Source organism: Nannobrachium achirus (assembly GCF_963921795.1).
Source record: "Nannobrachium achirus genome assembly, chromosome: 11".
Classification (NCBI taxonomy): domain Eukaryota; kingdom Metazoa; phylum Chordata; class Actinopteri; order Myctophiformes; family Myctophidae; genus Nannobrachium; species Nannobrachium achirus.
Window position 1 is genome coordinate 36,137,123 of NC_137820.1, and position 72,089 is coordinate 36,209,211.

Below are 72,089 nucleotides of genomic sequence, written 5' to 3' on the forward strand. Positions count from 1 at the left end.
TACACAAATACTTCCTTTTTAATTGTGTTTTTAACATTGAACATATTAATCAATATTACATTTCTGTTTGGCTTGGTCTGCTCATTTTGATTAGCCAATGTATAAAAACTTTAAAATGATTGTGATGCTGTGTTAGGTACTTTTGCTCCGGAGTTCCAATTGTGTTTGCTCATGTCATTACTTCCAATTTCACTTGTTTAAGCTGTAGCCTGTGTGAGTTCTCACTTCTGATTGGACAAAATTGGTATCCCAACCTCAGATTGCATCTTCTGTGTTTAATGAAGAGATGGAGGGATGGGGAGACCCCTGTTACTGAACAAACACTCTATAGCAATGGGCACAGCATCAGAATATAAAGCCATGTAACACTTAGCAGATCAAATCAACAGAACTAACTTTAATCCTTTTCATCGGTTAAATATTCATACAACCGCTTTTGCTTTCACTTTCACAGCGGTTCAAAAGCAGCAGACACAGCCAATCGACAAGCTGCCGACAGCTTGTCGATTCAGTTAGTGTGACATACTTGCACGACAAAGTAGAACGCTAATTTACACACGGACATGAAAGGATGGAATATGAATTGTCTCTTCTGCAACAATCAATCACTGCCGTGTCTGCCCAGGTCAAACGAGCGCGCGCGGCGCGCATTATTTGCCACATGTCCGTTATCTGTGTGTCATTCATCATACCATCCGGACATGTAAGACACTAGCGTGGGGTGGTCCTCCTGTGGACCTGTCCCCCCTCCTGTCACCATGGTAACATGTTCCGGAACATGCTCGCTTTCTGTATGTGTTTGTGCATTTGTGTGTGTGTGTGTGTGTGTGTGTGTGTGTGTGTGTGTGTGTGTGTGTGTGTGTGTGTGTGTGTGTGTGTGTGTGTGTGTGTGTGTGTGTGTGTGTGTGTGTGTGTGCGCGCGCACATAAGGCCCAGAGCCCGAAGCACAGCAGTACTGGGTGCAGGAGATCAAGTGAACATCTGTGCATTGTACCAGCTTCTGTCCAATAGGGTTCCTTTTTTTCCCAGAGTAACAATGGACTACAGTAATGTGTCATAAGAGAACACAACTCAAAGGCCTAATTTATATAGTAGAATACATAAATACTAGTATAATACACAGCTTTAACTTTTTAAACAATAAACATTTTGTTTTAAAAATAGCCCTTGAATGAACGGACGAATGGATTGATTTGGTGTTAACAGGAAAGAGCACATCAGCACCTTTATACATAAACATACATACAAAGCAGTAAAACCTAGGGCTGCGAATCTTTGGATATCCCACGATTCGATTCAGAATCGATTCTTGGGGTCACGATTCACGATTTCTTTCGATCTTTCAAATCCAAACGATTCGAATTTAGAAACGATTATTTTCCGATTTAAAAACAATTCTCTATTCAAAAGGATTCTCTATTCAAAAGGATTCTCTATTCAATTCATATCAGGATCTACTTCTGTCTGCTGGCATGAAAGTACATTTACGTAGTTTTATAATTGTTTTTTTGGAAAATGAGAATCGATTCTGAATCTTACCATGTTAGAAACACGACTGGAATTCGAATAGATTTTTTCCTGCACCCCTAGTAAAACCCTACGGCTTGTGTACATCCTGGTCCTCTAAGTCTAACAGGTACTTGCCCTGAGTTGTCTCTGTACAGTACAGTAAATTACTTTCCACCTCTAAATACAGCTACCGTACTATGTGCATCCTATTCAACCATGTAGCTTAAAAACAAACACAAATCACACAAAGTCAACAGACATAAAACAAAAAAAACAGGAGATTGCGGGGGAGTGAATGAGAAAAGGGGGGGAAAAAAGCCATTGAATGTCTGGCCTCTGAAAGAGATGCTGTGAACTCCTGGTGATCGCAGACAGACAGACAGACACCCAGCGTTAAGGGACTCTCAATAGAGGCCATGGGACAGAGAGGTCGCTGGACCAGAGCGGGCATCACTATTGTTGTGGGAACACAGCACAGTTGTGTAGACCATGAGCAGGCTAGTAGCCACGTGGCCTGCATGACTTATGACACCACATTCTGACATGCTTCATCATGGTTCATTACGGACAGACAACTGAAGCACCGTGCCTAGGGAGGGTCCCCGCTACGCACCAGGAGATACACAGACAGACAGAGACAGATCCTTGCACTTTCCACTGAAAAGCGTGGCGGAAGATGGGACAGATCTATGTTGTTCATGGGTTTCAAAAAGGAGGCTTGTGGATGCTCTGAGGGGAAAAAAAAACAAAGAGGACTGCGCTTTTGGAAGAAGAAAGGAATGGACATGCCTGCAGAGACATTCCTGCGCGAGAGGAACGCCGCTCGACCGACAGTGTGTGAAGAGCCTTTCGGCGATGCGTTTGCTCAAGGACACTTCGACGGCGACGCCAACTCTGGGGGAGCCCGGGATCAAACTGGGCCACTCTACCTCCTGAGCCACTGCCGTTTGATTCTCAAACTTTCATAGATTTCAGGGTTTGCTGCAGGAAAGACTTGAAAGAGCGCACGCTGGAAAATATTGAATTAATTAATTCGCTTAATTTTCTTTTTTTTTTTGAACAAAAGGTGTTTATTTGCCATTCTGTCTCCATAAACATTCACAAAGTTATCAGCAAGTTATCAGCAAATAATCCACAAATAATAATAATAACATAAAAGCAAAATAAAAATAAAGATAAACACAAAACACACACATCGGCAAACATTAAATAAAACAATTTCGGAATTTGGAAGAAATAACAGGACATAAACTTGGAATCAGAACAACACACACTCACAATCTCACAATAGCATGGCAACTAAATTTACATTCATACAGGGAGGTTCAGATAACATATTACCGGGGCCCAGTTCTTAAGGAAAACATCGAACTTCATCTGGAGCTTAGCAGTGATCTTTTCCATAGTGTACACTTGAATCAGTCTCGCGTGCCATTGATCAATTGTAGGTGGTAATGATCTCATCCAGGCTAGGGTGATCATTTTTCTAGCTATAAGCAAAAGAATATTTAAAATGTAGACCACTTGTTTGTTAGCCAACCCCTCCGGAACCACACCAATAATGTACACTTTGGGGTCTAATGGTAAGTCTATCTTCAGGATAACCGCTATTTCTTTGCGTATTCCCTCCCAATATTTTTTCAGTTTAGGACAGTCCCAGAAAACATGGATGTGGTCACCAATCTGTTTGCAGTCCCAATTCGCTTAATTTTGATTAATTAAGTCTTGTTTTTTTTTTATCTTGAAATAAATGTTCCAGTTACTTAGTAAGTAAGCGCTCTTATTTTGTTTTGAAGTCCAACGGCCGATTGATTGTCCTATAATTTGACAAAAGTAGGTACTATTTTGAAGCCTATTGACCGGGTGTTACAGGTTGACAAACAATACATGCCAAGCTTTGCTGATGCTGACCAGTGATCCTTCAATACACTATCGCTGGTAGCGTAATGGCGTTGCTATTTTTAATCTTACACATGAAACCAACTTAAACAGTAAAGAAAGAGGTGGGTAAAGATGAAGGTTTAAAACAAGCTATTCAACACTTAAAACTTGAGGCAGTGGCTGCCTTTAAAGGCCAACTCCGCACTAAATAACATATAAGCTCACTTTCCTACTTATATTGATCCCAAATGACTGTCCATGGGGTTTATTAGGCAGAAATGCCCCTTTAGTTGTCATCACCCCATTGCTGGGGTGAGCAATTGACACATCCGCCATTCAAAGTGACTGTACTGGCCAATCAAAGTGCGTCTTCTCTGATACTTGACAGAACACATAAGAGCATAAGATTGTTTAGCAGACTACGGCGGCTTGTGTGGGACAATCAAGCATGGATGCGTGTGTACTGGACGTGTGTGATGAAAACTCAAGTTCCAGCTATTTGCTGTGGTGACGTCGTTTAGCTTTTCGGCCCGCGTCTTGCCTCTACTAGGCACTGGTCTGCCGGAAAGCCTGCATTTCAAGGACCCCCATAAGAAGATGTACGAAGTACCTGTTAATTAAGGGTCCTCTTGAAGGAACCCTGAGGGTCCCCGGACCAAATGTTGAGAACCACTGATGTAGAAGAGGGGGGAAAAAAAAGAAGAAAATCTACTATCGAGCCCTCGGGGGCCACCGGTCAACTAAAGCATGTGGGGTTTAAATGGCTAAGCTATAGCTGTTCTGTGTCCCTCATCCTGAAGTCTGTCTCTGTGTGTGTGTGTGTGTGTGTGTGTGTGTGTGTGTGTGTGTGTGTGTGTGTGTGTGTGTGTGTGTGTGTGTGTGTGTGTGTGTGTGTGTGTGTGTGTGTGTGTGCCCAGAGGTGAGCTCTTGTCACTTGGCTGCTCGCTGCATAACACAGACATTTTCCATTGTGTCAGCAGCAGGAGAGAGAGAGAGGAGAGAGCTGCAGCACACAGAGCGCTGCTGGGCCATGAGCTCTGCTTCCAAACACAGTGCAGCCACCACTTCATTAAATGACTTCACAGTCTTGGCAGAGGCAGTGGGAAAAGTCTATATTAACTGTGTGTGAGATTCGCTGGGCGGCCAACAAAGACCATACTTGTTCTTCTATGGCGGGCTGTGTGCGCGCACCGCCGCTGTTTAAAGGGGGATTTCTGGAAGGGGCCATATCGGGGTCCCCCCCACCCCCCACCCTCCCCAATCACCCCCAGCCCCACCCCTCTGGCATGGACCCCTCCGCATCATTTTAGCCTCACATGTTCCCTCTCTCTCAGTCTCTCTCTCTCTGTCTCTCTCTCAGCGATGTTACACACATACACATGCACACACACACACGCACACGCGCGCACACACACACACACACACACACACACACACACACACACACACACACACACACACACACACACACACACACACACACACACACACACACACACACACACACACACACACACACAGAGCTGGGTCGACCTTTACGCTCAATTTATGCTTGGTAACGACAGCGTCGCTTGTCGACAAGAACAGATTTGGAAAATCTGACAACGTCACACCATGAATGAACAAGCCTTAAAGGAGTAGTTCACCAAAACTTGACTTATTTCTTATTAACTGGTTGACTCTCAAGTCAACATAGTTTTTTGGAGCGGTGAAAGCGCTCCCAATGAACAGGTATATCCGTGGGTATGTGGCTGGCTGGCTGGCTTGCTGGCTGGGTGGGTGGGTGGGTGGCTGGCTGGCCCTGTCCGTAGCCTGGGCAATACCTTGAGTGGCCACACACAACACACTAGTTAAAGGAGGGGCGCTGTTTTGTGCAGGCCAGGCACACTCACCACTCACTCACAGGCACAGTTTACACTCACTCACTCACTCACATAGGGTACAGCTGCTCAAATTCACCGCTCCACTTCGAACCGAGGTTTGATTTTTTACTTACTTATGTCGTTCCCTGCCACGCTTTGAGAGATTTTCACTAAGCTTTGACAAATCATAGAATTGTCCATGTTTTGCTTGCGGGTGGGCTCAAAAAATGCGCTTTTGGTTTTAGGCATAGAGGTTAACATTCACCAGCGTCGGCAGGTTAGCATTTCACCAGGTTAACATTCACCCGCGTCTCCGCACGGTCCAAGTGAACACAGCGGAGCGCTCCTGACCTCCGGTTCAGCCAATCTAATTTATTCACACGCCTTCTAATTTATTCACCCCCGTATCCTACGGATTCCATAATCGCTTACGGGAGACTGTCCCGATTAGATGCCATTGTCTGAGAGGACATAGAGGCTCATTGGCTATGGGGCCAGCCAATGAGGAGAAAGAAACGCGAAATGAGAAATCCACTGATGACTAAGTGACTAGGTGTCGGACGATATGTAGAACAGGTCTGCGATCTGATTGAATATAATAATAATAAATAAATCAAAAATGTTATATATTGTGAGTGTGTATGTGCGTGCGTGTGTGTGTGTGCGTGCGCTTGCCTGCATGCATGGTAAAATAAATGGTAAATGGTGCTTTATGTATCGCTTTTATCCAAGACCGCTTTACAAAGATTGTGCATTATTCACCCATTCACACACATTCAAACACTGATGGCGGAGGAGACCATGCAAGGCAACAACATACTCATCAGGAGAAATTAGGGGTTCAGTGTCTTGCTCAAGGACACGTCCACACTAAGTAACTCTGGGGGAGCCTTCCAAACCTTCCGGTTGCGAAGCGGCCACTCTACCCCTGAGCCACTGCCGCCCCCACACGCAGGCATGGCATGCACGTTTTAACCACTTGAACCACAGCATCCATTTTCTGGGGTGAACATTAGCCATGTTAGCTTGTAGATCGGCTATTTTGGGGGGACAGGATTTAGGCGTAGACAGAAAGAAGTGCTCCAGGTGCAGACAGAGCCACACCGGAGGGTTAAATAGACTGTTTATTATTGTATTACTAGAGTCACCAGCAGGGGACGGGGGAGGACATCTCCAGACTCATTTGTGTACAGGAGGTTGCCATTAACAGAGGCAGTCTAATTATCAAACGGTGGCCAACATCATGGTTTTGAGGAAGAAGACCATCTGCGGCAGTTTCAGTTCTTTGAGACACATACAGGTATTTGCTTTTCCTTGTGCGTGCAATTAACACAGGTATATCACCATGAAGACCTTTATTGATCCCACCAGGGAAACTCAGTCACCAAAGGCAGCACAGCAGTTTAAAACAACGCCTGCCATCGTGTCGCCAAAACAATACACTGTTCACTGCCAAGGCTTTTTAATATAATAATTACCTGTTCTGGAGTGCCTCCATGCGTGCGGCATGTGCACACAGAGTGCGCGGCCACCACATTGCATTCAACTTTAACCTATAATAAAACATTATCATTTATCACCTAATGTATGTTTTGTATTAATAATCTAAACTAGGGCTGTCACAATTATTACAAAATGTCTAATCGCAATTATTTGACATAATCGCGATTATTTTTTCATAATCCTCATAATCGTTACCATGTTGAAAAAATCTCATATTTTTTCAAGTATTCTTTAGGGGAAATAGCAGATCTACCAACAAGCTCACAACGTGTTGCATCGTGACGTGTCGTGAGCAGCCCTAATCTAAACACGCAAAGTAAGTAATTGGTAACTGGAGTAAAACACTGCAATATGTGTCATTGGGTTATGATTGGGTCAAATGAAAAAAGTATAAAGTGCAGTATATTTAAAAAACTGAAAAACTCCAGTGAAGTCAAAGTACTTAGTTGTGAATTGTACTTAAGTACACTACTTGAGAGACTTTACTTGGTTACTTTCCAGCACTAGCTGTGGTGGCGAGCCACTGACATTTGTAGCTCATTAGGACAGACCCAGCTGTCTCCATCATTAACTCATACATACTGGAAGACATGAAAAGTTAGATTGCTTAAGACAAGCTGTGTTATTTGGTGTCCCTGAATCTCTTGTTAGTTCAGCATGGAGAACCCCAGCCCTGCAATTTGAGCAACTAAATGATTTCATCAACTAACAACAGCCACATTGAGCTCATGCAAGTTTAAAGCCCAGAGGATTGGTTAATTCGGTGGGGCTTTGCTGCCATCTAGTGGCACTGTTAACTTCAAAATGTTACAGTACCTTAAAACAGTTGTCTGTCAAACATTTCCATGCCAGGGACCTTCAAATTGATATTAAGGACCCTCGTTTGACAGGGATGTCATGATTACAACATTTAAGTAGATTAAGTGTCCTAAAATAATTGCGATTAACGATTAAAGGAGTAGTTCATCCCCAAAATGACTTTTTTTCTATTGATTAGTCACGCCATGGAGACTAGAGTTCAATAATATTTTTAGTTTTTTGTCGCATTCCTAAGACAAAAATGTGATAACAATAAATGTACCCCCATTCGTTCCGGATGGGGACCCGTTTCGAAACGGGTCCCCATCCGGAATCAATGGGGGTAAATTTACTCGAATCAAATTTTTGTCTTAGGAATGTGACAAAAACCAAAAAATATTATTGAACTCTACTCTCCATGGCGTGACTAATCAATAGAAAAAAAGTAATTTTGGGGGTGAACTACTCCTTTAAATTGAGTTTTTGGCATTGAGCGGACAATGATATTACCAGAAACACATAAAGAACCTTACATGACCTTTACATGTCTGTTAACTCTGAGTGTGCACAAATGGAACCAAATGGACCTGTACAGGTCCATTTGGTTCAATTTCCACACACTCAGAGTTATGGGGATACTTGAAAATAAAAAGTCAGAAACCACTAGTACTACTGGACTCAAAATGTGCCATAGTGACGTAGTATATCAGTATCATAAATATTTTGAGGAGAAACTGGAGACTGACATTCAGTAATTGAGTCTTATGATCAAAATAAGAACATTGCACTGTTATGTAAAAAACAAAACATCTAAAATGTGCCACGGACACATTTCTCCGTATACAATCAATACATATTGATGACCTGATTTTAGAATTCATAATCAAAAATCAAACAGGCCAGATATGACAAATTACTTAAAAGGTTAAAGGAATTACTGACAAAAAAAGAGGGGGAAAAAATACATTTTACTGTTGTAAGCTTGTAGATTTCAGCTTTTTTAAATATTTAAATGATATGAACATTTTCCTTTAACTAAAAACGCAGTCTAAATCCTGACCTAAATTTTCTGAAAAACTTCAAATATTTATTATCGAATGTATTTATTATCAAAAATTACAAAAAATAAAAAAAGGTTCTTTTTCATGGACATGTGACATTTCCACCTGACAGCAAGGTTCCTCTCAAACTCAATATGTGATGAACTGTTGATAGGTATCCACTAGAGGTCAGAGTTTCCCCATCTATTACCCTGCAGAGTTCCTTCATAAAACCACCACAATACATAAGTTCATAGGTTTGTTATTTGTAATGCGCATAGTAATCCAGTTATTACACTGGCCTTCAAGTTATCACACTTGCCCAAGGGCAGAGGCGCAGTCTGAAGAAAGAGAGGAAAGTATAACAACATAAGACAGGGTTCCCACACATCTTTACCAATTAATTTCCAAAACCTTTCCAGAATATTTAACCCGATTTCCAGGACTATATAACAATAATTCAGCTCAATAACGAGTCGATTACTCCTATGCGCAATGCCCAAAGACAGGTAGTGTATGCCAGTGGTTCTCAACTTTTTCAGGCCGTGATCCCCGAAATAATCATATTTGAACTGGGGACCCGGCACCCTGACGCGCACTAAGAGTTGAGGAATTTTGTATAAAACCATTTTATTGTGAAAATAGCCGATCTACATGCTCACAACGCCTCGCGTTGCGAGGCATTAACATTGTGAGCATGTAGATCTGCTATTTTCATTTCATTTCATTTCATATTTTTCTGCCTAAAATTTGACAATTTGGCCAATGTTTAATTTGTCATTTCAGAGGTATTAACAAAATCAATAACCAAAGACAATGCATAGCTATTTTTTCCAGGACCTTCCAGGACCCTTGATCAATTCCAAAACTGTTCAAGTACTGGAAAAATATTTTTCTAATTTCAAAATATTTCCAGGAATTTCCTGACCGTGGGAACCCTGATAAGACAAGACAAAGAAGACAACTCAAGTCACACCGTCAGTCACTCACAACAGGAGGGAGTAGAAAGCTAAACACACACACACACACACACACACACACACACACACACACACACACACACACACACACACACACACACACACACACACACACACACACACACACACACACACACACACACACACACACACACACACACACACACACACACACACACTCCTCTACAGTGGTAGGTCTTACGCATGCTATTAAAAAGCCCCTACGTTACACCAAATTAATGAATGCTCACTGAGGGGTGACTGAAGCAAAGTTTTAACCACTTTTAAACGTATACAGTAATCATCAGCTGTTTGAAAATAGTTCACAACGCGTTGCAGATAAAAATGTAATCTTGAAACAAATATTTTTGAAACACAGATGTATGAAGGTCGCTGTGCTGGCACTAAATATTTTCAGATGGGGGTCCGCGGAGTTTGAAGTTACAATGGGTTTGTATAGGAAGAGGAAAAATGGGGGGAAATGAATATCAAATATCTAAATACTGAATCAAGCAATTCAACTGTCCTGTTTTTTAAAGTAAAATATCCCTTTAAAGGACAACTTTGACAACAAGGGTTCATATTTTAGATTGTAATTAGAGAAAAGACAATATGAGTGTTAAAACATTAAAACGTTTTCATTTACTTCTTTCTATCATTTTAGCAATTTTAATGACACTGATTTCAGTGGTTGGGGGCATGCGTGCAAGTGGCTAAATATGTATTTTTAGATACAATAAGCCCATTCCCAAGATGCACCACAATTCTTCATGGGCAGATGTGACTTATGGGGGCTAGTGTTACTGTAAATAGAAATAAATAGATTGCCGGCTTATTGTGTCTAAAAAGACACATTTAGGCACTTGCACGGATGCTCCCATGCACTGAAATCAAAGTAATTAAAATCTCTAAAAGAATAGAAAGAAGTAAATGAAAACATTTTAACACTCATCTTTTCTTTTCTCTAATTACAATCTAAAATATGAACCCTTTAACCCTTTAACAGCAAAGACGCTCTTGGCTGACATATGCATTGATTGCAGGGGAATTCTCACCACCACCACACCATTTGACTGTGTACCTGCACCCCGTAAACTTCCTGTCAGAGGGCGAGAGACACGCCTTACAACAGCTGTGCTGACGGGGTTACTGTACATACTGTACTGTACCAACAACAGTTGCATGACAACAAACACAGGTTTATGGGTCACGCATCGTCACACAACAGCACAACACACTGCATGACATGCTTCAGTGAACAAAGACTCTTCTGCTTTTCATAGCATGTGTCTGGCCATGGTCAAATATGAAACATTGGTCTCTGCACGTGATGTAAAAGTACAATATTTGGATACGAGAGATATAGTGGAGTAGAAGTAAATGTATTGGAAATTGGACATACTCAAGTAAAGTACAAATACCTGAAAATGGAACTTTTTCTTGAAAAACGGACGCTAAAATAAAAATAATGTTTAGAAAATATTTTATAAAAAATATTAAGCTTCTGCTTCATTTCTGGGTTTATATTAAAAAATGACCACCAAAAGCATAAAATAATGATAAAATAATAATTTTGGCCATTGTCAGACCTGTTTATATCCCTTATCAATCCATATAAAAGAATAGAAGAGGGATATAAACAAAGTCAGTCTGACAATGGCCAAAATGATTATTTTATCATTATTTTACGCTTTTTGTGGTCATTTTATAATAGAAACACATATATGAAGCTTAATCTATTTTATAAAATTTTCGAAACATTATTTTTATTTTAGCGTCCGTTTTTCATAGTACAGTACTTAAGTAAATGTATTCAGTTACTTTCCACCACTGCTTCTCAAAATAATGAATAGATGACATATTGTGTATGTCTGAAACTATCACTAGCATCTGAAACGCTGTGGTCTGTGTGCGTGACGTGACGTCTTGTTGTTTGTGTTCTGAGACGGGTGCCAGGAAGTCATGTTCCTTCTGAGCAGTGGTGTAAAGTAACATTACTTAAGTACTGTACTTAAGTACAATTTTGAGGTATTTGTATTTGTGTATTTCCAATTTCCAATACTTTTACTTCTACTCCACTACATATGGGATCCAAATATTGTACTTTTACTCCACTACATTTATTTGAACACTTTAGTTATTAGTTACTTTGCAGATATACTGTACATTATAATATTATATTTTATACCTAGACTATTTGAAAATAGCCGACCTACAAGCTTGCAAACATGAGTTGTGAGCTTGTAGATCTGCTATTTTCATTTTGTTTCATTTTGTACTTTAACTTTTGGTACTTTAAGTACATTGTGATGCCAATGCCAACACTTTCACACTTTTACTCAAGTTCATTTTGAATTCCGGACCTCTACCTGTAACAGAGTATTACTCAAGTAAAACATTTGAGTACTTTTTCCACCACTTTTTGATTGATTTATTAGACACATAACAAATGCATACAGTACAGGGTATAGCCAAAGCACGTTGGTCCAAAAGGATAACACTGAAGAAAGACCATGTGGTCTTATTTCCATTCAGGTCCCTTGCATTCATTCACAAAAAGAACAAGACAAATTCATATAACAAAGAAACAACAACAACAAAAATATAAAACAACTCTACTACTTCTGAGATGTTCTAGGCAGGTCCACAGTCAACACAACAACACTGCTCCGCTCTCACTTCCTCTCCTACACGTCACCACAACCAAAACATTACTGATATTATATGAACATGCACCTTTCACATTAACCACTTGTCTATCACTATAGATGCCTCAATGGTCCACGTCACACTGATGAGAACCAGTATGCGCATGCAGGTAGGCACCAAATGAACCCCACCGCTCATAGGATGCAATGGATAAGTGGTAAATGCACTCACGTGTAAAAGCGCATTCCATCAAACTTTCAGATGCTTAGGATTTTTACTGTGATCTCTCCCTCAAATATGTAATCCTTGATTTCTGTTGATTGTAAACAATAATGGCGATTCAAAACAGTTGCCCTTTAAACCCCACCACCATTCGCCGACATCAGAACAGAGGAAGAGCTGTTTCAGGGTCGTTTGCCACTCGCCTGCGGCTCGTGGCACAACCCTGAAACAGTGGTAAATCAGCCAACAACCCACTCCCTCTCATGGTAAATGGCTTACTTAAAATATAGTTTTGATGTTCAAATGAACCGTAGGAAGTGTTATGTTTTTATTTGTATTCTTATTTTTTATTGCGACCGAAGATCGCAGTTTAGTATGTGAATTGGCACATGTTTACTCCGTCTGGACGTGTACACTTTTTTTCAGTCTATAGGTTTGCCGCTCTGACATCATGCTCTGACATCACTGTGATGTCAGGGGAATGTCAAACTAACAGAATCCCTTTTATGTCCATATACGGAGTTCCCTGTCATCAATATTAAGCCCCACAGGATTTCATATGGGAATGCCCATATATGGAGGCCACATCGGCCACGTACCACACTAACAGAATCCATATATGGCCAAGACAGATGGTCAAGACAGCTCATATCTGTGTGGCTGGTTATCAGATTATCATCATAGGACTTTCACATAACTGAGTAAGCTGAGTAAGCATATCTCCATATACAGTACATGGATCTCCATATATGGGTAACTGGTCCGATATACATCACTGGCCAGATGACATGCTACAGTAATAACATTCAATAGGTCTGAATCACACAATTTGTGACAGGCATCACCCCCTTCTTAGAGTAAATGATTAACTATTTCTAAAATAACTAAATTATGTGTTTTAAATTTAAAAAATAAATCGTTATAGAGAGCAATTATTATGCATTAAGGCATATTTGGCTTATTAGCCAGGGATCCTTTTAATATATATATTTTTTAAAACAACCAGTGACTGGCCAAACACTGGCACAAAAAAACTTTCAAAGAAAGAAACCTGCAAGATTTGAGAGAGTGAGTCAGTTTGAGAGGAAGAGAAAGAAAGTTTCAGCCACATTAGTAGCGAGAATGCTGCAGTTGGTTGGAATATGATGCAGCTACTGTAACTTAGCTGTCAGATCTGCAGATGATTGATGATGAAGTTAAATAGAAAGATAAGGTTTAGGTTGTACTACAGTCATGACGCCATTAATGAATAGACGTTGACAACAACAGTGATTTATTACGTTTTTTTTTTTTTTTTTTTTTTTGCATAGATTATATTTAGTTTTCTCCCTTTATAACTCAAGTTCATTCTTGACCAACATTACTGGGCCAATGGTCAGAATGGTCGGGACTAGGGATAGCCAACAGTTATCCATTACTATTTAACCGTTAACAAAGAAATTGGTTACCGGTAAAAACTAACGGTTAATAGTGACCGTTAAAAACAAATCTGGACTTGGAGTAGAACCGCTGCTCCATCACTTGGAAAGGAGCCAGATTAGGTGGTTCGGGCATCTAGTACAGGTGCCTCCCGAGCGTCTCCCTAGGGATCGCAGCAAGTCCCACTGGGAGGAGACTGGGAAATGCATCACCTTTCAATTAAAGCCATGTATTAATTGTAGGATAGGCTTCAGTTAAAATAACAGAGTGCAGTCAGTGCAACTGAGTGCAAAATGCAATGGCAACACGTGTCTCGTCTCAAGAGTGGAGGAGCGACGAAAAGGGTTTGCTGGATAAGATTGTGGGATATTGTTTATTTAATAGGTATATGCTAAAACGTTTGGTTATGGGCTTACAAGTGCGTGATTATATTGCATATTTGTAAGCCAGAGACTTTTTTATTACAATATTTTATCTGTGACTTGGATCGGTGACGTTGTGCCCGATATCCCAATATGACTAAAGTCATATCGGGACCCGATACTAGGGATGTCCCGATACCACTTTTTTGCTGACCGAGTACAAGTACGAGTACTTCATTTTGAGTACTCGCCGATACCGAGTACCGATACGAGTACAATTAATAATTTAAAAAAATACGTAATTTAAAGACATTTTGTAACAGATGTTCCTCACTTTCTGGCTGTATATAACACATTAAATTGCATTGCTTTCCCAGAAAATGGCACAACTGCCACACATTTCACATTTTTTTCAGGTTTAGCCCATGGAAATTCCTGTACTGTGCATGATCTTCTAGATCTGCTATGCTCAAACATTTTGTATTTTTACTTTTGATACTTTAAGAGAGAGAGAGAAAGGCGAAGTGGCGGAACACACAGGGTACTCGGGCACTTTGTGAGCAGTATCTGACGAGTACCGATACCGCAAAATAGGCCGGTATCGGGGCGAGTACCGATACCACGAGTACCGATACCGCATCCCTACCCGATACCGATAAGATGTCGGTGCATCACTAATAAGCGGTTGAAGATACATGAACGAGTGACATCAGGAGTCAGGACTTTGGTACTCTATCCCTCCCTGTCAGTGTTAACTTTCGCCCCGAGTTAAAGGTAGCTCCTCTCAGAGTTAACTTTCACCCTGGGTTTCAAGGTTGGCCTTTAACTTCCACATGGCCTGAGGATGTGACATGCTGCTGCAGTGGGCGTACTGCCAGCAGACGTTGACATCTCCTAACAAAGAAATTAACCCACATCCGTTCACTGCTGCAGCACGCTTGTGTGTGTTGTGTGTGTGTGTGTGTGTGTGTGTGTGTGTGTGTGTGTGTGTGTGTGTGTGTGTGTGTGTGTGTGTGTGTGTGTGTGTGTGTGAGCGAGCGAGCGAGGGAGTGAGAGAAGAGAGAGAGAAATCCCCACAAGTACAGTAGAATATGAAAAATAAGACAAACATGTTGAGGAACCACTTTCCTGTACCTCTCAAAAATTGTAGTTTCAAAAGCATTCTTAGACCTAAGTTTACAGTTACAAAAAGATTCAGGTTGGGTTTAAGATTAGGATTAGACATTTGGAGGTTAGGTTTAGGGCTTGGAATTAAGTTAAACAGGATTTATTTGTTTGTGTACTTAGTTGCGCCCAGTAAAAGACAGAAGACAGAGAGAGTGAGAAAAAGAGAGAGGTACCGCTAGAGATTCCAAAGAGACTTGGCAGAAGTGTTAACGAGACAGACCAGACAAGGTTCAAGTTGAAGTGTGTTTGTACCAAATAAAGTGGGCAATTTATGCTGCAGCAAGTACAAAAACATGACAAAACACATGTAGCAAATATAAAAACATACGTCACTGTGCCACAACATAAAAGATAAGCGTCCACACTGTGCCCTTCATCCCAAGTCACAGGTAATCCAACTACAATATACACGTATTGCTTCTTCTGTCAATGAATTGTCAAAGTATCACCATCACCATCATCATCAAAGTATCACCATCACCATCCTCATCATTCTATGATGAGCAAGTCAGCCAACACCTCAACACACTCCTACCGACAGCAATGAAGGCACAGACAATAATAAGGATGAGGGAATATTGGATTGTGAAATGGCAACTCTGCAAGCAATGCTTGTAGATTGGCTAGTATTGGTAAGTACACAATCTTAATCAAAACCAGCAACACTTTTGCCATAGTATGATATTGTCTCTGTCAGGTAGAAACATCATTAATATGTCATGTGTGGGAGAAAAAAAGGGGAAAAGAGGAGGTGTTGATCATCTCTAATTTTCAGAAGGTAATTTAAAAAAAATACACGAAAAGTATTAAAAAATTGAGATACAAGGTTTCTGCCTGACAGCAACAATATGAAAACTATTGTCTCATTAAATCACAGTATCATCAATGTAGCCCAGCCCTACTACAGTAGACTGCCTGTAAACCAGGCTGCTCTCACTGTACAATCAAGGAGTGATTTCCAGATAACTCTGTTGAGCCACAGAATGTTCTGGAGATTCTAGGACATTCTGGGGGAAATACACACATTCTAGTCTTCTACTAAAGAAAAGAATGCGTGTGCTTCTCTCTGGACACGCACTGAACTATAGATGTAAATATCAGATTTCACCTGGCACACATTCAGGACATTCCATGTGGACACTGCAGTTATGCCATATTATTGTCAACAACCCGGCCATAACCACCACACCCTGCTATACATTGTCAACTCCGTCTGCCTTATGTTACGGTTTGTTCTGGGGGGAAAAAGGCAATATCAGTTTCAGCAGATTTAACATTTTCGAGCGTTTCAATGTGAAAACCGTGACATCTGCAAATGCCAGGCAGCAGTCAAGCAGAGATTGTGTTTATCTGTGCAAGTATTGACAAAGTCTTTCAGATTTACTACGGATCGGATGGTGTTTTCTTTTTTTTCTTTCGTCGGGGGTCTCGAGCCAAACTTTTTCACTAGAGTTGTGAAGTTACTACAACGAGGAAAAGCAGCGCATTCACAAGTTCACAACACGAGACATTTAAACAGCGTATAAACAAAACAGTTCTTACCGAGTCGTTGTGGCTGTGTGGTTGTTCTGCTGTCACACCGACGCACGCGGCTTTATTGCTGTTGTTGTTGTTGTTGCTGCTGTGGCACAAAATTAAAACCCGAACAAACAAAACATTTTTTGACAAACAGCGTGTTGGAGTTGTTTACACCGTTTCAGACTCGACGCCCCGAACCTCTGCTCCCATTGGCCGCTGAGCGGCCAGGGCCACGCCCAGAACCTCGGTCACACGGCTGGGTCTCAACACTGCTTCACTTCTCTTTGTGGAGGCTAAAGTGTTGCCACGTGTTGTGAGAGAAACAAGCAAGACAGGCCTTCTACAACTTCCCAAATTAAGCTACAGCTACAGCTACTTAAACTAGGAGAAACACAATTTCGTTTGCTCTTTCTAAATCTGCTTGCAGACAGAAAGGGATGAATGACAAATAAAGCAAACTTGACTTGACTTGAACTTGAGGTACTATTATAGCAGGGGTCTTCAATGTTTTCAGGCCAAGGGCCCCTTAGTTGAGAGAGAGATGAAGCAGGGACCCCCACAACCTATTCATAGATTCCATATAGCTTCATTGTTTGACAGCACAATCATCAGTGTATTTTGGATTCATGTCAATGTGTATTTTCAGATATTTAACCACTTGAGCCGTCATTACCTAATGAACTTGACCTTTTGCTCTGTACTTAGTCTGCTCTTTTCCCCCTTTACACCAAACCTCTTTGCCGAAAATAGACAATCTACAAAGTTCACAATGCCTCGCGAGCAGGGGAGCGTGTCGCTGTAGTACATGTCATCTTTTCGACACCCGACTCTAACCCTCACCCTAACCCTAACCTCCGTAGAGTGAGTTGCTAACCCTCCGGTCGAAATGATGGTCGTTCGAAAGAGCACGATTTCCCCCGCGAGCAGCGCGAGGCGTTGTGAGCTTGTAGATCTGCTATTTTTGGCTACAGTTATCAGAATATGGACACTAGGGTTCAAGTTGTTAATATAAAAAGGATTGGAAGATTTGGAGGACCCCCTGTAGTAACTCTGAGGACCCCCTAGGGGTCCCGGACCCCCTGTTGAAGACCCCTGTACCATAGAATTAGAAATGTTTTGAAAGATGTTTTAATTGTCCACAGAATTCATGTAGGCATATGGTGTGTGGGTCCCTGGCACAACATATTTTCTTATTGACACATATGTAGGATATTCTTTGGGGGTTCTTTAACAGGAAAAAGTTTAAGAACCAACAACATTTAGGAAGCAAGCCCAAGTAAGCAACTAGGCCTACACTTTAGAAACGAGTCTAACAGGGTTGAGTGCGATTGGGGGATGGAGCTATATAATGTGATTTTAATTATTAATCATCTATCTATTAAAAAACGAAACATGACCAGCAATAGATGACATTGCTGGTGTTATGTGAATAGCTTAATTTATGGATTACTTTAAATTTTTAGTAGTCATATCTCAAGTCCACTCTCCTTAGCGGCCATGCGGGTCATGAAAAATGTACAAATAGGTGTTGTCTACTAAAGAATATATATATTTCTGGTATAAAGATAAAATGTTTAGGCCTAAGTTTTGCACAATATTAAAGGGAACATTCCAATTGACGATAAAGCTTTTAAAATCATTTTGGTGACCCAATAGATAAAACACACTTAAAAATGTTAGAGGGACCTCAAATCGTATACCAGTTTCGTGAAATGACTTATTTAGCGAAAAACAAGCCCAGACGCTTATAAAAAGCAGATTTGGCAACAGCACTCACTTTTCATAAAGGCTGAGTCTCAATGCAAGTGTGTGTGTGTGTGTGTGTGTGTGTGTGTGTGTGTGTGTGTGCTTAATTATAATAAAAAAACTGTATTAAAATATTGCACGACTTTTGCCAAGGACAACAATGTAAACAAGCCATAGTGCTTTCTTGGATTTAAAATCCTCTTGTCTTAGCAGACCTTTTATTGAACTTTACTTTCCTGTGATTCCCCCCCCCCCCCCCCTGCCAATGCTGTTTGCTGCCATTTGTACGGATTTCTGAAATAAAAAAAAGAGAAGCGTTCCCATTGAAATGCATTGTCAGAATCCGCCCTCATAGAATAAAAGTGCAGTGTGTGTGTGTGTGTGTGTGTGTGTGTGTGTGTGTGTGTGTGTGACCATGCCCTAAGTTTAAAGTTTCAAAAACATATAGGCCTACTACTCCTATAAGCAAAAACATGTGAAGAAGACTACAATTTCTTACCTTATAGGTCAGGAGGAATGGCCAGTCTTGCTTTCTCACCTTCAGTATTGACAATACTTCGACTTTCAGCTGTTTGAATCCCAATTCATAATAGACTAATTAATAACTAATAATTTAGTCTACATGTCATTCATAACTAAAATTATTATATTATGTAGGCCTAGGCAAAACAAATACAATTTTCAGGTGGGTTACAAATGCCATAAAATCCCCAGAAAGATAATTGTCATCTTGTGTTCCGGTTCCAATGTTGTCAACTCATTTGTTCCATCATCGTTTCCAATTTCACTTGATCCTGTATAAGTGCTCATCTTACAACATAAAAACATAAAATTGGTACCCTGGACCATTATACAGTATGTCCACATTTTTTAAATAACTTCCACCAGTCAGGCTTTCCCAGCTAAAGTACAGTTGGAAAACAAAACAATCTTTTATCAGATGAACCTTTAATCAGAACTGAAATGATAATACAGCACAATCTACATAATTATGGTCAAATTACACATAAAACTCTTACAGCTTTATCAATTCCTGATTTACTCTCTCTTTAACGGAATGCTTTTACGTAAATTCTCAAAATACCATTCCTTTTATACATGGTTTTAACCAGCATGGTGTCCAAGGTTTGGGCATGCCATTATAGGCAAAACATGTCTAAACTTTCTTTCAAAATGTCTTAAAAAAATGTAAAAAAAAAAAAAAAATATTTACAAGCGCACAACGCCTCGGCTATTTTTGAATAGCCAAAGTATAAAAAAGGGCTTAAGTGGTTAACCTTAACAAACAATGTTCCACAGGGCCGAGCTAAAACAATGAAGAACAAGAGAACAACAACTTTAAACATAAACACCAGATATAAAAACATTAGATTGTCAGCGTAGCTTCGAGCTCTCATAAGGAATAACACATATGAACACGTCGTCGCTGTCGGGTGGAAACCTTGTACAGTAATGTCCATAACTGTTACTTTGCAGGAAAAGGAAAAAAATACCCGGTTTTCCACTGGATCCAATGTAGTTATTATCTAGTCACAAGCTCTTCTTAATACTTTTCATTTATACAACTCAGACATACAACTTTCATAGAAAAAGAAGAAAATCTCCAACATCACACGTTGTGAGCTTGTCGATTGGCTATGTTCAGTACTTATGGGCGTTGAATTATGGAAGAAAAGAAATATACTGAATATCAAAAAGGAAAATATGTAAATACAAGGTTTCTGCCCGACAGCGATGGTTTCTATGAACACAGGGCCCTAGTACCACCAGTTGAGCCACTGATCAAGAATGACAAAAAGCTTGACGCACCCTGAGGTGAGCGATGACCAACACTACAAAATATCACCTTTAACATAGTTAATAAAAAGCAATTAAAACAAAACAAAAAAAGAAAAGAAAAAAATGGTGAATCCAGCAAACTACTTTGCAGTCCTTTAAATAAATGCCCAGTACTTTAAGTCGGTGATTCTCAACCTTTTTCTTTTTTCAAGGACCCCCAATGTGATATGCATTAGACCCCAAATTCAAACCACTTTTATTTTTTTCATCTTTGGGACCCCAATCTACATCTGAATAATCCTCAGTGTTAATTTAACTGGACCCGTCAAGGGACCATCCCTCCTGAGACAACGTATCACTGGGTCTCAATGTTAGGGTAGGGATCCGGAACCAACATTGAGGAACCAGAATGGCTTCCATCACATTTGGAACCAATTCCAGAACTGGTTTTATCACTCTGTCAGAGCTGGTTATGTGGACTTCACGTCTGCTATGCAATTATAATAGCAGTGGTTCTCAAAGTTCTTTTTTAATTTCAAGGACCACCATAACTCTGACCCGTACAGGATCCGTTAAGGAATCAAATCGTTCATTAGAAACCTTAAGGATCCCAACCCTAGTTGTTTCCAGGGACCACCAGGGGACCGTCCAAATGGACCCCTTACAGGCCTGTATCTCAGAGTGTGCAAATGTAACCAAACTAACCCGTATTTGTAGTGTAAGCTCTCAAGCGTTAAAGCCAATACACACTCCTTCCAATCAGAATCTTTTCTTCGGAAAGGAAGGCGATATAACTACAAATTGACATCATTCAGCGCTTCTGATGAGCGGTCTCAGAACTCGTGCAGCCCTCAGATGCCCTGACCCTCCCCAACTACAGATGTCACATTCCAAAGTTTCAGAGAGCCTGCCATTGGGCACTTTAGTGGAACATCAGTGAATGGATTGTCCCAGTATTGTCACAGAGAAAGGGGGTGCATTTGCCAGGTGTTGAAATGGTTCAACACCTGGCAGATCAGGCACAACAATTTTTTTCTCATCCCAAAAACAGATCTACAAGCGCACAACGTGTCACGTGTCGCTTGTAGATCTGTTGTTTTTGGTGACGAGATTTGGAGTAGATCGAAGTACAGCGCAACTCTGGTCCCCTTTTAATAAGTGGTTAAACTGAAGTGATATCGATGAATTACAAACGGTATCAAAATATTGTGACTCGCATCACGGCACCCACTTTCTATATATCCAACTGGGGATCCTTGAAATAAAAATAAAAAGGGCTTGAGAACTCTTGTGTGGCCCCAACAGTGAAGCGATCTTGTTATCTTTTTCCGGGTTTCACTGGCTGTTCTGTGCCCTGGCTGTGATGTTCTGGATGGTGTTCCTCAGGGCGTGGAAGGTGGGCCGAGCGCTGGCGTCCAGGGTCCAGCACTGCTTCATGACGTTGTAGACCACCTCGGGACAGCCGTCCGGAGACTCCATCCTATAGCCCTTCTCCACGCGAGGCACCACGTCTTTCAGGGGCTACGGGAGAGGGGGGGAAAGGTTTCAGCAAGGGATGGGATGATAAGCAATATTATCGTTTATCGTGATAAAAAACAATCACGATAATCGTTCATTTATCATTTAATTTATTGTGATATCGTCCTCCGTCATGCACTGGGTTCAATTCACCTTTTATTTGCCGAGCTGCATATCCGTTACAACTTAAACCCTCTATAATTGGTAAAAGGTACTTACTTGATTTCTTTCACTCTCTATCAACTGTCTTTGCCAAAAAATAGCGAATCCGAGCTTGTAGATCTGCTATTTTTTGGCAAATGTTCCCCCCCAGCATAATGGATTTGATTATCGCGATAATATCGTAAAATGCGGTCCAGGCACATTGCCACATAGGCATGGATGCCTGCATCTAGACGTGAAACAGTATGAAAGAAGTCCTCAACACTATCACTGTGATTCCTAAATCAAAGAATTATGTTTAGGTATAATCATTTTTAAACCTACTTTTCTGCTGTTCTAGATACAGCAAGCTAACCAGTTGTTAAGGAAATAACAGGCAGGTTGAGGATTTAACCTGCTTCAATGAAATGTCTGCTGAGCTCAAACAGAAAAGCCTGTTTGAGCAGAGAATAAAGTGGTTTTGAGCTTCATGCAATTCCTCTCGTCAACCAGTAGGTGTCCTACCTGACCGAAACATTTCTCTAGTTAGTTATGTTAGTTATATTGTAATAACTTGCTCAACCATACAGATTGGTATAAATAACATGTTCTTCAATAAAAAAAACATAATACAGAAACAGCAACAGCTGTGAGACAAAACTAGAATTATTGCCAAAAGCACTACTTAGTTAAAACCTTTACTTAGTTGAGTAGATCCCTTCCTATTTTAGCTGATCTATAAGCTCACAAACACATCACAATGCGACACGATGTGAGCTTGTGGATCTGCTATTTTTGCCGAATGTTCACCCCCAGGATAGGGACGGTAGGGATCATGTGGTGGAAACATTGCACGTATTGGAGTGATATACGCACAATTTTGGGGTACGGCACTCGACCGAAAGAGTAGATCTCCCACAGCAGAATACCGTAGCTCCACACGTCTGAGGCGGTGGAGAATTTCTGTTGGACACAGAAAGAAAGGTTGCAGAGGCATCATTTGAGGGAAATAAATAGAATAGATGGTGGCAAAATTGTAGACCAAAATCATATTATGATATTTAGTCAACTGAAACTAGACTAAAACAAAAAATTTCAGATGACTAAAATATAACCAAAACTAACTGAAGTTCTATTCAAAAGACTATGACTGACACTAAATCAAAATGTGCTGTCAAATTCAACACTGATCCCCAGGGGGCCCAAATGACGGCCCCTATGAGAACAGAAGGGTTGTTGATCCCGGTGAAATCTCGATATTTCGACGTCCCATTAGTCCAACTAAGGGTTAGGGTTAGGTTTAGGCATAGTTTTACTGAGGTTAGGGTTAGGTTAGGCATAGTAGCATTCACCAGGTTAACATTCACCAGCGTCAAACTAATGGGACGTCGAACAAATGTGACGTCGTTAATATGTCGTTGATCCCACCTTCTCCCGGAGCGCCTCGGGGGCCGTCCATTTGACGGGCAGCTTGGCCGTGTCCTCGGTGGAAGACGCCTCCTTCATCAGCCCAAAGTCGCTGACCTTGGCCATGTTGTCGTCAGACACCAGGACGTTCCTGGCCGCCAGGTCTCTGTGGACGAAGTTGTTGGCCTCCAGGTATTCCATGGCAGCGCACACGTCTCTGGGGGGGGCGGGGGACAGACCAAAAGACATGTCCCACAATGAACAGTGTTCTATGTTAAAACGAGTGGTTCTCGACCTTTTCTGGATCAGGGCACCCTTGAAAAAATCTCAAAAGCGTTACTGACTAGGGATGGGTATCGTTAAGATTTTAGCGATTCCGGTTCTGCTTAACGATCTGATTCCTTATCGATTCTCAGTGGGGGGGGTGGATAGAAAGAGTACTAATGGGTACATTTAACATACATTCTCTTTTATATGATATTCTCTGAATAGATGATGCACAGCATGACCTGTGGTCATCTATTGTGCTATAATAGTATAGTGCTTGCGGCCATGCTGGGGGCTGGTCAGAATTAGTGGCCAATGGTCTTTTCTACCTCCTCCCCTCCTTATGCTCCTCATTTTATTCTTTTTGTAGTTATCTTTTACAGTGTACTCAATCCAACGTCCCGTTTTTGCAGTGCTCAGAACGTGAAGGCACAACGTAATGTTTTTACAGTGTAGCCTACTCTATAACGTCGGCTGCGAAGCTTGCAGAGCTGCTGCTGTACACAGCTAAAGCAGAAGCACTGTTTTCTACAGTTTGGATCAACGGATTTAGACGCTTTTCTTTCTTGCACATGTGATTTATAGGGGAGCATTTAGCAACACGGAGCACATTGGACATGTAGCCCGTTTTGTAGTCAGACCGTGGGAGGGGGGCTTGCAAAACAAACTTTTTAGGGCACTCTAGAGGCTAGCTCGGACACAGAACGGGGAGAGATGTCCTTGAGCTTGAGTAGCAACTGAACTAGGAAAGCGGGGCCTCATCATCAAAACTAGAATAGCACACAGGTGCAGCCAATGACTGTGACATTAACATGCACATTCTAGTGAAATAGTGAAATATAGAGCCAGACTTTAGAACACTCTGCTTAGACAACATGTTGTCTAAGCAACCAGTTCTCGATACCCATCCCTATTCCTGACCACTTAAAGGAGAATTTTGGCCTAGAAGGTTACAGTATTTTACCTTTAGTCTGCGTTCCTTCTTTCCCCCAAAAAGTAGTCCAAATTTTTCTCTCGCTCGAAAATAAAATTTTCTAACGAAGTTAAAGGACAAGATTGCATGTTATGGGAAAAAATCCACCTGGACTACTTTTTTGGAGAGATAAGGTAAAATAACCTTCTAGGCCAAAATTCTCCTTTAACTCAGACATAATACTTTATATCCACAAGTTTCCGCGGGAGTTTACTGGAGACTATCAGGACCAAACTTCCGGGTTTAACAGCAGACATACAGTACAAGCTCACGTCGCTTCGCAGATGCAACCCGTTGTGAGCTTGTAAATCGGCGGCGGAACCTCGGTGCAGACGTTTGCGCAATGCACTATGGGGCGTAGGAAACTCGTGGATAGGGTATAATATTCAGCCATATATACTTACAGTGAAAACCTAAGGAGAGAATCCCCGAGGAGAACCGACCGGCCTCTTGAGCGCAAGTAGTCAACAAGACAACCCTGAAAAGGAGAACACAAACAATTGTCCTTATAATTACAGTAGATACGATTCCAGCCCTTGGCAATGTGTCCAAGTATCCCTTAGCAAGACACTTAACCCCTAACTGCTCCCCCCTCCGCAGGCAGCACATAGCTGGCTGAAGCTGAAAACTGTTCCCAGACGGATTAATTAGGTATATATATATAAATATCAAATCAAATCAAACATTATTTATATAGCACATTTATAACAACCCAGATTGAACCAAAGTGCTGAACAAGTACACATATATTCATTCATTCCTCCTACCTTGGCCATATATTCGGCAACTATAAACAGGCTCCCCGTCTCTTCCAGAATCACCCCTAGAAGCTGCACCAGGTTGTCGTGTCGCAGTTGTCTGCAGGAAGCACAAAGTAACACATTTAAGTATAAAAGACACTAATGTCTCTTTTCCACTACGAAGGCTAATCCAGATCGATTGATTGAATACTTTACAGCAGGGGTGCCCAAAAGGTAGATCGTGATCTACCAGTAGATCACCAAGGGTGTGCAGGTAGACCACATGACATGCCTCTAAAAATATATAATTAAAATATAAAAATCAAACCTCGGTTCGAAGTGAAGCGGTGAACTTTTATTCTATGTGTTCTAGAGTTATGAACTCTGTGATCTATACATTCTTTATATTCTGAATGAATTAATGATTTTATCTGGAGGGCCGAATTGTCATGTGAAGCTTGACCAATCCTCAAAGTATCCAATCATCAGACCGGGACGGACACTACACACACGTGCGTACGGACGTACGGACGTACGGACGGACGGACGGACGGACGGACGGACGGACGGACGGACGGACGGACGGACGGGACAGGACAGATAAAACCTATTCATTCTGAACTGAAATGGCCATATATGGACATGGGACACACATTTTGCTTTTTGAAAAAGCCTATTCATTCTGGACTGATATTCTGGACGTACGGGACAGAAAAAACCTGTTCATTCTGGACTGGAGTGACCATATATGGACATGAGGTGACATACATTTTGTTTTTGAAAAAGCCTGTTCATTCTGGACTGAGATGACCATATATGGACATGAAACACACATTTTGTTTTTGAAAAAACCTGTTCATTCTGGACTGAAATGACCATATATGGGCATGGGACACACAAAGCCACTCATTGGAAGCGGTTTTCACTGCTTCAAAAAGAATATGTCAATATGACATCAAGAAGGGCCTGTCAGCTCCCTTCATGGCTTCTAAAGTAGGCAAACCTCCAATGCAATACTTTGTTCAAGAGTCAGTAGCATTACAAAGAACTCCAAAACCTACCACTTCCATACAGAATGGGATGAAGACATTTCCCCCAGTATTTCCCATTTATTTCATCCTTACAGTAAGTGTGTATGTCTAAAATGTAACTCTAGTGCTGCTATTCCAAAGCCCCCCCTCAGGCCCTCAGCAAAAACATTTTGGATGGGTAGATCATGTTGAGCTAGTCATTTTAAAAGTAGATCTCACGTCTAAAAAGTGTGGGCACCCCTGCTTTACAGTTTGCACAAAGTACAGCGGTACAATTATACAAAAATGCTAAAAGGATAACAAAAAGTTTCTAGTGACAAGCTAGAAGACTTGTTGAAAATTGCAGACAGGTGCTCTTTTATGGTCGGTTTTGAAAGAGGGTCAGGAGGGAGTTGAACTTTTTGATGGCTGGTGGAAGAGCATTCCACATTTTGGTGGCTTAATAGAATGAATTCATCCCGCATGTTTGTGCCAAATTTGGGGGGAATGAGATCAGTGGAGCTCCCTCTGGGTGCTGTGCCCATGTGCATTACTCTAGTTAAGTTGTTTGACACCTGTCAAATTGACAGGTACATGGGCACTGGTCCCTTGAGTATCCTGAATGACATTGGCCGCGTTTCCCAAAGCGCAGGTCGTACGAGGGCCTTCGCTCGGCTGCGGTCCGATTATAGCGTTTCTCAAACTCGCTTGTAAGCGCCTCTCGTAAAACAGCCTTCGCACGCCAGTAGGCTGGCCAGAGCCTTGTATTAGAGAGTTCTGCCAACTCTGGCCCCATGTGAACGGAGATGATGCAACTCTCTCCTTGAATGGCTCTGGGCTTCGATTGATAGGACGTCAGCAGCTGCGCTCCGAAATGAATTTCAGCGGCTTGTGTGATTGTATCGGGCCGGCCCATCAATAAAACATAACATACAACACTGAAAATTAACACACTTTTAGTGCTGTTGGTAGGCTAACTGACCGCACAAACCCCTTGTTTTAATTTGAAACTAGGCCTACATGCAAAGCTGCAAAGCGCTGTTGCCTGTTGGTATAGCCTATAACTGACTGCACAAATTGACATAACTGCCTGTCTTAAAAATATATATTTTTTATTTTATAGGCTAGGCCTACAGTATTGTAGACTAGAGTATTGGTTCTCAAAATGAGCTCTGTATCGTTTTGCTGAAGCGGGAGTCGAACCCGAGGCTCTCAGTCATTAGTCCAACTCACAACTCGTCATGCTATTAAGCATGCTGCGTTCAGTTACAAAGGCTGTTGTCCGCCCCGTCTTGGCTGTAATAATTATAGGGCTACAATTAGTTATATGAACCAATGGACCCTCATCATCCTAGCCTGATTTCAGACTCAGCGCTGGAGAACCAGTCCGCTCAGAGTGGGCTGAGCCAGGCGATCATCATCCTACACTCTCAACTTGTGAGTTACATTTTGGAACCATTTGGTTCCTAAAATATAACAGCCCTGTCTCTTTACCTCAGTGTTGTGTTGGCACGACGCACGAGGGGCTAAAGAGGCGCAGGGCTGTTATATTTTAGTTTGGAAGTTTGCAAGTTAGGAACCCAATGGTTCAAAAATGTAGGCTAACTCTCAGAGTGTAGGATGATGAGTGCCTGGCTCCAGCACACTGTCTGAGCAGACAGTTTCTCGCTGAGTCGTGTTGGCACGAGGGGTTGTGTGTTGGACTAGCGACTGGATGATCCGAGTTCTATCACCGCTTTCACGCATCACTGCATGCCTTTTAGCTGGGGAGAGGGGACCCCCACTGGTCCACGGACCCACTTAACAAATGAGGCAGCCTATAAGCGTGTTCTTTTTGATGTAAGTGTGTGTTGTGGTGCGCTATTTCTCAGTAGCCTATAGACCTATATCAAAGCAAGCGACACGCATAACATAAAACATAGTTCACCTTTGTATGTTTTATTTATTTATTATATAAATATAAATATATAGTTCACTTGTTTATTTTGTATAGCAGGTGTGTAGAATAGCCTACTCTACCATCCACAGAGACTTAGATAGCTTTTTTAAATAAACTTTCATAGTTATACTTAGTTATATAGTGCTCAGTTTTCTATGAAGGGTGCTTACGGGCGCCCCGGCGCACCCTTAAAAAAACCATCGTACAGACACGTCTGCAGCACCCGTGGGAAACTTGCGGGAAAGGTGTTTGCTTCTAAAATCCTCCTTACGATGGCCATTCGTATGAGGTGTGCATTCAACCGTCATCACAGCTATTTGGTTCCATTGTACGAGACGACCGGTTTCCTGAAAGCCCTCGTTGCTCTTGATTGACAGGTGCCTGCGCAGGCTGCGAAGGACGATTTTGGTCTCTACGACCATGCCTGAGCTTACGAGCACTCAAAATCGCTTTGGGAAACGCAGCCATTGAGGTGCTAGAGTACCATGAGGTGCATGCATAGTTAAAATGACAGTGGATGAGTGCTCCAGCTAGGGTCCTCAGTGCTTTCCTGTTGACCAACTAAGAGATCTTATCGAAGAATCTTACGTCTTTGGTTGACTTTCTTGATTACTTTTGTTGCCATTTATCTAAAATACAACCAAGATAAGTAAAATATTCCTTCCTTCCATAACCTGAAACTTTCTACCACCTGTGAAGAAGAATGTAGATGCTAAAACCGCATCTACATGTTCACATAGCATCTACAATCTACATTGTCACAACCTGTAGCATTTGCGATACATTGTGACTTGTGAGCTTGCAGATCTTCTATTTTCACTATTCAACTACAACTTTCCAGAACTCAGGGTTAGCACCACCTCCAGAGCAGCCCTACACCTCCATGTATAGTGTTTGGTAAAATCCTGAAATTAATTAATGACTGAAGAGCTTGATATACATAGTTGTACTATATGTGGTGTCACACACTGGAAATAGCAGATCTACAAGCTTGAAGAATGTTGCAGCGTGACATGCTGTGTGTGAGCTGGAAAACAGTACAGGTTAGAGTTGACAAAATGTGGGTCTTACGTCATGACTGAAGCCTCTGCCACAAAGGCCTGAGCTGTGGCATCGTGTTTGATGCACTTCACCGCTACTTTAGTCCCTAGGTAATCTCCCAACATGACATCTGCAAAGAAGAACACATATAGACTGAACCGTCAAACCCAAACGCTCCATTTTATCAAATAGACACAAAAACTGAAATAACGTGAAAACACTGTGTTGATGCTGTTACAAAAATCAAACCTCGGTTCGAAGTGGAGCGGTGAATCTGTGTGTGTGTGTGTGTGTGTGTGTGTGTGTGTGTGTGTGTGTGTGTGTGTGTGTGTGTGTTTGTGCCTGCACAACAGCGCCCCTCCTTTAACTTGTGTGGCCACTCAAGGTATTGCCAGGCTACAGACATACCCAGCCAGCCAGCCAGCCAGCCAGCCAGCCAGCCAGCCACGGACATACCTGTCTATTGGGAGCGCTTTCACCGCTCCAAAAATAAAATGACATTTTTGCTTTTTACCCCAATTTAGTCATTATGCCAATTTATTCCTGTTCTCACTGCCAATTATGTCCGTATAGATGTTCGACAAAGATGGATACAAGTAACTTATTACAAAATTAATAAAACAAAGTGGTAACTTCCATTTGGAGAATACAGGGCATTTTAGGAATAATCCATGTTATTGAAAAAGTTTTGGGTATCCAAGTGACAAGTCCAGATCATATAGATTCAGATCTTTAATTAAAAGCAACACAAAGTCACCGAACTACGAAGTCATAGCATGAAGTTGTACACATGAACACAAGGACACTTGCCTCCAAATTCTCCTTTCCCTATAGCCTGGAGCAGCTTGAGGTCTTTCCTGTTCAGCGCCCAGCCACCTGCGGGTCAAATATAGAACACAACAGCTTGTAGATCGTCTATTTTTGCTGCACACCACCGTCGTATGACAAAGTAAATAATAGGTCTTATGTGGCTAGTAAAACGGGGACTTACTCCTGGAGAACTCTTCCTGAGCTGGAAGCGTTCCCTCCTCCAGCTTGGGCTTGATCAGTTTGGTGCAGAGGCCATCTGCATCTTTGGTGTAGTGCTACAGGGTAAGAAACAAACTAAATATGAGTCACATACTGTCTGAGGACACTGTTGGCCTTTTAGGAAGGAAAGAGAGAGCAGTCCTGAACCGCGACCCGCTAAGACTTGTACGTTATAGGAGTTAAACATTGGATTTGCTACGGCCGTTAGTTCAAAGTTCTCTTTACTCATAAAATATATTAGTTATAGTAATGTAACTCTGCTCAAAGTAAGTCATGTACAGTCCCAGGTTTGCACTTATCTATGTCTATGCTGACGCGAGTTGGGAATGGGATACAGCAGCCCATGTTCAAAAATGAAATTGAATGCCCCCTGCCCAGATTATTTAAAACCTCCATTTTGACAAATATATGAGTTGCAATCCAAGAGCTTCTGAACATAAACGTAATCCATTTATAGTCAATCATTATGGTTAGCCAGTGTGCCATGGTGTAAAGTACATAATTATTTGTATTGCCCCACCAAGTTTTCTTTGCCTCAAGCTTGTCTTAAAAAACATAGCCTTAAAGCCATGAAAATAAAAATGTGAGATATCTTAGAAATGTTGGCCTACGGGTGGCACTAGAGGAAAGGCCACAGGGTCACCAAAATGTCTTATGTTGCAAAGCAAATTCCATGGCAACCCAGTCAAGCTTTGACTGAGAAATTTTGCAACTGATGACATTATTAAAGCCCTTTCTTGAATGAAAAAATAAATAAAAGAAAGAAAGGTTTTCACAACCAGTTCGAACCACTTAAACCAGGGGTCTTCAAAGCAGGGACCCCCCACAAACCATAAATATCATATAGTTTCATCGTTTGACAGCACAATCATCAGTGTATTTTGTATGTAAATGTAAATTTAATGTAAATGAAAGGAGAAAAAAAGCTTCTATCACACACATATCACAAAGTGTTTTACAGAGCAGTGTAAAAGAGCAACATGACAAGCATTTAGGGAAAAACTGCAACAAAAGATCAATGAATAAAATAGCACAGCAGGCACAAAACAGACACATTAGACAGATACTGTGTAATAAATGAAGCAGGGGATTTAAAAGATGACACTGATTTTGCAATCAGTGTCATCCACCCACCCACACACACACAGTTGACCACTGAGCAGCAGTTGCAGGTTCAGTGCATGGCTCAAAGGCACTTCAGCAGTGTTGGGAGAGGGGCGAGCTAGGGACCGTGTGGCAACAAGTGCGTTCTGTCTGTCTGTCTGTCTGTCTGTCTGTGTGTGTGTTCAGTGGAACCTGTGCGGTCTGCTTTGCTCTTCCTCTTCGACACTTCCTGTTCATGATGTGTTCCAGGAACTGCGTGTGGCTATGAGGTAACACAGAGGTCTGAACAACAGCTCTACGACAGGAAAACAACACGTGCAGATACGCTGTAGCTGTAGCACACTGATGCTGAATATAGCCTACTCGTCATAATCATGTTATAGGCTACTGTAGCACAGCGTTTTTTCAGCACTTTTCATATGAAAGTCCATTATTCATTCTGTATTTGAGCCACGGACCACCATTTGATGAGATTTTGCCTCTCAGACCCAAAACGTATTACTGTCATCGTTGGATGCGATTTTGTCCACAATTCCATGCTGTATTGATGTGGTACCATGGAGATAACAGGCAAACGATCAAAATAACACATTTTCTACAGCAAACGATCAAAATAACACATTTTCTACATTCTCTAATTGTGTAGACTTGTTGTAACTTAGGTAATGCAGATGCTTACCGATACTTGATCTCTCGAGTTTCATTTTACACTCACAAGAGTTAAAGATCTACTGTATAAGGGTCTACTTTGTTACCTACTCTCCATCATTTAGCTGGGGACCACCTGGAATACCCACAAGGACCACTGGTTGAGAACCATTAATGCTGAATATAGCCTATTCATCATAATCATTTTATACGGTAGCACAGAGGTGCGGTGAATATAGCGTCATTAGCCTGCTAATCATAATCATCATACTCAATCATACTGTAGCACACTGGGCCCTATTTCAGCAACCCACCTGAAAACGTATTTAAGCAACAGAGAGACATGGAGAGACCACTGTTACACTATATAGCAATGATTACTATCACACTATTAGAACTTCAAAAAAAAAGAGAAACAACTGAAAAACACACGTGGTTAAGGGGTTAGTCCACACCCTCCCCTCTTTCCTCGACCATGAGGTTGTCAAAGTATAATAATACTTTACTCCTCTTCCTCCACCTTACATTTTTGTAGATAAGTATTGGTTTGTTTTTTCTATATTCCCTTGTACCGGTATTGGAGTATATTGTGAATATGTGTCTAAATATCCCACACACATACACTTTTGAGTACACCCACTATCTTACTATACAGGAAAAAAAGACCCCCCCAAAAAAACTTCTTTAAGTAGCATGTGAGGCAGGCTTGTCAACTCTCCTGGATTTCCCAGGAGTCTCCTGGATTTTGAACCCCTCTCCTGGGAGTCTCCTGGATTGGCAAATCTCCTGGATTTGGTATCAAACTCCCAAAATTCACCAGAACACAGGAAATTACATCTACTATGTAATTTTTTTCTGGGGGAGGACCCCCAGACCCCCCGCTTTAGGGGTGGGGGCAATGCATGCATGAAAGATCAGACACATATTCACTTAAGTAATGACTTAAAAATTAGAAGTCATCATTAAAGATGTCCTTTGGTTCAGTCATCAATACATGCGTATAAAACATGCACAAAATTCACCAGAACACAGGAAATTACATCTACTATGTTAAATTTTTTCGGGGGGAGGACCCCCAGACCCCCCGCTTTAGGGTTGGGGGCAATGCATGCAAGAAAGATCATATACGTGTAATGACTTAAAGATGAGAAGTCATTATTATTCACCTACATTTGGCATTTTAAGGCTGAAATTGTACCAGTGCTAGTAAAGCAAGCCTGATAAAAGTATCAAACATGCACAAAATTCAACAGAACACAGGAAAATATATATATCTGTTAAGAGGTTTTGGGGAGAGGCCGAGAGGACCCCCAGACCCCGGTAGGGGAGTTCCGCGCACCCCCAAAAAATTAATCTCCTGGATTCTGACCGTCCAATGTTGACAACCCTGATGTGAGGGGTCTTTTTTTGTGAATGGGTAGGTGCAAGAAATCATTAAAAATGAACCCCATGGGATATTAGTTGACCACGGCAACAAGAGGAAATCATAACTAGACACCATAAGGGTCCTAAAAAACAGGTTTCGAAAAAATTTGGTTCGGGTGCTGGTGGTGCCTCTCTCCTGCCCTACTAATAAAAGGACCGCAATGGAAATGAGCCGTCAGTTGTTGTTTTTTTTTTTGCTCAATTTCTTTCCAATAATGGCTGCTGTTTGTAGAGCCCCTTACCTCAACCAGCTGCATGAGGTTGTCAAAGTACTCCTCCTCGTCGATGCTGAGCTTGCCGTCGTGGTAGACGATGCGGTAGTGCTCCACCTTGTCCTCGCAGCTCACACACAGGGTGTAGTCCCCAGGGAAGTTGGTGCTCTCCCGCACCAGGAACATGCCTCTCTCCGGGGGGTTCAGCAGGCGCTCCGCCTGGTGCCGCGTGATCTTACCATGGAACCACCTGAGAGAGGGCACAGTGTCGATTTTGTTGGCTAAAACTATGACGAAAAAGGATCGTCGACTACCTTTTATCACTGACGGAAATTAAATAATAACTAGAAAATATTGTTCCTTCGAAACAATTGTGGGCTCGCTTCAAGCCAGAAAACAATGGCTATAAAAGTACAAAATGTCAAGATCGCAGGCAGTGCTCTCTTTGACGTTACTGATGTCAAAGATTGGTCCATATTTTGTTCCAAAAATGTGTTGTGCAAAAGTTGACCCGCTGGTGGCGCTATAACAGGCCAATGTGAGAAGGGTGGTATCTGTTCCTTGACCTATTGGGGATGTGCTTGCAAGATTTCACGCACATTGCAGGCTGTGTTCATGATTTGAGGTGTTTTTGGCCTTGGCCACTTTATCGCGGCTTGCAGCTATATTTATTATTATTATTACTATTTTTGTGTGTGTGCACTTCATAGGCATATTAGATAAAGGTCCTTAGATTGTGTGTAGAATGTTTCATGCAAATTGCAAAAAAAATCTTAACGGGTTTAAGCGTTTCACAAACTGCTCAAAATGATATAGCGCCCCCCTTTGGCCAATTGGGGTAAGATTAGTTTCAGTGATATTTGGAATAACACTCTACATCTTTGCCAAATGCCATGAATAATATACTTTGCATACATGATTTAGAGGCAGAATAATAATTTGCATAAAACTCCAATATTCATTGAATTTATTAAAAAAGCATGTTTCAATTTTAAAGAAATCCGATCTGACAGATCTTTAGATATTGGTCCAAAGTTCACGTAAAAAAAGTTTTGTGCACGTGATGCGAAAATTCCAGAATAAAAGCGGGTTTAAGTATTTTACAAACTGCTCAAAATGGCGGAAAATCTAAGGGCGGAGCTTACTTAACAAAGACACAGATGTCTTCCGCTCGAGTCAAAGCACGCGTGTAAGCAAGTTGCATGACTTCAAACGAAACGAGTCATGACTTATGCCCGTTTGAAGTTTGAATTTTCAAATGCTTCGTATAGCGCCCCCCTTTGGCCGATTGGAATAAAATTGGTTTCAGTGATACTTTGACTAACCCTCTACATCTTTGCCAAATGCCATGAACGTGTAACTTTGCATGTATGATTTAGAGGCCGAAGAATAATTTGCATAAAACCGCAATATTGATTGAATTATTAAAAAATTCTATTTCACAAAAAATCTGGTTAATCAATCTGACCGTATTGGTCCAAAGTTCATGTGAAAAAAGTTTTGTGCGCGCAACGAAAAAAAACCCAGAAGGAGATAGATTTTTACTGTTTTTCATATAATTCCAAATTCTGGGGGATCTAAAGGTCAGAGGTCAAAAGTCAGAGGGTAAAAGTTGTTCGGCATGAGGAGACGCATACGTGTATACAGGTTTCATGGCTGGACCTCAAACACAGCATGAGCTATACCTGTTCAAAGTTCGCACTTTCGAAGGCTTCCTACAGCGCCAACATTTGGCCGATTGCTGTAAAAAGTAATAGCACACATCGCCACAGTAAGCTGAACACATTGATGTTTTTATTTGCATTTTCTCACTAAGTATGTAGGAGTTGAAAGCGGACAAAGTATTGAGGAGAACTTGATATGTCTGATAGATAAATAATGACAATATCTAGAGTGTGCTCGCCTTATAGGCGAGCCCACAATTATGACTAAAATATGTTGACAAATTGACAATACTAAAGTAAAATGTTAGGGAGGGACTAGTGGAGAGGAGATTCAGTAAAACTAAAAGACAAGTCATTTTATGTGTGGTTAACATTGTTGACTATCATGCAGGGGTCTCCATATATGGGTAACTGGTCTGATATATATACATCACTGGCCAGATGGCCAAGAACTGTCACGCATGTCGCCCTGAGGCGTCTTACTAGTGTATACATCCACAGGTGAACTCAATGGCACACGCAAGTCAACAGGAGAACTGTTGAGGTTGTTTCAGTCTTAGATGGAGAGGAAACAGAGTGTACTCGTGCAGTGCTCAAATGCACAGCAGTAGTGAAGCAGCAGCAATCAGGCCCAGCTGTGGTGTACATTCACATCCACCTGCCTAAAGAGAGCACTGGGCTGTAGGCCCAGAGTAAAGTCAAAATTATTTTAGCCATAGCTAAAACTGACACCGTATGGATCGCCCGACAGCGTGTGGACTATGGACCTTTCATTGGCGACCGTCAGGGAGAATGACCTACTATAGAAACAGCAGCAGAAGTGCCTGTGACGCTTGATTACCCCACACACGTGTGAAACGCTACCCTGTGACGCTTGTCTACCCCACACACACGTGTAGGGCTGTCACAATTATTACATAATCGTCTAATCGCAATTATTTGAGGTAATCGCAATTATTTTGCATAATCGTCATAATCGTTTCCATGTTGAGAAATGTTAATATAGTTTCAAACACTTTCAAAAAGTAGTGGTTATACAGATCTACAAGCTCACAACGTGTCGCGATTTGTGAGCTTGTAGATGGGCTATTTCCACTACCAATGTTCTTTTTAAGTACAGTATAAAGTTGTCAAATATGTCAGTAATTTCTTTGTATATTTAGGTTATGTGTCATAATTTCCATGTGCAACTTCAAAGCCTAAATGCCAAACAGAAATGTAATTGTCAATGACAAAAACACAATTAAATCGTTAATCACAATAATTTAAGTAAAATGTCATAATCGTGACAGCCCTACACACGTGTGTGTGTGAAACGCTACCCTGTGATTAGGGTTGGGACCATAGTTATAATAAGGTTGGGACCCGTTTGGATTGAACCGATTCCGATTCTTTTTCGGTTCCCCCTTATCGATTCCGGGTAGAACCGGTTCCTATAACGGTTCCGGAAGTGTATTATTTATATATAAAATATATATAGGCCTATATATATACAATAGATATATATTTTTCTTTCATTATTATTATAATAAAGTGATTCCCTGATTACTACAGCAAAATAATTATACAACTTGTATAACTACTATTTTAACTTGACCACAATAACGTATATGGAATGCATGGTTAAGGGTGGACGTTCAAACAGTGGAGAATACGTGGTTATTTAACGGCACGATGAATAGCCGATCTACAAGCTCACAACGCGTCGCGGCTAGTCCTTCGTCGTCATCCTCCCAGCTGCTACCAGCGTGAAAGCTGAAAGGAATAAATTCTCAGACAAACGTTGCGTCCGTCATATGGAACACCATGAATGAACTGCAGTACAAGCCAAGTGAAATGGACTTTGCGCTCCGTGGTTAGCAGCTAGCTGCTAGGCTACTGAAGAAAGTGAAGTGGCAGGCGGCAGCTGCAGTGCAGTCACTGGTACAGATTTTAGGAGACTGCACATTTGCACGAAAGGATTGCACTGCATTTCGTGCACTTTGCATGATCGTTTCCTCTCTTGTAAAGTGCAACCACACTCGTGAGTCGTGAGGAGTTTTGTCTGTTCGATATATGCTGCTGCGCTAACGTTAGCTGAGCTCCGTCTGTCTTGAAGGACGCTGGCATTCTGATTCAAAATCAGTGGGCGCAGAGCCTGCTCTGACTGAGTGGGCGTATCCATCTCACTCACAAATGTACTGACTGAGACGTCACCACAGTCGCTGGCCCAAATGAACGCTTATGAGAAATTCCAGGAACCGTTATAGGAACCGGTCATACAAATATGATGGAACCGGCTCCGGTTCTTCAATTTCGGAACCGGGTACCCGAAAGAACCGGTTCCGGTGGTTCCGGGTCCCAACCCTACCTGTGATGCTTGTCTTCTCCACACACACACACAACACACACACACACACACGGTGAGAGGCGACCGTCAGTCTTAATTTTCTCGACCCGCACGTTGACTGCAGAGTCTCGACTCACAGATTGACAACAACCTCCCAGGCTGTCTTAGCTCACCAGTAGAAAATGGTGCATGTGCACCAATGGATTGTTCATTATTTGTCATAGTTATCATCATAGTGCTTGGTTTGAACAGCCATCATTCATTTTCCTCAAGGACAGGATTCAGTCTTCTTTGAACTTACGGCATCAGACTAAGCTTTGGTCCAGACTTCACTCCTTCTCTCTTCTGGACGTAGTTGGCTGGAATGGTTCCTTCTCGACCAGCAGCGTTTTTAGCGTGGTACCAGTTCGGGTCCTAAAGAACACCACAGGTCATTATGGATTCCAACAACAGGAAGGACATGAAAGCTCACAGAAAACTGTAACCCCTTTGGTCTGCAACCTTTTTGACATGAAGTGCCAAGTTTGAATTTTCTGGATAGTCAGAGTGCCATATAAACATTACATTTATTATGACTTCACATGAAAAAATATATATTTCTAACTGATTCTGATCGTCCATAGACTATATGTAACAACCTTTATTTTTTGTTCTTCTTCTTTAAAAATATTTTCTATCACAATTATGTGCAGGATCTTTTTTCTTTTCTTTTTTTAAGAAAAAGCCTCTCTCACACTTATGCCAGTGTACCAGTGATCACCCTCCCCAGTGCCAATGTTGTCATCCGTGCCTAAGGTTGCCCACCCCTGGTGTAACCAATAGCGGAAGATGTCCTGTCTCCCATCACTCCCTGCTTTTACAGAGAAACTTTAGCCCACCTTTGTGACCACGATGATAGTCAAGACGTCTCCTTTGTTGAACGGCAGGTCCTGTGCTGTAGTTCCCTTGAAGGTGTACCTGGCCACGCATTCTGTGCCCTGTGGCCACGGAGTCTAAAGGACAAAGAGAGGACCACTGATTAGTGATTAGGGATGGGATGATAATCGTTATTATCGTTTATCTTGATAAAAAACACTCACAATAATCTTATCGTGGAGATTTAAATTTATCGTGAAAGTATCCTCCATCACCCTTTATTTGTCGAGCGGCATATACGGTACCGTACCATTTAAACAATTTATCATTTACAATTTAGGCATTTAGCAGACGCTCTTAATCCATAGCGAGCAAGGTAAATCCAAAATTATCTATAATGGTAAAAAGTAACCTGGTAACTTACTTTTTTTCACTCTGTACCAAATCTAAAAAAAATAGACAATCTGCAATTTTTTGGCAAATGTTCCACCCCAGGATAATGGATGTTAGGGATATTTGGATTATCGCGATAATATTGTAATTACAATACAATTTCTTTGGTTACAATTATCGTGACATGAAGTTTTCCTATGGTCCCATCCCTATTAGTGACCACACTTATTATAGTTAACTATGGGTTGCAGACAGCCGACAGTACGTACCAAGGCAAGTACCCAGATCGATATAGTAAAATAAATAAAACTGGATCTAAAAAAAAAGAAAACTGAATTAAAATTAAAAATTAAAAAAGGATGAGGGTTTTCTGTTCTTTTTGAATCTCGCCCTCCAACAAATATCACATGTTAATGTATTAAAAAAATGACAACATGAAATTTACTGTGTGTGTGTGTGTGTGTGTGTGTGTGTGTGTGCGTGCGTGCGCGCGCGTGTGCGTGTGTCTTACATGGATCTCTGACATGGTGTTGAGGGAAGAGGCAGATCAATCCTCACTGGCACGATGCACACTTGCTGCTACCATTAGAGTTGTGATGTGCACGTACATGCACGCCACACACACACTTCCCTGCAAAGAAAGAAAGAATGAATGAATGAAAGAAAGAAAGAAATAGGCTCAAAACAGGCTTCATTCAGTTTATTCAATGACAGGTCCCTGAAATAGAGTTCCACTTTCATAATAAAGTGTGTCTGAGGTTAGTATAGTACAGTACACTGTATATATGTCTCCACACACCAAACAAGGCAGCTATTAAAAGAACACGTCAGTTATAAAAATAACTCAAAAAAGCAGAAGTAACGGTTTGTGTCTTCTCTCTGTCACACTTTCACAACCCTGGGGGGGATGTTTCCCTGACGCACCGGACCGTACGCAAGACTAAAATGGCAGACCGTTGGTTCTCAAAAATAAAAGTGCAACCCAGGGACTCCCCCAAGTAGGGTCCTCGAGAGGGTTCCAGTGGGTCTACAAGCTCACAACGCGCCGCGATGCAACGCATTGTGAGCTTGTTGAGAACCAGTGGCCTATACCAGAGGTTCTCAACCTGTGGGTCAGGACCCCCAGGAGGGTCCCCAGATGACAGTGAAGTGACAATGTAAGGAGTTTTAAGACCTTTTTAATACCTAAAAGAAAGAAAGAAAATAGATAATTACTGCATCAAAAGTAACCAACAAACTATAGGTGTGGCGGAGAGAGTCGAAACCCCAGCCTGCCCTCATTCCATAGGGATATCCCTTTGGAGCGATGGTTAAGATATTGGACTTTCGCGTGGGAGACCCGGGTTCGAAGCCCGGGTGGGGAGGTCCGATTCACCTCCGTTACATTGGTGCCGTGACCCGGATCCGGGCTTCCCCGTAGGAGGAGGTCAAAGGGGGGGGTTACGGCCTGAAAAGGTTGAGAATCTTTGGTCTATCTATATACCAGGGGTTCCCAAACTTGGGGTTAGGACGGGTCGCAATGCGAAGCGTTGTGACTGTGAGCTCAACTCCTACATTCCAAGTGCTTGTCAGGGTGGGGGGTCCCTAGTTCAAATGTGATATATTTTTAGGGGCTCCCCAGTTCAAATATGATTATTTTGGGAGGTTGTGGCCTGAAAATAGTCTATCTATAGTACAGTATGTGAAAAGAGCCTTCCTGTTGTCAGTGGCTCATGGGATGGAGGGCAGAAGCCAGAGCAGGGCTGCATCATCATCACGACCCAGAATTCCTTGAGCCACCGTTTCCATGACAGCAGCACAACAACAACAACAACAACAAGCAGCTCTGTGAACAGTGAGTGGTCTTTGGAGTCACCACTCACCACCACCGCCACCAGGCCCCTCCTACTTCCTCTCTCCGCTAGTGGCCGTTTCCACGGAGACCAAGTGCCCCAGCGGGTCAGAGCTCAGGGACACTTTCGCCTCCGTTACCACGTCTAGCTGGCCGAGAGGAATGAAGCACATTCACTCAAGTACTGTACTTTTCTGAGTACGATTTCAAGGCACTTTTACTCTGCTTTACTATTATGATTAACTTTATTTGTTTATTTATTTGGACAGGACATCGCATATTAATCAATACGTACTGTACGTGCACAATGTACAGTAAATGCACCGGATTTAGCGAGAACGCTAATTTGCATCTGTGGTCCCCACTATGTCCATTGCTTTAAACTTCATAAGTTCTACTGGACCACTACATCTCAGAGGCAAATATTGGACTTTTTACACATTTAGTCAGCTCTAGCTATATTAGTTACTTTGCACATTTAGATATAAGATATTGGATACTTACTAGATATAATAATTAATCCAAAAATAAAAAAATAAAAAACTTAAAGCAGATCTACAAACTCACAATGTGCCACATTACGAGCTTGGAGATCTGCTATTGTCAAGTAGCTGGACGTATATTCTACCCCAGCATTCGGAGGCGAACATTAGGCCAAAATAGTACATCTCCAAGCTTAAAATGCGTCACAACATATGCTATTTTTGGTTAAGAGATTTGGTGTAGACCGAGGCGAGTACGGTAGCCTGGCTCCAGCCAATAGACCCGCCCACTCTCTGAGTGAACTGCATCTCTTGGTCTGGATGTGTCATATGACGTGTCTCTTGCTACCGAAAGCTTCTCAAACCGACCGAAACCGACCAATGAAATCAATGCAATGCGGAGGAGGGGCGCGTCTAACTTTTGAAAATCAACAGAAACAGTGGAGGGAGGGGTGGCTGCGTGGCTCACCAGAGTTCTTAATTGCTCCCTTTGAACTTCAAAAGGGCTCCGAACTGCAGTCATTGATTGAGCCATACAAGTGTCGAATAGCTCGTTAGTGATTCTCTCTAATCAATGAAACATCAAAGACAATGACCTGTTTGGTGCATGTCATAGAGGGGAGGGGGAGGAGGGAATGTTTTGTGTGCAAAAGTCAAACACAACCCCTCCCACCAGATCTCTTGTGATTGGGAATTTCAAATTTTAAATCCCCTCCCCTTTTCAATCAAATAGAATGGCCACAAGTTCAGACTCAAGCCCCAGCGTAGAGTCTGAATGAAATCAGGCTACGAGTACGGTGCCAACTTAGGTTCCAGTTTAGAGGGGGTTAAACCCCCTCTCCCTGTGAAGAACATTCATGGTGGGGCCCGAAGTGAATCCTTGTACCCAGGGCCCAGAATTTGTTGTGACACCCCTGGCTGTCAGGGACAGTTGTTACCCCATCACATGAGGTCAGTGTAGAGCAGTGGTTTACAACCTTTTTCCTATCAAGGTCCATTATTTATTGGGCATTTGAGCCACAGTCGTACCACCATTTGATGAGATGCAACACAAAACTTAGAATATTTTGTTATCCTTGGAGAGGATTTTGTTCACAATTCCATGCTGTATTGATGTGGTGCCATAGGAAAGATAACAGGCAAATGTTGACCAAAATAACACATGTTCTATATTCTCTGATTGTGTAGATGTCTTGTAAATAAGTAATGCAGTTTAAAAATAATTCAACTCTTGAGAGGGCAAAATGACACCATTTCATTTTACACTCTCAAGAATTAAAGATCTATAAGGGTCCATTTGGTTACCAACTCTCCATCATTTAGCTGGGGACCACCTGGAACCCCCTCAAGGATCACCGGTGGTCCCCAGACCACTGGTTGAAAACCACTGGCCTAGGGGGTTAAAGTGGTTAAGCGAGATTTTGAATGCAGTACTTTTACTTGTAACAAAGTATTCTTGAACTGTGGCACATTACTTTTACTGAAGTCCAATATGTGAGCACTTCTCCAGCGCTGTCAGCAGGGGCGTCACAAGGGGGGGGAAGAGTTACTAGGGCCCAAGATGGAGGGGGCCTTAATTATTTTATACTCTAGCTATTGAAAAATAGCAGATATACAAGCTCTCAGCGTGGCACCGAGCTGCGAGCTTGTAGATCTGCTATTTTTGAAAAGTCGTGAAAATGTGTGCAAATCTTTGAATATACTATGTATTTTTTAAGCGAACATTTGTGACTCAAATTTTTCTTCTGGGGGGTCCCTGAAACTAAATATTTTGAGATGGGGTCCTTGGCCAAATTTTGGGGGTCCTTCACATGAAAAGGTTTGAGCAACACTGACATAGAATCATACGTTGAAACATACCCTTGAAATATTCAAAGACTTGCACGATTTTTCAAAAATAGCAGATCTACAAGCTCGCAGCGCGGCACTCGGTGCCGTGCTGTGAGCTTCAACATCTGCTATTTTTCAATCGTTAAAGCACAAACTAATGCATAATGATGCGTTCCACGTCTAAATGGGTTAAACCCCCTCACCCTGTGAAGAACATTCATGGTGGGGCCCAAAGTGAATCCTTGTACCCAGGGCCCAGAATTTGGTGTGACACCCCTGGGCTGTCAGGGACAGTTGTTACCCCATCACATGAGGTCACTTCCCCCCACCATGTCATAGAGAGTGTTATTGTGCAGCATACTTCCTGCTCTGCCATGATGTGTGAGTGTGTCCGTAAGGAACAATAAAAGCCCGGGGTTGACTTCTGATGACGGCCCAGCTAAACGCAAACCCACTTCCCCTTTGGACGCGTTCCCACCATAACACATGAAGTTATTACTATTACCACTGCCAGGGCTGGCGTTTCACACCAGCCGTCATCTGTGTGACGTTTATGATGAGTCACTCTAACAGAATCCCTTTTATGCCCATATACGGAGATCCCTGATGTCATCAATATTAAGCCCATATCTAACAGGACTTCATATGGGAACAGAATCCCTTTTATGCCGATATACGGAGATCCCTGATGTCATCAATATTAAGCCCATATCTAACAGGACTTCATATGGGAATGCCCATATATGGAGGAGGGAAAAATGGGGTGGTTCCCCTTTAGTCAAGTGGTTAGAATGTTTGGATTTAGAGTGTCCCTTCCCTAGGTTCGAATCCTGGGTGGTACATTGGTGCCGTGACCCCGAATCGGCGGGGCTTCCGGTGGGGGAGGGAGGTCAAAATGTGTTGCAGAACAGCCTCAGCCTGAAGACCACAAGCCTAACATCTCCCCACTGCGAGCGAGTATTTCCCGGTGGATCTGAGCACAAGGGGCGGAGCCGCTCGATTGTCCACGACACTGCAAGCGGCGCGAAGGCCAGCGGACCTTGTGCGAGTGGCCGCGAAGAGCGGGCCAGGGCCGGCGGAGCGCCGCGCGAGTTACGAAGCCGTGGTGAATGCAATCGTTATATTTATGCCCAGGCCGTAAGGCCTGGGCAAGCGCACGATAAACGCCCCGTCCAAGCGACTACAATGGAGCGCTCCCTAGCTCCGCTTCAGCCAATCAAAATCTTCGGTGGGCGGGGTTGCCCCCGCCCCTTGTGCACAGATCCACCGGGAAATACTCGGTCGCCTCCCCACTGACCTTTAGGCTAGCGGATAAGATGTTTGGCTCCAGTGTTCCCTCCTGAGCGCGGGAGACCTGGATTCAAATCCCGGACTTCACATCATTAGAGACAAGAATGTTCAAAACATGTTCAAAGTTTCAAACATTCTTTCAAAAATGTTCCTTGCTTAGACTATCCAATGTGATAAGGAACTCCATGGGAGAGGAAGTTAAACCAAACACCCACAAATTTGACAGCAACTTTCACTCATTGAATAATATTTGTCCAGGAGTGGCTCGTCTGTTGGGTGGAAACCGTGTATGTCTAAAACTGTCACGCTTCAGGATTGAAATTCAAAATCACACCCGTGTGAACTGAGCGGTGGTTTACCCACCTAGTCTCAACAGCACCCTCTTACCCACCAACCCCTCCCCCCCTGTGTGTGTGTGTGTGTGTGCGTGTGCGTGTGTGTGTGTGCCTGGCCTGGCCTGGCCTGAAAACAGCGCCCCTCCCTTAACATGTGTGGTCAAAAAAGGTACTACACCACAGGCTTCAGGCTACATACAGACCCACCCACCCACCCACCCACATACAAACATACCTACACACACGGCCACGCTATGGAGACGGTGTGACCACCGCTCAAAAATATTAAAAGTAGCAGAGCTACAAGCTCCAAGCATGTCGCTTCGTGCCACGTTTGGAGCTTGCGTGATCAAGTAGTGGGTCATTACGAAAAACGACAAAAAGTTAAAAAATGGAGATAAGGTTTCTGCCCGACAGCAACCCTATACTTTGACTCAAGTTACTGGGGGTTGAGTTCTCTGTCCAGTGTCCACCTCTGTATATTGTTGACTCACTGGTCACTTTATATACGAGAACAGACTCCATTGCATTCTACTGCTCTAGTGTCTTACACCACTTAGTGCAACCCTAGTGTCCCTATTCTGGGGGGGAAATAGCAGATCTACTAGCAGAGTAAGGCTGGGCAATGAACCGAAAATACTGTGGATCAAAACCAATATTTACAACCAATAACCAACTAATAACCGAATAATCAAGAAGCACAAGTTTTCTTTTAGGTTTTTCTTTTATAAATCGTCTGTAATCTATATCGATTCACTCACTGTGAATCAGCTATTTTCACACATATTGTAATGCCTTTAATGATAATACAGTAGACAGGAAACTGGGAGAGAGAGATGTGAACTGACACACATCAAAGTGATGTGAGCCTATTTTCGCACAATGTTTTAATTGTAATCGAGGCAAACGTTTGAATTAATGGTGATGTGCACCATTGAAGTCATATGGCCCTGTCCTAGTGCAGTGCAGACTACAGAGATTGTTGGATTAATGGTGTGTGTGTGTGTGTGTGTGTGTGTGTGCGTGCGTGCGTGCGTGCGTGCGTGCGTGCGTGTGTGTGTGTGTGTATGTGTGTGTGTGTGTGTGTGTGTATGTGTGTGTGTGTGTGTGTGTGTGTGTATGTGTGTGTGTGTGTGTGTGTGTGTGTGGCATTCATTGCCCAATGTGCAGGAAGAGGGAAGCCAACAGCTTTACCAACAGACATGGTACTGCATGACGACACGTGATCAGACAAGAGCTGAACCTTCACACCATGATAGCAACATATCGACATAATACTAGTAAGACGCCTCAGGGCGACATGAAACCAAGGGCGAGGTCGCGCCAATTCTTGCCCATCTGGCCAGTGATGTACGGTATATCGGACCAGTTACCCATATATGGAGACCCCTGCATGATAGTCAGCTTAGGTCGTTCGGGCATCTAGTACGGATGCCCCCCCGAGCGCCTTCCTAGGAAGGTCCTCGATGCACGTCCCACTGGGAGGAGACCCCGTGGCAGACCAAAGACCAGGTGGAAGTATTACATCTCCAAATCCGGCTTGGGAACGCCTCGGTATACTCCCTGAGGGAGTGGAGGAAGTTGCTCGGGATAAGGAAATCTGGAAGTCTCAGTTGGAACTGTTACCCCCGCGACCCGATTCCGGATAAGCGGTTGAAGATGGATGGATGCCTTTTAGGCTTTTTAAACCAAAACCATATGACAAATAACGTTATACAAAGACAGACAGACAATGATAACCCTAATAATAATAATAGGCCAGAACAGGCCATGCATTTTATAATTTTATAATGATTCTGCAATTATGCAAACTATTTTCGATGACGTCAAACACTTATGATCAAGCGATTATGTAATAACTGAGACAGGCCTACACATGAACACATGCACAGATATGATCAGGAGCTGAACCTTCACACACATCACAGAGAGCTCAGAGTCTTCTTTACCAGGTCTAACCAGGATAACAACATCAAATTTCTAATTACCACCACCATTAAACTAGTGGGTCCACTCCAAACACAGTGACATCTCAGTCTTTCTTTTCTTATGATAAATCATTTGGGGCCTGATCAAAAACTGAGGTGAAACATACATGGAATGTTTTATAGAGGCAAGGAGAGAGAGAGAGAGTCAGGGAGTGACATACAGCAAAGGTCTGCCAGGCTCAGGAATCTAACCAGTGACTGTGTGTCAGGTATTGGTGTAAACTAACTAAGTACAACTGCGAGGCAATTTGTACTTAACTTTACTGAAGTATTTCCAATTTTCAGTACTTCTACTCCACTACATCTCAGAGACAAATATTTGTACTTTTACAATTTTTACAATTAATATGAAAACTTTCGTTATTTTGTAGATTTGGATTATTATTACAAAACATAGCCTACACTAGACTACCTACGGTACTTCTGCCCTATATTTCAGCCCTTTCAAAATAGCCGATAGATTGGCTGTCTTCAAAAGACTTATACCTTGTACACATTTGAAATCTACATAATGAGTACTTTCTGCTTTTGGTACTTTCAGTATTGATACTTAATTGGTTACTTATTTGAGTAAAACAATGTAGTACTTTTCCCAACACTGCTGTCGGCAAGACTCGGCATCAGGGCCTGTGTGTGTGACTGTGCGCACGTTAACTATACGGCTATTGCCACCCCAAATATTTCCCTATACTTCTCTCTCTAGGACAGGTACTTATCTGCTCCCCCCCTCATGTAACTGTGCTCCAACTGCTGTTCTGGACAGAACAAGCCATGACAGGCAGGAAGCCACATCAGCATCTGCCACGCCCCGACCTGGCAGTACAGAGGTTGTGTTTGGGGGTATGTCATTATAGGTGAAAACTTTCAAAAATGTTAAGTCTTATGTTGAAGTAATATTGCAGAACCAGCAGGCAGGTCAGCCAACTGAGAGAGGTGTGGGCCGGTGGGCGGTATATAACACACACACACATAAGAATCTGCAAGATTCCCCTCTCCCCATGGGTAGAGAAACAACCAATAACTTGATTAGGAACGCTCTCCATCAGGTGTGTTGCAGGCGTAGACCCCGGAATCGGGTCGCCCTGTGGGTATAAGAAAATACAACTTTTCTATGGTCGTCGGTCGGATATGACCTTCGGTCAGTTCCGCCTGACCTTCCATGCCCAGGAGAAGTGCTTGTAGGGCAGGCAGTCTGAGAGAGCGGGGTCAGTCAATCATGATCCACAAACTGGTCTAAGAAACACTGTACCATACCGGTTACCTGTTGCAAGTTGCAACTTTCTTGCATATGATGCCAATGTTTCAAATAGCATGTATAGCTCTGCTCTCACATGCGCTACTGTACACATTAGGTATAGTATCTATGTAAATCTGTATTTGTTCTATCTAACCTGCTTTCTATCTCTTTCCCTTGTTTTGCTCTCACTCACTCCCTCGTCTCACTTCACAAAGATTAGTATAAAATGATAGAGCGTGCTTAAAAAAATAACGTCACTCACTGCTTTATAACCGCAAGACTGTGATGTGACAAATGAAACTGATTTCTCTGACGCCTGACAGCTAGTCCTGGGTTCAATTCCCGAGCCAGCAGGACCTTTGCTGCATGTCACTCCCAGACTCTCTCTCTCCCTGTTTCCTGTCTCTCTTCACTGTGGAGTCCACACTCCACAGTGTGGACTATCATCAATAAAAGGCAGAAAAAGCCCCCAAAATACATTTCCTCCAGAAGTTCTTCAGAACCCACTGCAGACGAAGCAACACCTCCGTAATCTGCAAATAACTGCCGCAGGTGGAAAATGGTCCAGTCATAATGGCAGACAGTTAGAGAGGCACAGTTCATGTGAGCAAAATGCAAATGAATAAACAAACATACAGGAAAATGAAAGCGTGCCGTCCTGTCTGCCTTCACGCTGCCAGTGCCAACCAGCTCCAAATTCAAGATTTGCATTAATTACATCCTATAAATATTCAGGTGCACACATGCACACACAGGTTGATATTTATGAGAAACTGGAAAAATGTCATCAGATAAGATCAGGTGAAGTTACACCACAGGGAGTAGCGGAGGTGATCTCTCTCTCTGTGTGTGTGTGTGTGTGTGTGTGTGTGTGTGTGTGTGTGTGTGTGTGTGTGTGTGTGTGTGTGTGTGTGTGTGTGTGTGTGTGTGTGTGTGTGCGCGCGTGTGCATGTGTGTGTGTGGGATGGTTGAAAATAAAATTAAGTGTGATGTGTATGTGCGGGGCGGGGCGGGGGGGCAAAGAACGTAATCTTCAGACAGAGCAACAGAAACATACAGTAAAAACAGTTGCTGTCCGTTAAGGGGGAAGACCCTCGTTAAATGGCAGCCATAGAAAAGTTGGGGGGGAAAAGTTTTGTTCAACATGGTTTATGGACAACCTCCAAGTACAGACACACCCCTGGCTGCCACCCCTGTGAAGGAGTCACAGGACCCCATGTTGGGAATCAATGATAAAAATGTAATTATAACTAGCCACACAACAGAGGCCCTGTCAGTCTGGAAACAGACCATGATACACTAACAATCATCACATTGATGATTTGATGCTTACAGTCAGTGATGAAGGCTCATGTTTGGAGAGGACAGATGGCACGCTTTGGATACCGCACAACTGACCTCTGAACTTCTGAGAGAATGTAACACATCACTGTTGTCGGGCACCAACCTTGTATCTCAAGAGTTTCTAATTGTTACGTTTGTTTGTCAATGAAGAGTTATTTGGCGTCAATGAATGCCCAAATTCAACCTACACTGACATAAGAGTGTCGCACAAAAGTAGTGAAAATAGCTGATCTACTAGCTCACAACAGCTCGTGGTGCAAGCTTGTAGATCTGCTATTTTCACTATTTTAATACACTTTTTTGCTACTACCAACCAGTACTAGCGGACTCATAATGTGCCATAGTGTTGTAGTAAACAAGTGTCATACTGTATGTACAGTGTACATTTTCTGAAACAAAACCTGGAGACTGACATTCAGCAACTGGGTCTTATGATGTGTAAAAAAGAAATCTAAAATTTGCCACGGACAAGGCCAAGTCTTGCCACAGACATATTTGTCGGTGTACATGTTATTGATGAGCCCTGCCTTCATCTGCTATATTAATATTGTACAGCGGACCAACCTGTACTCCGTCTGTGTGTGTGTTACTACTACACTTTCGATGGCTGAATGTTCCCACACGTATAGTAGAATTTGTTTTCAAATATTGTTATTGTTAAGCACAGGATAGGCATACATTTCAAAATCAGAAATTGTAAGTATATAGAATTTGATGAATACGTATTACATACACATTGTGTGGACAATTTTCCTGATCCTCACAAGAGAGTCTTACAATAGACCGTTTGTCAGCCTTCTGATTGGTCCCTGAGACTCCCTGACTGGCCAACCAGAAAAAAACATTCACTTTTTGCTATCGGGGGTGGAGTTTGTGCAGTGGAGAATGTTGCTTCAGCCTTTCAAAAACTGTCCGCAGTGCGCGACACGGAGATCGGCCGGTACGGTGATAGCGACGGCAAGCGTCAAGCGATCTCGCTCATCATAACGAATAAGCTTCAACAAACTAGTTCACATGTACCTTATCAATGGTCTAAGAGTCACGATTGGGTACATATAATTTAAATGGGCAGAATTACGAAAAGCCAGCCTATTATGTGAGGAGAAACATTCTCTCTGTCCTCTTCCTAGTACCCAAGATGCAATGCGCTTCTCTTTCTATCTCTGATCCAGAGGATTAAACTAATTAAAACATTTATTTTTCGGGGGAAAACTACTGTTTTGCTATGTAATTACTGTACCTTTTTCTTCCCTTTTTATTAATATCACGTAGATGTGTTTTTTGTGGTACTTTATATAGCTGTAATGAGGCTATGAAGGGAAAAAAAATCGCATCCACTACCACTATAAAAGAATCTGCAAAGAGGATTCTGTCCCACTGGGATTAAACAAATTAAAACATATATTTTCGGGTAAATCCCCTGTTTTGCAATGTAACTACTGTACCTTTGTCTTCCCTTTTTATTAATATCACCTAGGTGTTTTTCCTTTGGTACTTTATATAGCTGTAATGAGGCTATGAAGGGAAAAAAAAAACCCATCCACTTCCACTATAAAAAACAATCTGCCCAGGGTTAATGTCCCATCATAGTAACAGGGCAGAATGGGGCGGGATTTGCAAAAGGGTTTATTAGGAAAAGATCCAGATCTTAATCCAGCCAGATCAAGATATGTCTGTCTGTCTGTCTGTCTGTCTGTCTGTCTGTCTGTCTGTCTGTCTGTCTGTCTGTCTGTCTGTCTGTTGGTCTACTGTATGTGTCTGTTGTTTAGTAATGCTCTTGGTTTATGTAAAGTCATTTTAATTGCCTTGTTGTTGAAAAATTTGTTATACAATCCATCTATCAACATACACTCTGTAGACTAAACTTCTACAGGGCTGCAATTTGAATACCAAGTTCATTGAGGGTGTTACACCCACGTTATGCACCTAAAGAGCAGTGGTGTAAAGTAACTAAGTACATTTACTTAACTACTTAAGTAATTTTTTTTGGTATTTGTACTTCCAATTTGCAATACTTTTATACTTGTTTTTCCCCCTACTCCACTACATATCAGATCCAAATATTGACTTTCACTCCATTATTACAATTATTTGAAAACTTTAGTTACTATTACATTGTAGATTGATTATTGCAAAACATGCATACCAATTCATGCCACTTCAGCCATTTTGGCCATTTGAAAATAACCGATCTACAAGCTCATAGATCTGCTATTTTGGGACATTCTGCATAATGTGTCCTTTTACTTTTGGTACTTTAAATACATTTTAAAGCCAATACTTTTGTACTTTTACTCAAGCACATTTTGAATTCTACATTTACTTGTAACAGGGTGTTTCTATATTGCAGTACTGATACTTTTACATAAGTAAAAGATGGGAGTACTTTTTTCCACCAGTGCTAAAGAGTTATGTATATCAGCATTGTACCATAACATCATAAACATACCTGTTGATGCCCACAGAGTGATTCTATCGTCTTTCAGCTGCTATTCGTGCATGTTTTCATCTGGAAACGTCCGTCCAAGAAAACCAACAATAACGAGAAAAGAAAAACCCGAACAGCAGAGAAGTAAGGAACTCAAATCATAAGCGACTTTTGTTTGAGGAAATTAAACAGGGAATATATTTCCGCCCGCCGAGCTGTAACATCGCCGATAAAACGAAGCAAATACTGTTGGGACAAAATATTGTCGTTGTTTCACTACATATTACGGTGAGAAAAGCCGTCGGTAGAAGAAAACAACGCAGGGCGAGGAAGTGTCCAGAAGTGACAGTGAAGTTATGCAGAAGATGAGACACAGGACAGGAAGCGCCTTCACTTCAACAAGATGCGTTATGACCCAATTGATCAGCTATCGAATTGTGTGACTCCAGGGGTCGCACTTTTTCCCGAATCCATGCTTGTGTGCAGTATAGTCTAGTAGCCAGAATGTGAACCCGGACATTTTGAGTCCCCTAAAGTTTTATGTTAGAAATGTTGAGTATGGGTCCCCAGCATGTAAAAACCAGAGCAGTATAATCAGAGAGTGGTGTCACCGCGGGGTCAGAAACAGCGCTGGTCACGTGGTTCATTGTCACTTTACACCTCATAGACTTCAATGCATTTTGTAAACTTCCGGTTCGCCGTTTGTCACTATACGCCAATAGATGTGTGCGTAGAAGACCTGGTCCCATGAAGTGAACGGGAGTGACGCAACTCTCCATTCTAGGGCTCTGGTAAAAACCACCGGATGCTAACTTGTATATGTTGAGCAATTTTCATAATCAGCCGCTAGAGTTGGTGTCCCATTAACTTTACATTACAGGAAAAATAAGCAAAAAATGAATCTGCTTTAAGTAGCATATGAGGGGTCTAACTAGGGGTATTTCATGATTCTGAATCCATTGCAAGCATCAGTTTTGCATGAAAAACATTCCTTGGGCTAAAACGGACCCCAGAAACATGTGAAAAGTGATGACTCTGCACTTTTCATCACTAAACCAAGGCCGATTTTTCGCCAAGGAATGTTTTTGTGCAAAACGGATGCTTGCAATGGATTCAGAATCATAAAATACCCCTAGTTAGACCCCTCATATGCTACTTAAAGCAGATTAATTTTTTGCTTATTTTTCCTGTAATGTAAAGTTAATGGGACACCAACTCTAGCGGCTGATTATGAAAATTGCTCAACATATACAAGTTAGCATCCGGTGGTTTTTACATGCTGGGGACCCATACTCAACATTTCTAACATAAAACTTTAGGGGACTCAAAATGTCCGGGTCTACAATGGGGCTCTATGGGCTGGCTACTAGACTAGTAAGTTATGGAAGCCCTCACAAAAAGATCATTACATAATGATCTAATATGATTCCTACTATGATTTTATTGCAATGAAAGGAGCAATAACACAATATAAAATATTCCATTACAGTAAAAGTCCTGTATTCAAATTACAAACAAAAGTACAAAAGGGAGTTGGACCAAAAATAGATTTTCCTTGGAAAAAGCCTACAAAAATACTAAATTAATTAACCCCTATTTAAAAGTGAAAATAGCCAATCTGCTATTGTCATGAATTTTCTTTTGAAAAATGCTGAAAATTATGCCAATTGATTCCTCCCCAAACACATTTCTGTGTTGTCACTGCTGCTGTATCCTACTGACTCACCTGCCATGAGGAGCCCCCACCAGGAGGACGTAGAACCTTCGTCCTACTTCTCCCACCTAACACTCCCCGCTGACAGGTGCCGTCCCAGCCTGCAAGAATGCGCGCATGAAAGCGGGCCAACTGTGTTCGCATAGACGCCCGACAAAGCTGGATGCACCACAGTGGATAGTATGCGGTGTTCCTCAAGGAAGCATAGGGCCTCTATTGTTCCTAATATTTGTAAACGACATGGCATCTGCTTGCGACTGCAACCTGTTCCTGTTCATGGATGACTCGGCTCACCTTGTCTTGGACAGGGAATCAGGGATAGCTTGCAGGTTGAAAAGACCCTTAGCTCTGAACTAAATAAGATCTGCACCTGGCTCATATTATCAAAACACCTGGGCCGAATCCATTCTCTTTGGATCAAATCATAAACATAGCAAGGTCGATAACTTCACAGTCAAAGTGGGTGACAATTTAATAACACTGTACGTAAAAACGGGGTTGCATCCTTGAGGCTAATCAATCCAGCGAAAAGATGACTACAAACTGTACAAAGGTAATCAAAAAAATCAACCAACAAACTCGTTTCTCACAGAGGATCGCCCCGATGGTCATAATCAGAAAAGGGTGCAATCATTCAACCCCTCTATGACTATGGAGTCCACGTATGGTATTGTGACGCCCCAAAGGCCCTGAAAACAAGGCTCCGAACAGCCCAAAACAAACTAATTAGGGTCCTGCTTGCTTAACCTTCCTCCTCGGACTCACCTCACCTCTATTCACCAGTCTAGCATGGGGTGGCTCAAAGTAGATGACAGAGTACAGGCAGCGTCTTGCAATGGGCCCTGGTGTACGTCTCATTAGTCAGACGTGCGGTTATAGGGTTAGAGATAGTGTTAGTCAATGGGGACAGTCGGACAAACGCAAAAAGTACTGTTACAGTACTCCCCCTGGACATGACGCTAGTCGCAGGGGCCTTCCGATATAAGGTCAGCTAAAAATCTTTAAAAATAGCAAGAGAAAAAGGACATCCAACTTCAACGTTTCTTGACGAGGCTGTATGTCCCAACCTTGGTGTTAGGCAAGTTCAGCATAACCTTGTCTTGAGATCTGGTACCATGACTTGATGTATTGGGTTCAAACAGTATTGCCAAGTATAGTGCTTTGGGTGACATGTTGCAGTTGCTTCTTTCTAAGAGCCAGGGAAGACCATTCGACTGAGGCGTACAGTGTTGAGTTCTGAAACTTGCTCCTGTAATAAAGTGAAGTGTACTGTGATAGATTGCATCCAAGGGCTTTAAAGTACTGTCTGTGGTATGCATATACAAAATATCTCCATAATCAAATATTGGCATGATTGTAGCTTGAATAACCCTCTTTCTGTTTTCTATAGAGAAGCTATCTATTTCCGAAGCCGATTTTAGGCTTGATTTTCTTTGCTAGATTTGCTATATGGGTCCTCATCTAGCCAAACCGCTAGATAATTATATGATGAGACTTGCTCAATTTGTGCATGGCTTGGCCACTGATTATTTCTCATCATTGCTCCGGATGGAGCATTGTGTTCAGAAAACCTTGTTTTGAGTTATCTCATCTGGTAGTTTCCCCAAAATAACACACATGTAGGAACATTTCTGACAGAACCTTCACTAAAAACTCCAGGACGTTCCACTCGTCCCAGACTCTTCGCCCTCCTGGCCCCCAAACTGTGGAATATAACTCCCTGTTGCAATTAGAACGGCATAATCACTCCCTAGCTTCCGCCGTAATCTGAAGACTCACCTCTTCAGACTCACCTCTTCAGACTCACCTCTTCAGACTCCACCTTAGCCCATAGCACTTACCATAGCACTTGCCCACCCTCAATGACCATACAAGTAATTTAGATAGCATTGTTATACTGTATAGACTGATGTCAGGCCCTTTTCGACATGCCTAAATTGTAATTGTAAATGTCAGTGTGTGTGTGTGTGTGTGTGTGTGTGTGTGTGTGTGTGTATATATATATATATATATATATATATATATATACTGTGGGTGTGTGTGTGTGTGTGTGTGTGTGTGTGTGTGTGTGTGTGTGTGTGTGTATATATATATATGTCACGGTTTGTTAGAGAAACAGGACGGTCGAGAAACGGAGCACTCGTGGTGCCGCACGGGGCGGAGCAAGCGGTCGCCCACAACAACGTCCTGTCGTCCTCCAGGCGGAGCCGCTCGATTGTCCACGACATTGCAAGTGGCGCGAAGGCCAGCGGACCTGCGGAAGGCCAGGGCTGCGCGGCCGGCGGAGCGCCGCGCGAGTTACGAAGCCGTGGTGAATGCAAGCCCACGATAAACGCCCTGTCCAAGTGACTACAATGGAGCTAATGGCTAAGCTAGGCTAGGCTAGGCTAGGCTAGGCTAGGCTAGGCTAGTAAATAAAGAAAGAGAGTCGCAAACGAGTGACGTCAGCGCCTTCACTATTGAATGGCTGCGTCGCCATCTGGTGGTGATTAGTGTGTGGTGAACGACAAAACAAGCGCTCTTACTCTTACCGTCCTGAGTTACCCAAACATACTGCCGCGAGTTACGAAGCCGTGGTGAATGCAATCGTTATATTTACGGCCTGGGCAAGCCCACGATAAACGCCCTGTCCAAGTGACTACAATGGAGCTAATGGCTAAGCTAGGCTAGGCTAGGCTAGTAAATAAAGTCGCAAATAGTCGCAAACGAGTGACGTCAGCGCCTTCACTAGTGAATGGCTGTCGTCGCCACCTGGTGGTGATTGGTGTGTGGTGAACGACAAAACAAGCGCTCTTACATAGAACGTCCTGAGTTACCCAAACATCCGGTAACATATATATATATGAACATATGACTATGACTATAGTGTTGGGATCACTCAACAAGATGTGCCAGTGTCTATTCTCTCTTCAGACGGGAGAAAATGCATTGCACATATTATTTTATTAGTCACTCCTGGACCTGGATGATGATTAGGAGTTAACAAACACCATTGCTTGCTCTCTGTAAAGCTTAATCTAAGATGTCAGTGTCATAACCTTTGGCAATAAACCTTGGTCTAAGTCAGCAGCCCGTTCTTCAAAGGCACTGTCTGCAAATTCTTATAATCCTCATCAGCTGACTATTAGGCTTTTTATTAAAGGCCTAGAGGGTGATAAGTCCATCTTTCTGTTACTTTCCTACAACTGATCTGACTTACCTATGCCTATTCCTGCCTATTACGGCTATTTCTGCAAAATGTTCGCTTACATGCCCATATAGGGATGCTAAGGTTTGGACAATTACATTTCATTGCTGTGATGAAAAACATCATCATCATCATCATCATCATCATCATCATCATCATCATCATCATCATCATCACGGCAGAGGGCAAAAAATGTATTCAGTTTATTTATTCTCAAAAAGAAGTTGAGGTTGCCCTCATTTGCAGTGCCATCGAGATTCATCACAATCCAAGTGCAATTTAATTTTCACATCAATGGTAAAACAAAACAAAAACTTCCCCCTAACATGTGATAATATGCTGAAGTTAAGGCCTCGTATAAGACCTTCGGGCTTCTTTCCTCCTCTGGAACTCTCCTTTTTATATTCTTTGTAGGCCTACATATTTTTTTGTATTGATTGATTGGTTGATTCAAGTTATTAGGAGTTTGCATAGGAAAAGGTATACAGTTTCATGACAGTACAGCTCACTGGTACAAAGTCAACTAAAAGGATAAGCTCATGAAAGCCGCAGGTTAGTTAGCCTACATTGAGATCCTTTTTTTAAAACTCATATAACATTGAATGACAGACAGATAACACAGTACTATGCAGAAGATATCATCAGAAAAACAGTAGTAAAAATACACTGCAAAATAAATGGTATTTACAATAGAAGGTCAGGAGGAGAGGTAAGGTTAGTCTTGGTTTACTGTGCAGGGTACCGTTCACTTCCAACACCATTCTCTCCCCACCAGGTAAGATTGCCTCCAGCTCACTGCTGCGCTGTGAAGACCGATCAAACAAGTTTAAATGTTTGATGCTGATCAGTCCTGGGATTTGTGAGATTAGCTTTGGAATCTCTCTCTCTCTCTCTCTCTCTCTCTCTCTCTCTCTCTCTCTCTCTCTCTCTCTCTCTCTCTCTCTCTCCCTCAAAAGTGGACAACAGAGCCCTCTTGAGGCTAAACGACATTACATCCAAAACAAGAATGATCAGTGTAGGCTACATCCAGGTATTTTACCTTTTTAAAACTATCATATATTTCCCTATAATCTCAGAGATGTGATTTATCAGTAGAATACCTTCTGAAGGCTGCATTTAATCTCAATAACCTCAGTTATTATTGAATGAACACATCTTTCTTCAAGGTCTACAAAGCGTAAATGAAAACTCTCCCAGATATTAGCCTATTTATCGATAGAAATAAAATTAACAGTCAATTAACAGTTAATAAACTTAAGATATTTTCAGCACTGATTCTAATGTATCCACAAACAGCCTATTGAGGTCATCATCTCCTATCTCAGATTTCACTCTCCTCATGCGTGCTCCCTGGATCATGATGGTGCTCTGGTACTCATCTATATGGTGAATGGTCTGTCAGGAGGTGGGTAGGTGGTCAGGCACGTGCACACATAGACATCAAAGGGGGCTTGAGCCACTGCCCTTTTATCTGTCTGTAAAAGCTGCCCTTTCCAGATCATAAATGAAAATTTTACTATGGTGAAAGAAATGCAAATGCCCTCTTTCCATGCCATAACTGAAGTCAGCATTCAATAGAATTGCCTTGTCAAAACTCTCCTGAACTTAATGCAGCATCTTATGTTGAAAGAATTGCCTCTCTGTGTAGAAATCCATGCCATTACGCCACATCTCCAGGATTGACTTGGTTATGCTTAGTTCAGTGTGGTTTCACGCACAGAAAATAGCCTACCCCCAAGCTCACAACGCGTCGCACTGTGACTCATTGTGAGCTGGGAGGTCTGCTATTTTCAGTGCTTCCACCAAAAGGCCCTTTTGGAAATTCCAGCCCCTGCCTCTCTAACATCCTCTGATGTTTACAAACTGCTTGACACCATTTAAACCTGTCCTTCTCCCCTGGCATGAGGGGAATCTACTCAGCCTGTGTATAGTTAGTATCTGAGACATGACACTTTGTGGAACCACCACAGTTACAAATCTTTGGTCCAAAACAATATTTCTGCAAATGCCATCTAAATCCTAACAGTTTTCTGAAAAACCTACTGTGTGTTGCTACCGTACCGTATACCGTTTATTTATTTATTTATTTTTGTTTATTAATGCCATACTTGATCATACTACAGTGTCACACAAAAGCATGAAGCAATGTGTTTTGAGCTTGTAGATCTGCTACTTTTGAATTGGATCCTGAAAAGTAACAGTGTTGTACATAATGAGGTTTCCACCCAATAGAGATGACATAGGCCTAAAGCTAAAACCGACACAGATAATCTCAGGGTTAAAGCAGCACTAGGCTTATATCAAAGTTTTTTAATGAATAAACTGTCATTTTGTTCCTACCTGCAGACACCGGAAGTGACGGAAGTGCTGCGGTTAACGGAAGTTACGTCATGCGTTGCAGTCTTCCGGTGAAATTCTCCCGGCGGAAGATTGATTGATTGATTGAAGATTTTATTAGAAGTTTGCATAGAAAAAGGTACAGTTTCATGACGGTACAGTTCACTGGTACAAGTTCAACTAAAAGGAGATCCTAGAAAAGCACTTGGCTTATTTACGCAGGAAACCATTGAAGTATCTCATATAAAGTAACACTGCTTCATGCCGTTTCAGCCCATGGTCGTAACCAGGCTTTTCTCTTCGCAGATGAATAAGCCTGGCTACGCGAGGCTAATGCAGCTCCAAGCTTCGCCGTTCGCGAACACTTCTTACCTTTTGTGAACATTCATCTTGGAGCTGCATAGCGGAGGGAGGTTCCGAAAGGAGATAGGATTTAGTGTAGAAGGAAAAACGAGGGGGCTCAGTGATAAACCCTGGGGACAACACAGTAAAGCACAGCAGTAACTCTGGGATCGTACTGGGAACCTTACCTAGTTGTTGTTAGCCATGTTTTTACCATGTAGAATTCTCTAGAAAGCAGCCCAGGTATTCCACTGATAATTTGACAGTAACTATTATTCCTTATTCATCCTAACCTTAAAACCAGTACAAGTTTGCAACTCCTAAACCATTTTCCACTGTGTGAAAGTACAAGTACAACTACAACTACCGTAGGTCATTTACCTCATATGATATAACACTTTGATACTGCAAGAATGTGGAGTTGACTAATATTTATATTGGTAGTGATGCTTTAATCACACTTTTGATCATACTTTTTTATGAAAAGACATATCTTTAACTATATTCTAAATGCAGCCAAACACGACAACTGCCTCCTGTATAAAGTTTGTTTAAACAATTAAAGCAGCCACACTCATTCTTTAAATTTTTTTACATATTTATTTGGGACAGTAAATAACTAATAATAATAAATAATAAGTAATAAACATTTTGATTATGTACTAACTTGTATTAATACATACTTACATCAATAAAATGATATCAGTATAATAAAGCATATGTGGATGCATGCATACAAATATGAAGGAGGCAGTAGACAATGTAGTACTGTTTTTCTTTTTTGCATACACCACTATTATTACAGTCATAGTAAGACTGTCACAATTATAATAATATAATCATTACAATAGTTTTCCATTCATTTTTGATGAAATTAAAATAAATGTCATATTTCCTCATTATTTCCATCAGTCATTTCAAATGCTGAAATGTGATTTTTATTTATTGCGAGCTAATTTATGCAATTTCTTAGATTTTTCATTGCTTGCTCGATGAAACATATGAAATTATAGTCTGCGATATAGACTATAATATAGTCTACAATACATGCAGGGCAATGTCTCCTGGTGGAGACGTGTGCTGTGTGGAGTGCACCTTTCTAGTTTGTATTCTGACTTTGTACTTCCACCAAACCTCTTTTTTTAACATTATAATTATTTATTTTGAGTCGTGCATAATTTTTAAATCTTGAAATCTTATGCCAATATTGGGTAAAAAAAAACTAAAAACTAAAACAGAATTAAAAATATGGAATAATTGGACTGCTCTCCCCAACAAGATGGAGGGTGGACTTTGGAATAATTGCGACCGAAGGTCGCATATACTCTGAAGAACCGTGTCGCTTGAGTGACCTTCCTTCCGTATCCTCTTAGATGTCCTTCCGTATCCTCTTAGATGTCAGTGTGATGTCAGCGAGTTGTGACATCACTTCCTGTACAGGGCGGCTACACAAAATGTGGATAACACTATATATGGAGATAGTCCAGTCCATCATGTCATATGGGACTACCGTCATAGAAAGTAGGCATTGTTAGGCCGGAGTCAATGGCTGTCTGTCTGACTGTCTGTACAGGAAGTGATGTCGATGACATGGAGATGTGGATAACACTATATATGGAGATAGTCTAGTCCAATATGTCATATGGGACTACCGTCATAGACGGTAGCCATTGTTAAGCCGGAGTCAATGGCTGACTGTCTGTACAGGAAGTGATGTCACATGACATACTTTTTATGCCCATATATGAGTCCTAACATGGAGATGTGGATAACACTATATATGGAGATAGTCTAGTCCAATATGTCATATGGAACTACCGTCATAGACAGTAGCCATTGTTAGGTCGGAGTCAATGGCTGTCTGTCTGACTGTCTGTACAGGAAGTGATGTCACATGACATACTTTTTATGCCCATATATGAGTCCTTCTGTACCACATCTCCATGTTTAGGCAAACTCCACACAGAAAGGCCCTATCGCCAACCCAACCTATGGTGTGAGCGATAGGGCCTTTCTGTGTGGAGTTTGCATGTTCTCCCCGTGTCTCCTAGAGTTGATACCCTCACAAAAACATGAACAAACTCCCCCCAGAATGACAACAACTAGAATCGTCAGAGAAACGCTGTGGTTGGCCAGATGGTTAAGAATTGGCGCGACCTCGCCCTTTAGGGCGAGGTTGCATGTCACCCTGAGGTCGCATTCCACCCTCAGGTGTCTTACTAGTAATATAATATTTACTGTCCTCCCATCAGACCCAGCACCAGGTGGAGGGTGGATTCTTTCTGGATGTTGTAGTAAGCCAGGGTGTGGCCATCTTCCAATTGCTTGCCTGCAAAGATCAACCTCTGATATAGGGGAATGCCTATCTTGTGCTGGATTTTAGCATTCACTTTCTCAATGGTATCGCTTGGCTCGACCCAAAGGGTGATGTATTTGCCAGTGAGGGTCTTGACAAAGATCTGAAACTTAACTTTCACGATTTTGTCTTCAGCATTTAATGTATAATATGAGATTTGCAATTGTGGCTCTTGCTTTGAGTTGACTTCTGCAACAACCCCTTTGATAATAATTTCAATATTCTCGTGCAAATATTCAGTTCCGTTAATTCTTGTATTGGCAGCTCTATGGAGGATTGTTGTCTCAGCTAGCCACACATCACACGCAAAGACTTGAATTATGTCGTCTTGTTTTGGTCTTAGCTCTGGGTTTTCATTCCTCTTGTGTTCATTAAGCCTATCTTCGATGGCCCTCTTGGTCATGCCGACTTTGTATAATCCCCCTGCGCAAAGGAAAAAATAGCTGTAGCCATTTTTAACTTGAGTTAAATCTACTTTATCGTCAGACGGGTCCTCCTCATCAACCGAATCACTGGATATGAATGAACTTATGATTGTACTGCTATCTGATGATGATTGGTGTGAATATGATTGAGGACTGGAAGTGTTGCCACTGTTAGGTCTAGACCTTATAGCTAACTCTGTCTGAATGTCTGCTAGCATGATTTTGAAAGTGTGCTGGTGTGATTCTGATTCTGTGTCACTGAACGGTTTGGACCTTTTACGCGATGGATCGAGAGTCACGTCAGTGACAGATTTCACTATCTGGTTTACCGCGACCTTCTTCGCGACTTGTTTTGCTACCGTTTTCGAGGTAGATTTCAGCGCTTGTTTGCCGACTGACCGGGGCGTTCCCCCAGCAGCCTCTGCGTCACTGGAAGGGTCCAGCCCGATGTCCAGGCCCATCTTCCCCACCCCAACGAGTGCTTCTCCCAGACTGTCCGCCTCACCCATTCTCTCGACATTTCTGACGAATCCGACTGCTTTGTTTGTCACGACAGACACCAGCGAGTCTGTCACCACCCCCACTGTTGCTGCCCCCGCTGGGCCCGCCACCACCGCACTAGCAAGGAGCACCATACTCCTGCTGGAGGCCAGGTAGGCTTTCATCGCCCCTTCGTGATCTCCGGCGATATTGTGAACAACACCTTTGACATGCCCCACGACTGGGATGCTGTCCAAGGTCTCAGAGACCACGTTCCCCATTTAGTTCACGTGTCCCCCAAGTAAGTAAAGATGAAAATGACAAAGATGACACCTGGGTGGGAGAGAAAAAAAAGGAGTACAACCACTTGAAATAGTTTTTCTGTTTTTCTTTTTCTTTTTTTAATGTACAAGACTGTTCCTTTTCCCTTTCACTTATTTGTATGTATTTGTTCCAATAATAGCAGATCTACAAGTTCACAAATATAGACTGTATAATAGAATGGACGCAGGGAACATGTGACCATGCATAAGACGTTTGATGCAACAATATGGCCTTGTTTTGTGTCCCAAATAACTACAGAGAGCCTGGATCTCTAGGTGAATAAATCAGTATTACATTTTTAATGCATGCTATGATAAGAATTCAGGCTTCATACTGTACCTGTTACTAAGGTGAGGTATCTCAGTTTTGTAGTCAAACGTGGCTTTCACCTCCAATCCAGCTTGTTTTTAGTTCACACCTTTAGACAGAGCCAAGATACAGTAGATCAAATCACCATAAGATCACCACAACCAAACATGTATTCCCAGGTAGATAACGCTGGTAGCGTGGCATTAGACCAGTATAATTCATTAACCTTATATCTGGAAGAACGCTACACTGATGATGTTGTTATTGACAGTTAGAAATATATGATTTTGTTCCATATATTGACAGGTTTTGTTAAAATAAGTTAAAGGACAACTTTGTTTTTTTTACAACAAGGGTTCATATTTTAGAATGTAATTAGAGAAAAGAAAAAGTGAGTGTTAAAATGTTTTCATTTGCTTCGTTCTATTGTTTTATCGCGTTTACCGTGCTAAAATGTGGGGCATGCGTACGCATGGGGGCGTGTGTACAAGTGGCCAGCAGTTTCTTTATTGCTATGTACAGTAACACTTCTAGCCCCCATAAGTCACATCCAACCATGAAAGGTTGCGTTGTATCTTGGGAATGGGCTTATTCTGTGTAAAATTACATATTTAGCCACTTGTACGCATGCCCCCAACCACTGACATAAGAATCTCTAAAACAATAGAAAGAAGTAAATTAAATACTTTTAACACTCATCTTTTATATTCTAAAATATGAACCCTTGTTGTAAAAAACTAAAGTTGTCCTTTAAATGCCTCTATATATTCTGATCGCAATCATTGTTGAGTTGTCCCGAGGGTTCCGCATCTCTAAATCTCTTTAGTAAAAACAATACATTTTCAGGTCAGGATACCAATTTCATCCAATCACTAGAGAAACCCATGCAGGATACATGTGAAACAAGTGAAATTGGAAGGTTCTCCTGAATGGATGTCATTGTTGACCCTCCTGAAAATGTTTGTTACTGAACAAATACTTTTTTTTAAAGCATGATTATTATCAGACTACAGAGCTTTACATTTACATTACAACGGAAAAGTTAAAAGAGAACTCTTCTCAGACTGATCAGAAATTACCAAAATGCTGCATGCGTAATAAAGTTGTTTAAAAAAAAAAAAAACATTTTGCAAATAACTTTTATTGTGATTTTTTGAAAGACAGGACATCACAAACACACCAGACTATCATACACAAGTCAAACACGGGTAATTCACCCATCATAATAAAAAATACAAAAGTACAAAACACGAGTAATTCACCAATCATATAAATAGTACAAAAGTTAGCAACCTCTTGGAAAACATGGACATCTACTAATGTAGCCATTATGGACTAAACGTCCAGATGCGCCATAATAGGACCCCAGATGAACTCGAATGCAGTATGACTGTCCTGCTTAAAGCATCGAAGCCTCTCCAAATGAATAATTGACACAAATTCTGTAAGCCATCTGTTGAAACAAGGTATAGTAGAGGATTTCCATTCAGTTAAAATAATTATTTTGGCTACTAGTGTTCCAAGCATGAGTGTCTGTTGGACAGAGTACGGCAGAGAAAGAGAAGCTTCGGAGCAACCAAACAGGACAGTTAGTGCATCGGGCTCAATGGGAATACGATATACACTACTGTACCAAGCAAAAATGCTTTGCCAGAATGGAACAAAATGCAAAATGTTCTTTGGACCATAATCACTGCTGCACAAAGTACACAATAATCACTGGTGATCAAATAACTCACCCATTAATAGATTCAACAGTACATACACTTGGGGAAATAGAGTAGCCTAAGCCTTTAGTACCGTATATACTTGCTTTCGAAAACAAATTGTGTGTGTGTGCGTGTGCGTGTGTGTGTGTGTGTGTGTGTAGAAATGTGCATTCTTGCTAAATCCGATATATTCACACTTTGATATGCACTGTCCCGTCTAAATAAACATAATAAATTATGCCTATTCTTTGTGACAGTAGAATATAGGCCTTGTAGTAAAGGTTGAGCTAGGTGTTTAGGGCTGGTGAGGTGTTTTCAACACTTCCATGGGGCTTCTTTCAGGAAGCATTGAAGAGGAGGACCAGGCTGATATATTTGAACATGGTCATGGTTTTTATTTCTATAACAAACAAGATAAGATATAATCATTACACAATTCAACAGTAAAACCAACATTCAACAATAAATACACCAAGGTTACAGGTACACATATTCAATAAGAACACCAATATTCAATAGGTCCAAATTGCCATGGATGCTAAAGTGACCAACTCTACAGTTAAGGTGTACAGGTAAGGATTATACATTTACCAGTAACCAACAAATGCAACCTATATAGAATCATTCATCAACTTACTCAATGAGGCATAACCAAAAGGTATTCAAGGAAGGGGACTCCAGGACAGGGCTCAGGAGGTGTTCTTACGTTGCTGCCAAACATTTACTGAGGCATTAAGGCAGGTTATATAGTCAGCAGGAAATGAGCGAAGTGAGTTCAGGTGTGAGTGAGTGCAGGTATGGGATTGAGTGGAGCAGGTGAGGGGTGGAGCTGATGATGATGATGGGCCAGGGGGTGGGGTTGCTGTCCAATATGAATGAATATTTGTACAGGCCTATTCTTTCTTAAAAAAAATATATAAAATAAAAAATTGTATCCCACGACTTTGAAACCCATTTCTCATCCAATTAGCCCTATTCACGGTCCGCCCACTCAGCAAATTTCTCAGCAACTTCCTGGTGCTGATGTCAGTTTTGAAGGGGAAATTAATACAGAAATAGCTGGACTTAAAGCCAACAAATCATTATTTCGAACGGTAAAGTAAATTATAATGCTTTGTGCCTTTTACTATCTTGTGTTCTTGATCATGCTAGCCGTATTTTATACTTAACTATTGGGAAATTGCATTACATTTGCGATTTCTGTGTTAGCTCTATGGGCTTTTAGCATGGTTTTACCCTTCAAAACGTGACTTCAGCACCAGGGGGATGCTGAGTGGGCGGGCCGTGAATAGGGCTAATTATCAATCCCTGGTGGGAATCAAAACAAGGACCTTCTAGCTGTGAGGCGACAGCACTACCAACTGTGCCACCTGCCACATGTCCCCTAGGCCTGTTGTTTCTGACAGTAGAATATAGGCCTACTCCTTCTAAAAGGCTTACTGCATGGCTCTGTTTTCTGACAGTAGAATATACTGTGTCTGATCTGTGATCGGTCCCCCAACCCCAAATTGGGGCTGAGTCGGTCCGGGTACTAACGAGTCCCTTCATGAACTGATGTGAGCTCTGCCCACTATCCTGCACCTGCAAACATTGTTCAGTATATCGGACGGACAAATATTCAATTCATCCCCTGAGCAAACATCTATTGCTGAAGGTTCAGATAGATCCGACATACTTGGCTACCAGTGATTCAGATAAGAATATCTGTACAGTATCTTAAATTATCAAACAGGAGACTGTGTGTCCACGTTGTATGGACACTCAGAAGGATTGTACATTTTCCATGCTATATATATCCATTTATATAGTACCTTTATCCAAGGTGCATTACATTCACCCATTCACACACCGATTCTTGAGAAAGCCATGCGAGACAACCAACCTGCTCATCGGGAGCAATTAAGGGGTTAAGTATCTTGCTCAAGGACACTTAAACAGTAACTCTGGATCATGCTGGGAAACGTATGGTTTCCAAGCGGCCGCTCTACTCTATCTACTTCCTGATCCACTGCTGCCTGATGCCTCTCTAGAGAGCAGCTTAGGTATTTTACTAATGATTTGACAGTAACTAATTCCTTATTCATCCTAACCTTAAAATCAGTGGACTAATGCAAGTACAAGTTTGCAACTCCTAAAGCATTTTTCACTAAGTTAAAGTACAAATACAACTGGGTTGTTTACCTCCAATAACACTTTGATACTGCAAGAACGTGGGGTTTATATTGGTACATTTATTTTAGTAGTGATGCTTTAATCACACTTTTGATCATACTTTTTTTTATGAAAAGACACATCTTAATTCATGTAGAATAGACCGTTTGTCAGCCTTCTGATTGGTCCCTGAGACTCCCTGACTGGCCAACCAGAAAAAAACATTCACTTTTTGCTATCGGGGGTGGAGTTTGTGCAGTGGAGAATGTTGCTTCAGGCTTTCAAAAACTGTCCGCAGTGCGCGACACGGAGATCGGCCGGTACGGTGATAGCGACGGCAAGCGTCAAGCGATCTCGCTCATCATAACGAATAAGCTTCAACAAACTAGTTCACATGTACCTTATCAATGGTCTAAGAGTCACGATTGGGTACATATAATTTAAATGGGCAGAATTACGAAAAGCCAGCCTATTATGTGAGGAGAAACATTCTCTCTGTCCTCTTCCTAGTACCCAAGATGCAATGCGCTTCTCTTTCTATCTCTGATCCAGAGGATTAAACTAATTAAAACATTTATTTTTCGGGGGAAAACTACTGTTTTGCTATGTAATTACTGTACCTTTTTCTTCCCTTTTTATTAATATCACGTAGATGTGTTTTTTGTGGTACTTTATATAGCTGTAATGAGGCTATGAAGGGAAAAAAAATCCCATCCACTTCCACTATAAAAGAATCTGCAAAGAGGATTCTGTCCCACTGGGATTAAACACATTAAAACATATATTTTCGGGTAAACCCCATGTTTTGCAATGTAACTACTGTACCTTTGTCTTCCCTTTTTATTAATATCACCTAGGTGTTTTTCCTTTGGTACTTTATATAGCTGTAATGAGGCTATGAAGGGGAAAAAAATCCCATCCACTTCCACTATAAAAACAATCTGCCCAGGGTTAATGTCCCATCATAGTAACAGGGCAGAATGGGGCGGGATTTACAAAAGGGTTTATTGTCTAAATGTAGCCAAACAAGACAACTGCCTCCTGTATAAAAGAAAGAAAGAAAGAAAGAAAAAAAAACATTAAAGGAGCCACACACTTTCACTTTACATAATCATTCTTCCTATTTTACACATTTATTTGGGACAGTAAATAACTAAACATTTACATGAATTAATTTAATAAACATTTTGATTATGTATACCTTTTACATACCCTACATCAATAAAGTGATATCAGTATAATAAAGCATATATTTGGATGCATGCATACAAATATGAAGAGGGAGGCAGTAGACAATGTAGAACAGTTTTTCTTTTTTTGCATACACAACTAGTATTACTGTAGTAGTAAGACTGTCACAATGATAATAATAGCATTTTATGCCTTTATTCGATAGGACAGTAGACTGACAGGAAATGAGGAGAGAGATGGGGAATGGCATGTGGCAAAGGTCGTCCAGATCGGGAATGGAACCAGCGATGCCAGCAGACATCATAGCCTAGTATGTGGTATGCGCCTTGACCACCAGGCCAGCGGGCGCCCCTGAAATTAGTTTTTTAATGTAAATGTTCCAATATTCAATGTTTAAAAACAGTACAATGAATAAAAGCGCATTTCATTGATTTCTTCATGAAATTACTGTAATCTTTTGGGGGAATGTTTTTTTTTTATGTTTTGAAATAATAATAGATGGAGTGTGGACTCCTCGTTTGGAATTATTTACTGTCCTCCCCTCAGACGCAGCACCAGGTGGAGGGTGGATAAGTTCTGGATGTTGTATTGAAGCAGGGTGTGGTCATCTTCCAGTGGCTTGCCAGCAAAGATCAAATTCTGCTCTTCAGGGGGAATGCCTATCTTGTCCTGGATTTTAGCCTTCACGCTCTCAATGGTATCGCTTAGCTTGACCTCAAGGGTGATGGTGCTGCCAGTGTGGGTATTGACAAAGATCTGCAACTTGTTATTAACTTTCACGATCTTGTTTTCAGCATTTAATATATAATATGAGATTTGCAATTGTGACTCTTGCTGTGAGTTGACTTCTGCGACAACGCTTTTGATAACACTTTCAATATTCTCGCTCAAATATTCAGTTCCGTCAATTCTTGTATTTTCAGCTATTTGGAGGATCGTTGTCTCAGCTAGCCACACATCATCACATGCAAAGACTTGAATGATTTCATCTTGTCTTGGTCTTAGCGCTGGGTTTTCTTTTCTCTTGTGTTCGTTAAGCCTAAGCTCTATGTCCCTCTTTGTCAAGCCAACTTTGTAAAATCCACCTTCGCAACGGAAAAAATAGATATACCCATGTTTAACTTGAGTTAAATCTACTTTATCGTCAGACGAGTCAAATGAGTCCTCATCATCATCCCAATCACTGGATATGTATGAACTCATGGTTGTACCGCTATCTGAAGATGATTGAGCGAATCCACTGTCTGACTCACTGGACCTTTCACCTGAACCTGCCTGACTGGACGTGTTGCCACTATTTGTCTTTTTGTTGCCACCATTAGGTCTAGACCTTACAGCTGAATCTGTCTGAATGTCTGCTGGCATGATTTTGAAAGTGTGCAGGTATGATTCTGATTCTGTGTCACTGAACGGTTTGGACCTTTCACGCGATGGATCGAGAGTCACGTCAGTGACAGATTTCACTATTTGGTTTACCGCAACCTTCTTTGCGACTTGTTTTGCTACTGTCTTCGAGGTAGATTTCAGTGCTTGTTTGCCGACTGACCGGGGCGTTCCCCCAGCAGCCTCTGCGTCACTGGAAGGGTCCAGCCCGATGTCCAGGCCCATCTTCCCCACCCCAACGAGTGCTTCTCCCAGACTGTCCGCCTCACCGATTCTCTCGACATTTCTGACGAATCCGACTGCTTTGTTTGTCACGACAGACACCAGCGAGTCTGTCACCACCCCCACTGTTGCTGCCCCCGCTGGGCCCGCCACCACCGCACTAGCAAGGAGCACCATACTCCTGCTGGAGGCCAGGTAGGCTTTCATCGCCCCTTTGTGATCTCCGGCGATATTGTGAACGACACCTTTGACATGCCCCACGACTGGGATGCTGTCCAAGGTCTCAGTGACCACGTTCCCCATTTAGTTCACGTGTCCCCCAAGTAAAGAGGAAGATGACAAAGTTGACACCTGGATGGGAGAGAAAAAAAGGAGTACAACCACTTGAAATAGTTTTTCTGTTTTTTTGTTAAAAACTGTTGCAATAATAGCAGATCTACAAGTTCACAAATATAGACCGTATAAAAGAATAGACACAGGGAACATGTGACCATGCATAAGACGTTTGATGCAACGATATGGCCTTGTTGTTTTGTGTACCAACTAACTACAGAGAGCCTGGATCTCTAGGTGAATAATCAGTATTACATTTTTAATGCATGCCATGATAATAATTCAGGCTTCATACTGTACCTGTTACTAAGGTGAGGTATCTCAGTGTTGCTGTTAAATGTGGCTTTCACCTCCAATCCAGATTGTTTTTCATTCACACCTTGAGACAGAGAAAATAGACAAAATCACCATGACATCACCACAACAAAAATGTATTTCCGGCTAGATAATACCATTGGAGCAGTATTATTCATTAACCTTATATCTGGAAGAACGCAACACTGATGATGTTATTGACAATTAGAAATATATTATTTTGTTCCATAAATCGCCAGGTGGACAAACTAGTTTTTAATGTTCCCTGGATACTGTATTTTATACTGTGTAGACTTGCATAGACATTCTACACGGAATTACCACCCTGCTGTAAATGTTTGTTTGCAAAGATTCTGAACTGGTCTACAATGGTTCATATTCTTGTGTACAATACATATTGTAAAAAGAAAAAAGAGGGGACATTTTCTTAACCATATACAGATCCATCTTAAAAAATATGCCATAGCACCCCAAATCATAACTGACTACAGATATTTCCCACTGGACGTCAAGCAACTCTGACTTCAGAAGGTTGACATTTCTCAATTATAAATCCATGTTTTGAGTGGTCTCTTGTGTAATATTGTAATATTTTGAAATATGGAATTTGATATTCATGAGCTGTGTGCCATCAACATTTTAACAAAAAAGGTTTGGAATAATTCACTGCATGTGCAATATCTAGAATATATCAAAGTTCCAAGAAATATATGAAACTTTGAAGAAAATGCACACAATATTAATTTTTTAGATGGATCTGTATGATATGAAAATAGACGATCAGCAAGCTCACAATGCATCATTGTGAACGTTCGTATATTGTTTGATCAAATAAGTGTTAAACGCCTCTATTCTGATAGCAATCATTGTTGAGTGTCTTTTCATTAACTGGGGGTCTCCTCATCTCTGAAGCTCTTTAGTAAACAACATTTTCAGGTTGGGATACCAATTTCATCCACTAGAGAGAACTCATGCAGAATACAGGATAAACAAGTGAAATTGGAAGGTTCTCTCTCCTGAATGGATGACATTGTTGACCCCCCTGAAAATGTTTGTTACTGAACAAATACTTTTTTAAAGCAATGATTATTATCATAATACAGAGCTTTACATTTATTTATTTTTTTTACAAAAAAATAACTCTTCTCAGGCTGATCAGAAATCACCATAATGCTGGGTAATAAAGTTGTATGCAAAATGTTCTTTGGACCATAATCACTGCTGCACAAAGTACACAATATAATCATTGGGAACAAATAACACACCCATTATTACTAGATTCAACAGTACACCTGGGGAAATACAGTACAGCCTAAGCCTAAGACTACAAGGGAGAGTTAGTCAAATTCTAGTTAGGCCTAAAGTACGGTCAGTGAGTAAAAATAAATCATAAGAACATTTTCTTCATATTGTGCA

At 41.7% G+C, this 72,089-nt stretch overlaps 2 protein-coding genes across 2 annotated transcripts in view; both read right to left on the reverse strand.

Moving 5' to 3' along the window:
- Nucleotides 1-19,704: 19,704 nt before the first annotated feature.
- Nucleotides 19,705-52,219, reverse strand: LOC308293504 (tyrosine-protein kinase CSK-like). Its single transcript, XM_080736068.1, has 13 exons — nucleotides 51,917-52,219; nucleotides 39,642-39,761; nucleotides 38,761-38,874; nucleotides 38,184-38,296; nucleotides 33,920-34,139; nucleotides 30,463-30,556; nucleotides 30,282-30,347; nucleotides 29,502-29,601; nucleotides 25,509-25,599; nucleotides 25,146-25,219; nucleotides 23,523-23,718; nucleotides 22,971-23,057; nucleotides 19,705-21,956 (listed from the first exon to the last, which is right to left on the reverse strand). Exons 2-13 carry the CDS (start codon nucleotides 39,654-39,656, stop codon nucleotides 21,771-21,773), a joined length of 1,356 nt encoding a protein of 451 aa, XP_080592194.1. The 5' UTR covers nucleotides 39,657-39,761; nucleotides 51,917-52,219; the 3' UTR covers nucleotides 19,705-21,770.
- Nucleotides 52,220-68,918: 16,699 nt separating this feature from the next.
- The window catches only part of LOC308294575 (uncharacterized protein), a 3,485-nt gene continuing 314 nt past the window's right edge, over nucleotides 68,919-72,089 (reverse strand). Inside the window, exons 2-3 of the mRNA XM_080737307.1 lie at nucleotides 70,659-70,737; nucleotides 68,919-70,376 (exon numbers count right to left, since the gene is read on the reverse strand). Coding sequence (XP_080593433.1) covers nucleotides 68,949-70,328 — 1,380 coding nt within the window. The 5' untranslated portion in view covers nucleotides 70,329-70,376; nucleotides 70,659-70,737 and the 3' untranslated portion in view covers nucleotides 68,919-68,948. The remainder of the gene's footprint in view (nucleotides 70,377-70,658; nucleotides 70,738-72,089) is intronic.

Coding starts and splice junctions, on each gene's coding strand:
- LOC308293504 (XM_080736068.1), bottom strand. Junction 38,297..38,760: donor CTATCATCGTGGTCACAAAG/GTGGGCTAAAGT, acceptor GGTGTTCTTTAG/GACCCGAACTGGTACCACGC. Junction 23,058..23,522: donor CCGAGGCGCTCCGGGAGAAG/GTGGGATCAACG, acceptor TGTGTCCAACAG/AAATTCTCCACCGCCTCAGA.